The sequence below is a fragment of the Hippopotamus amphibius genome, chromosome 3, assembly GCF_030028045.1.
Source record: "Hippopotamus amphibius kiboko isolate mHipAmp2 chromosome 3, mHipAmp2.hap2, whole genome shotgun sequence".
Classification (NCBI taxonomy): Eukaryota; Metazoa; Chordata; class Mammalia; order Artiodactyla; family Hippopotamidae; genus Hippopotamus; species Hippopotamus amphibius.
Genome location: NC_080188.1, coordinates 105,641,244 through 105,713,332, shown reverse-complemented (window position 1 = coordinate 105,713,332; position 72,089 = coordinate 105,641,244). Strand labels below are relative to the sequence as shown.

The 72,089-nt window shown below is 36.1% G+C and overlaps 3 protein-coding genes and 3 pseudogenes across 3 annotated transcripts; 5 read left to right on the top strand and 1 right to left on the bottom strand.

Annotated features, from left to right (window-relative positions):
• The first annotated feature begins 4,185 nt into the window (after window positions 1-4,185).
• On the top strand, window positions 4,186-5,090 carry LOC130848525 (olfactory receptor 8H1-like; annotated as a pseudogene).
• An 11,309-nt stretch (window positions 5,091-16,399) lies between these two features.
• On the top strand, window positions 16,400-17,347 carry LOC130850216 (olfactory receptor 8H1-like). Its single transcript, XM_057729614.1, has one exon. It carries the CDS (start codon window positions 16,400-16,402, stop codon window positions 17,345-17,347), a length of 948 nt encoding a protein of 315 aa, XP_057585597.1.
• A 14,383-nt stretch (window positions 17,348-31,730) lies between these two features.
• On the top strand, window positions 31,731-32,679 carry LOC130850207 (olfactory receptor 8H1-like; annotated as a pseudogene).
• A 2,418-nt stretch (window positions 32,680-35,097) lies between these two features.
• LOC130850087 (olfactory receptor 5AL1-like) lies at window positions 35,098-36,087 on the top strand. Its single transcript, XM_057729426.1, is given in 1 exon segment — window positions 35,098-36,087. A coding segment is annotated over 1 exon segment (990 nt).
• A 3,377-nt stretch (window positions 36,088-39,464) lies between these two features.
• Window positions 39,465-40,421, bottom strand: LOC130850385 (olfactory receptor 1038-like; annotated as a pseudogene).
• Window positions 40,422-64,685: 24,264 nt separating this feature from the next.
• Window positions 64,686-65,642, top strand: LOC130848524 (olfactory receptor 1038-like). The gene has a single exon (XM_057726998.1). The coding sequence runs from the start codon at window positions 64,686-64,688 to the stop codon at window positions 65,640-65,642; it is 957 nt and encodes a 318-aa protein (XP_057582981.1).
• Window positions 65,643-72,089: the final 6,447 nt, after the last annotated feature.

The window sequence follows — 72,089 nt, the reverse complement described above, 5'->3', positions numbered from 1 at the left end:
ATGGTACTGGCACAAAAATAGAAAGGAAAATCAATGAAACAGAATAGAGAACTCAGAGGTAAGCCCAAACACATAGGGGCACCTTATTTTTGACAAAGGAGGCACGAATATACAATGGAAAAAAAGACAGCCTCTTCAATAAGTGGTGCTGGGAAAATTGGACAGCCACATGTAAAAGAATGAACTTAGAACCCTTGCTAACACTACACACACACACACAACTCAACATGGATTAAAGACCTCAAAGTAAGGCCAGACACTATAGAACTCCTAGAGGAAAACATAGGCAGAACACTCTATGACATACATCAAAGCAAGATCCTTTTTGACCCACCTCCTTGAATAATGGAAATAAAATCAAGAATAAACAAATGGGACCTAATCACTTAGAAATTTTGCACAGCAAAAGAAACCATAAACAAGACAAGAAGACAACCCTCAGATTGGGAGAAAATGTTTGCCAATGAAGCAACAGCCAAAGGATTAATCTCCAAAATATATAAGCAGGTCATGCAGCTTAATACCGAAAAAGCAAATAACCCAAACAACAAATGGGCGGAAGACCTAAATAGACATTTTTCCAAAGAAGACATACAGATGGCCAACAAACTCATGAAAAGATGCTCAACATCACTAATCATTGAGAAATGCAAGTCAAAGCCACAATGAAGTATCACCTTACACCTGTCAGAAGGGCCATCATCAAAATATCTAGAAACAATAATGTTGGAGAGGGTGTGAAGAAAAGGGAACTCTCCTGCACTGTTGGTGGGAATGTAAGTTGGTACAGCCACTATGGAAAACAATTTGGAGGTTCCTTAAAAAACTAATATAGAACTACCATATGATCCAGTAATGCCACTATGGGGCAAAAACCCAGAGAAAACTGTAATCCAAAAAGAAACATGTACCATAATTTTCATTGCAGCACTGTTTACAATAGCCAGGACATGGGAGCAACCTAAATGCCCATCAACAAATGAATGGATAAAGAAGATGTGGCATATATATACAATGGAATATTACTCAGCCTAAAAAATGAATTTAATGGAGCTATATGTAATGAGGTGGATAGTCCTAGAGTCTGTCGTACAGAGTGAAGTAAGCTAGAAAGACAAAAACAAATACTTTATGCTAACTCATATATTCAGAATCTTAAAAAAGAAAAAAAGAAAAGAAAAAAGAATTGGTACTGATGAACCCAATGACATGGCAAGAATAAGAATGCAGATGCAGAGAATGGACTGGAGGACTTGGGGTTGGGGGGGCAGGGGTGAAGGGGAAGCTGGGAAGAAGTGAGAGAGTAGCAGAGACATATATATACTACCAACTGTAATATAGATAGCTAGTTGGAAGTTGCTGTATAACAAAGGGAGATCAACTCGATGATGGATGATGCCTTAGAGGGCTGGGATGTGGAGGGTGGGGGGGAGTCACGGGAGGGAGGGGATTTGGGGATATATATATAAATACAGCTGATTGACTTTGGTGTACCTCAAAAACTGATACAAGAGTGTAAAGCAAATATATTCCAATAAAGAGCTTAAATAAATAAATAAATAAATAAATAAATAAATAAATAAACAAATAAAATAAATAAATAAAAATAAATTTAAACAAAAAAAAAGGTTGTATCCCTTCAACGAAGGAAGATTAAAACTTCTTACTGAATGGATATAATGTGTTCTGAGTAAGTCAACAAAGAATGATCAGTATTAAAGTATTTATTAAAGTCAAAATTTCTTTATTAAAATTAAAATTCCTTTATACAATTTAAAAAAATAAATTTCTTTAACATTTGTTTAAATTTTTTTTCTCACCATAATATATGAATTTTTTTCCCACCTCTTTTAGCATCACCAACATTTTATGAGTAGAATTGCCCTTCCAAATTTCATCAAAGATGCAATAAATACAAAAATAGTTCTTTCTCCACGCCAACAAATTATATCCTGAAATTTTGTAGTATCAACAGATGTTCCTTTAAGAGCTACATTTAAATCTACCTAAAAATTAGTTTAATTATCATGAATTAATGCAAGATTCACAACAACATATGTATATTTTAATTAATTAATTTACTTGTTGTGTTGGATCTTCATTGTTGCACATGGGCTGTCTCTGGTTGTGACGACGCGATGCTCCTCTTCATTGTGGTGCATTGGCTCCTTACTGCTGTGGCTTCTCTTGTTGAGGAGCATGGGGCGTAGGCACATGGACTTCAGTAGTTGTGCCACATGGGCTCAAGAGTTGTGGCTCATGGCCCTTAGAGCGCAGGCTCAATAGTTGTGGCACAGGGGCTTAGTGGCTCTGCAGCATGTGGGATCTTCATGGAGCAGGGATCGAACCCATATCCCCTGCATTGGCAGGCAGATTTTTAACAACTGGGTCACCTAGGAAGTCCCACAGGAATATTTTAATCTGATTCTCAGTCTGTCCCTTTTGAGAGTCTTCTCACCTTGGATAAATAATATTCAATAAAATTCTTAACATCAGATGAAGACTTCACTAGAATGAAGATGGTTGTGGGGTATCAATCAATGAATAACACATAAAATTATGGGTTTTATGAAAGTCTAGTATAACATTGGTATGTTACAAAATTTTAGTTATGAGGATTAATACTGAATATGCAGCATGATGCTAATTATGCAAATCTAGAGATATACAAATAAACACTGTATGAGCAAAAAAATAATTCAGAGAAATTAATCAAAATATTACAACAGTTTTGACTATTTTCATATTGTTCTTTGAATGTTTTTATATTCTCATTTCTAATAAACATATTTACTCCTATAATAGTGTCACACATTTAAGTATAAAACTTTCATTGTGAAAAATGTATCATTCCGTCATTGATGATTTCAGACCTAGAGTAATAAGTATTTCTCTACCACCCCAGGCATAAATTTAGAGCATCACAAAGGAAGACTAAATCATTAGGCTCTTCATTGTGTGGTTTCTAAGGAAAAAGACAATTAACTTCTCAAAACCTAGCATAGCTGCATTTAGTTCTTGAACTTTTGTCCTTGGGGATAAGCCAAGTAATCTTCCTTGGAATCTGGTCTACACAGATGACCAAATGCTGCATTATCATCAATCCCCAGTATATGAGGTTGTCATATAATCAGGATGAGAAGCAGGCATATCTGCTCTGCTTATGTACATAAGCTTAACAAAACTTCTAAGTTAATTTGTTTTTCCCTCAGAATAAACATAATGAATGCAGTAAAATTTAGAAAGGAATTATCTGAAAGAAAACAAATGTTATGTTACAGAAATTTTCCACTGAAATTGTCTTCATATTTTATATGTGAGCATAATTTTAAGTTGACTTACTTTTAGATATTATTAGAAGTGTTTTTTTCACCGACTTTGCCTCACAGTGAGTATTATTCTCAAATCAGAAGATTTTTGATGGGATCAAATAAAATGAGGACATTATTAGTAGAATATGCATACAGACATCTTTTAGACCTTACCCTCAGTGGTGTGAGGAAGGGTAGAACCAGAAATACATAGTTGATGTAATCAGGGTCTACAAGCAAAGTACATATTTTATAAATATAATTTTGGAAGAAATTTGATTTTTAATGGTCAAGTTAGGAAAACATCATATGAAAGATGTTCTTCATGAAAGAACAGTACATGGTGCATTAACTATTATTGTTTTTACATATATAGCATTCTTCCCATAGATTGTTGAAATTAACTCTAAATAGGAATAGAGTATTATAGGCATGCTCTCTTGAGTCAATCTCTTTTGGTAGAGTTACAGAACCAAAATTTAATAGCTTTAGGTCTTGATAAGTTACCAAATATCTCGGAGTTCTTTTTCCTCATCTGAAAACTGCGGCTAATAGCACTACCTATGGTATAATAATCACATGGGTATTAAATGCATTAAAAATGAGATGCACTTAGAACAGCATCAGGCTTATTCCAATGATTCAATATGTTAGCTTTATTATATTAAATCCAAAAGTCAATTAGCACCTATTTCTATACTTGGCAATCAATCTAATATTTTTTTCCTTATACATTGTACACACTATTATCACTTCCTGCAAATACTAAACTGATATAAACATCATGTCATTCATAGAAACACAAATCTTTTTGAAGTAATTCCTGCTAAGTATTAAACTTTGATGTCTCAACAGTTTAAAGTATGTGAACGCTATGGGTAGAAGGAATATCACACATGTGTCTGACTTCATCCTCATGGGCCTGACAGATTCTGAAGAGCTCCAGCTTGTCATCTTTACACTGTTCCTCCAGATATACCTGATCACTGTTCTGGGGAATGCAGGCATGATGCTGATCATCCGCTTGAATCTCCAGTTTCACACCCCCATGTATTTTTTCCTCAGTCACCTGTCATTTCTTGACCTCAGTTACTCAACTGTCATCACCCCTAAAACCTTAGAAAACTTACTAACATCCACCAAGTACATTTCACCCCTGAACTGCTTCACCCAGATGAATTGCTTTATCTTCTTGGGTGCCACTGAATGTTTTCTTCTCTCCTCAATGGCTTATGATCACTGTGTAGCTATCTGCAACCCTCAGCATTACCCAGGTGTTATGTCCACAAGATGCTGCTGCTCCCTAGTCATGGGATCCTATTTGATTGCTTTTATTGAGTCCTTTATTAATGTGCTCTGCATGAGCAGATTGGATTTCTGTGATTCTAATATAATCTATCACTTTTTCTGTACTGTGCCCCCAATTTTAGCCCTGTCCTGCACTGACACACACAAAATAGAAATCATGATATTCATTTCTGCTGGCTTCACCTAGTGGTGTCTCTTCTCATGATATCTGTTTCCTACATGTTCATCCTGTCTACTATCCTGAAAATTATGTCCACATCAGGGAAGCTGGAAGCCTTCTCTATTTGTACCTTTCATCCCTTAGGAGTCAGCATCTTTTATGACACTCTGATTTTTACTTATTTAAAACCAAGTAAGTCCTACTCATTGGGAAAAGATCAAATAGCTTCTGTTTTTTATACCATTTACATCCCCATGTTAAAAGATGCTCTCATAGAGTCACGCAGAAGAGAAAAGGCTCCAAGCAATTAAAATAACAATGAAGCTAAACTTTTAAGCTCCTCTGTTTTTTTTTCTTCCTTGTAGTGTATTTCCTTGCTCTCTCTTCAGAAAAAAAAAACATGAAAATTTTATTTATTTATTTATTTATTTATTTATTTATTTATTTATTTCTCTTGAATCATTCTTTGTTTGAACAAATATGATCTTGGGCATCGCCTGGAATATGCCATTAGAAATCCACATTTTATTGGAAATGTTAAAATGTTACAAACATGGTCTAAGTATATATGCTTTTATGGGCAACTGATTTATAAAATGAAAAAATATAATAATCACCTTTTAAACTGTATCATACAAATTTAGAAAATTTTATGATGGAAAATAGCTCCATTTGTGGAATAATGATAACAGTTTTAGAAATTATTTCATTTCCTTTGTGGAGAAGCAATGCAACAGATTGATTATCAGCATTTGCTTTGGAACCAAAAATTCCAGGATTTATATTTAGCTGTGTAACCGTTAAAAAAAAAAAAAATCACTGAAATTTAAGCCTGTAGTTTCCTCAATTGCACAAAATAAGTAAAAATTACAGGTTCATAGAATTATTGTAAAGATTACATCACAAAATGGATGTCAAGAGTTTAGGCAGTACTATATACGCTGGCCATTATTATCAGAAAACTCAGATTCCTGCCAGTTTTTTAATATACAATGTCTTTTTCTTAAACAATATCCACTTGTATTTTATAAAGTATTTTGGCTCATTAAAAGGACAAACACAAACAGATAAGGAAAAACTCATCACTTTACAATTTTGAATTTATAGTGAAATATGTTAATAATGGTGGAAATCTGAAAAATATTAAACAATTTAAGGAAATTCATATGTCCTAACATATATTTAGAGCTTTGTATGTGTTTTCTAGATTGATATTTATGTATGTTTATGTGTATAAATATGTAATTTTTCTGTCATTTTCTATGTACTTTTTTTGCAGCTTTCTGTGTATGCTTAAAATTTAACCTTTGATTATTCCTTTTTCATTGAAATCTGAGAAGAATGTGTTCCTGGTACGTGGGAAAAATCAAGACTCTCATGTTGCAATGCTCTGAACATGAAATGTTTTAAGTTTCTGTTAAAAATCTGTATGCAGTGATATCTCTTTGGCAGCTATCAGGAAATATTAAAACCCCTCCCTTTCTGTCATGTGTCATTAAGCTTCAGGAAACTGCCTCTTTCCTGAAATTTTCAAACATCGTTTTGGTGTTTGAAAATGGTGACCAAATCCCTCTATGACAAATTTTCAAACATCAAATTTCCTGTGTATTTTCAAACATCATTGCCATTCTCCAGATTTACATAGTTTTGTTATGATCTTTAAAAATATATTCTTGAATTAAATGCTTGACTCATTTTTAATTTTTTTTTTACCAGAGACAAATTGTAAAGCTATAAATTTGCAATGAATTCAGGTGTTTGTGGCAACCCCTAAACTTTAGTCATGTGGAATGCTGAAATATCCTTTATTTTAAAATTTTTCTTGCACATAACCTTGAATTGCAATTTTAATTTACTCTGTTATTTAAAGGTTATTTAAGAATATATTTTTCATTTTCCATGAATTTCTAATTTTTGTTCAAAGTTTTGTAACTACATAGGTTGTTTTTATCAAACAAGAATGATTATAAAAATTTTATTTTTTGTAATTTAAATGTTTCCTTAGTAAAACTATATTTGACTATTTTTCTTCCATACTTTTTAAGTGTTAAAAATAAAATGCAAAAGTACAATTCTCTTTTAGGAGTTAAAACTTTAAATTGTTATTAGTGTTTATTAGAAACAAAATGAGAGTATAAAAATATTCAAAGAACAATATGAAGATAGTCAAAACTCTTGTAACATTTTGATAAATTTCTCTGAATTATTTTTTTGCTCATAGAGTACAGATAAGGACACTGAGGACTAAACAGATTCAAAAATTTTTGGATGGTCTTAAAGCTAGTAAATGTTATTTCTGAACACAAACTCAGGATTTCTGGAAACAAACTCAAAACTATGATCGCAAAGGTAAGCATTTTTAAATATAGTATAGAGTCTTCATTTGAAAAGTTATGATTGTAAAGCCTTGAAAATTTTAAAATATTTAAAATATTAAAAATTTGTGATATATTCTTAAGGGAAAAATACAAATACACATGAAAATAGAATATGTTGTCCAGATTCTGGTTCCCAAATAACACTGTCTCATAAAAGATAGCAGGGATCCTTGGAGAAGTGGTTGTTTCTAGAGCTGAGCACATGAGAGTATAAGATGAATGTGGAGTTCATTGTGCTGCATGGATGTAAGAAGTGAAAACAAAACAAACAGGCCAAAAAAAAAAAAGAAAAAAAAAAAAGAGCTTCCCAAAGAGCAAAGCACCAGGAGCTAATTGAATGATGTTTCCATTAACAAAGCAAGAAAAATTTGAGCAACTAATCCAATGATGGTAGGATTGCATAATAATCTTGAAAAACAAAATAAGTATCAATGAGTGCATACTGGTATAAGTAACTTGAGAAAGGAAGAATTGTTCATTACAGAATAACTACAATTAAAATGCATTGAAAGAATAAGGGGAATGGGAATTTACTATGAAAACACGACAGTAATAATTGGCAGAGTCAACATATTGATGGTAGACAAAGTATAAATGAAATATACACAAAATCTAAATTTTCTTCGATGCATATATGTGTATATATGTGTATATATATGACAAAGTAAAGAATCATAACTTTACAGTAAAGAAGTCTGACTGACACTACTTTGTCTAAGTAACCAAGTTTAACATCACTAATGATATCACTTATCAACATCATGTATCCTTTGATAAGATGAAAGGGCATACCTATCATCTCGCTGGTAGTTTTTCCTGTAACAAATAACTTCGAGTTAATCAGGAAAAAACACCAAGCTAACCTAAATTGAGAGACAGTTTACAAGATAGTTGACCAGTCAACTTGAAATGTATCTCAGTCATAAAAGATAAGGAAAGAAAATGGGGCAGTCACAGATTGCAGAAGGCAGGCTTCACCAATTCTCTATATCCATCTGTGTGATTAGCAGTTTGGCATTCTGTGATGCCAGCATCAATCATTTCTTTGAGACACCACAGCTCTTTTGGCACTGTCCTGCATGGATGCACTCAGCACAGAAATGGTGATCCTTGTTTTAGCCAGGTTCACCCTTCGTAGCTCTCTCTTCCTCATCACAGTCACCTACACTGCCATTCCAGCCATCCTGAAGATCTGGTCTGCAGCAGGCAGACAGAAAGCCTTTCCACCTGTGCCTCTGACCTCATGGGGGTGACCATCTTTGATGGGTCCCTGATTTTCACATATGGATGGTTTCAGGCATTCAATTTCTCCAACAATCAGGAAAATACTAGAGTAACCCCCAAAGACAGAACACAAACTAAATAATAACTTAGAATCTTGACACATGGGAGGTGAAATACCCTTTCATTTGTTTATGTGGAATACTGAATCACCATGTATGGAGTTCATTTCAGTACATAAATTATTCAGACTTAGACATGTACAAATTAGTAAGGAAAGCATCTGAATGGTGACCAAATCCCTCTATGACAATTCTTGTGTGATCCTGCCATCACACCACAATGTTACACAATTATTAAATTAATTGTCATATGGTTTGACATCCTGTTTTCTTAGCCATCAACAAATTGAGAGTAGAAAATTAGTAGCTTAAAAGATGATGACGCTTAAGTGTTATTAACAAGAAATGATATCAGATAACTGGAAAGCAAAGGAAAGAGTCCAGCATTAACAAAAGCAAATATAAGTCCCAGGTTGTAGGGACAAGTGGTTGAACTTATTTCAGTAATAATGAGCAATGAGAAGAGACTTTGGGTAATATAGAGAAGTCTCTTTTTAATGTGGCTATAACAGTTAAATTTTCACCATTTATGTATAAAACACATTTGATTACACAGAAAAGTGATGTGTTTATGCAGTGGAGTTTAGAATCCATCAAAAACTGAAGAGTTGAATTTCTTAATCAACATAATGGGCCTCCCTAAATTCAAAGACTTGATAAACTTTTAAATGTGTATGTGTGTGTGTGTGTGTGTGTGTAGATTAATGAAGTACTAGAGGTAGCACATTTCCTGAGGCATTTTGGAGGTGTCTAGGGAGATTATCATTTCTCCAAATCAGGCAGAAATACTTTGTTAAGTCTATAGTATTAAGAGGAGGAACTGTGTTTTTGTTTTATTTTCCCATGAAAAGAGACTAAACACAAACCTCATTTAATGAACTGTCTCAGGCATTGTTACAAAATGACCCCTGGAAAAGATGAAACACTCAGTACTGCCTTCACTGTGCATTAATCGTTGAGTAGTAACCAAAGGAGTTGCACAATCATATTTCAAAGCATATTGAAAGGAACTGAAGATAAATTTGATGAGGTGCTTTGAAAAGAAAATGTGTGTTTTTAGTGTTTCTTGCCCTCCAACAAGTTTGTAAGCTCTATGAGAGAAGAGTTTGCTTAACCACATGTTTGCTTTCCACAGCATGTAGCAAATGTATCACACATGCAATATGTAAGTTAATGTTTTCTTTGCTTTTTATTTGTGGGTGAAAGCACAGTGATGAATTCATTAAGGTCAAGGATTCTGCCTTATTCAAGTTTATATTTTTCTTTGGTATTTGGAGAGTGCTGTGCAGATTAGCACTCAAAAAACATTAATTTAGTTGAAAATTCTTTTTCTGGCATTCTTTCAAAATCATCCCTTATTTATATGTTAAAGGCATACTGATTAACAGATAGATTTCTTTTCAAATGATATTTTTCCTTCATGGTTAGGATATGGAAATGTGTTACACAAACTTATACTTTTTTTATATAATTTCAAATCACTGGAGTCAACTGGTTAACCTTCTCATGTATCATACATCACAAACAAACCTCCTATAAAGATAATCAGTCTCCAGTCTTGTAAGTAGATAAACATAATTTATGTGAAGGCATCTGTGGGTGCACATGTATATAATTGGCTTTAAATTTTTAGTTTTCTTCTCGGATCTATATATATTGCTGGTATCTGACTCCATCAAACTTCATTTTACACTGCATTATTTTACATTATAAACAATTGTAAATGACAACTTATGAAACACACTGCATTGTTTTAGAGACACGTTGAGGCTACTGTCTGAATTCATCACTCATTTCCTTTATTAAGCCTACATGAATTTTTTTTCCTCCTAAGCAGTGTCTGATTGTGATTGGTTGCTCTCACGATATTGAATCATCACTACTGAGAATTATGAAACTGATTGTATTTTCTTTTCTTTCTTTTTCTACCATGGATTTTCACTCATGCATTATAACTACAAGGCTCATATTTTTATAATTGTGTCAAACATCAAGGATATTAAACCTAATCTATATATACTGTGGTTCTAATTGTATGTATTATTTTTATTTTCACTTGCATTGAATATGTATTCTTCTGTAGGTAATTTTAAGGGTATATATTTATTAATTACTAATAAAATTATGTATCTGTTATTTTTATATTTTATGACATTTCCTTGCTAGTCTCTAAACCTTAAACATGCCACACTTTTCATGTTGATCATAAGATGTAGAGATATATTTTATTTGTCCAAGGTTATGATTAAATATCCATGTATATTTTTCAGTATGCTCCTCATATTTATCCCTGGTGTACCTTTTATTATTCTCTCTTCTTGCTTCTCTTTCTGTACATTCTCTCTAAACCTGTAATACATATCTTTCCAGAATGGGTCAAGTAGGTATTACTAGGTGCCAGAGAAAAAAACAATAAATTCAACCTAAAGGGGAGCAGAATTTTTATGCCATAATATGCCTCCTTGGCATAAGGATTATCTAAAGCTGGTTATTTTTAAGAAGCAGTAGTCACAGGAGAGGCTCTAAAAATGAGTAGTAGTTATCCTTTTTTAAGAGATATTTATATTTGAAAGGGAAATCTTCATTTGTAAGGATGTCTCCCTCTCTGTACCAGGAGGAGTAAGATGACTAAATCTCAAGAAACTCTTATCAATAAGAAAGGAAGGACTTGAATCTGCTTTAACAACTATACCCTTGTTGACTATGCTTTTCCTCATTCCCACCCACCCATATCTTGTCTTTAACTGCAGATGGTATCTAAGGTAGTGGCTTGGACCTTTTGGGGGAGTTGATCAGTTTTCCTGAGTATCTCCTATGTATACAGAGAGTATATCCCTTGTTAAGTTTCTGTTTTTCTCCTGTTAATCTGTCTTTCATTACAAAGGGGGGGGGGTCTCAGCCAAAAACCTAGAAGGGTAAAGGAAAAATTATTTGTTGTTCCCCACAAATCTCATAAAGTAGGGGAAAAATTGTTACAACTTAGATAAAAATTAGTGAATTAGAAAGCAAAAAGATAACAGCATTTATCCAAGAAAGAAAAAAGAATCATTTTTTCATGAGTCAAAGAAAAAAGAAAATAACTAGAAATATCCAGGAGTGACAAAAAAAAAAAATATATATATATATAGCATAGTTAACTTCATAATGAATTAGGGAATTAAACTATGTCATCATTAAATCAAGAGAGATTTTAAAAATTTCTGATCAGGCTTAGGTTTCTGCATTGACACAATAAATGGTGTAAGAATAGCCTGAAATCATGAGCAACACTGAACATGAACAAAATAAGTTTAATGTTGGACAACTATCAAGCAAGAAAAACTTGCTCCTGGTAACATTGCAATCACCATGGTTTTTGAGGCAGGATTTACATTTATGCTTGCTTTTTAAGCTCTAAATAAGCCTGTGTTGATGAAAAGTTAATTGATCACTCTGAGAAAGAAATGGAACATTTTATTCAAGCCAAGCTGAGGATTGTAAACTGGGAACAGATTCTCAGAAAGTTCCAAGAACTGTACTACTCATTACAGGTCAGAGGACCATTGGATAAGTTTTAGAGACAGAGGGTTCAACATTAAATGGCATATACTGACAGTGTACACAATCCGGATCTAAGCAAGTGATGGGTCATGGGTCATTGTGGCCCCATATGAGATGAAGAAGGACTGTTGTATTTTAGGGTGCTGTCTTGCTGGTGCTGGAGAGTGATGCTTCTCATGGCAGAGCAGGTGTTGCAGCATGCCTGAGGGGAGGTGTGGTGGGTGCATCATGCAGATACACATGCACAGTGGGGGAGAGAGGGGGCCACAGGGCAAAGAAAAGTTTCTAGGTTTAAATTTTTCTTTTGCCAAAAGTTATGAATCTTATTTCACACCTGTTTTAGTGGCACTAACTTTTGATGAATAGAATTGCCTTTCCAAGGTTCATCAAAAATATAATAAATACTAAAGTAACTCCACTATCCACACCAACAAATTATCTCCTGAAATTCTGTAATATAAGCAGAGTTTCCTTCAAGAGTCAGTTTTAAATCTACATGAAATTTTGTTTAAATATCATGAATTGATGAAAGATTTACAAGATTTTTTAATCTGATTCTCAGTCTCTCCCTTCTTAGAGTCTTCCTTTGTTTCCTCATTTGGATAAAAAAACATTCAATAAAATTCTTAACACCTGAGAAAGACTTCAGAATAAAGTTTGTTATGGGATATCAGCTAATGCATTGAACATGAAATTATGGTTCTTAACAATGTCTAGTATAACTTTGGCCATATTATATCATGAAATGTTAGTTATAAAATTAGGATGAATATTGAATAACAAACATGATAATAATTATGTACATCTAGAGGTATACAAATAAGCATCTATGAAAAAACAATTTGGAGAAATTAATCAAAATGTTACAACCATTTTGATTATTTTCATATTGTTCTTTGAATTTTTTATATTCTTATTTTGTTTCTCAAAAACAATTTACTCCTTTAAGAGTATCACTTAAATATAAAAGCAGGTTTTATTAGTACATCTTTATTGGAGTATAATTGCTTTACAGTGTTGTGTTAATCTCTGCTATACAACAAAGAGAATCAGCTATCTGTACACATATATCCCCATATCCCCTCCCTCTTGAGCCTCCCTCCCACCCTCCCTATCCCGCCACTCTAGGTCATCACAAAGCACCAAGCTGATCTCACTGTACTATGCAGCAGCTTCCCACCAGCTATCTATTTTACATTTAGTAGTCTACATATGTCAATGCTACACTCTCACTATGTCCCAGCCTCCCCTTCCACCCTTGTGTCCTCAAGTCCATTCTCCATGTCTGCTTCTTTATTCCTGCTCTGCCACTAGGTTCATAAGTACCATTTTCTAGATTCCATGTATATGTGTTAGCATACGGTATTTGTTTTTCTCTTTCTGACTTACTTCACTCTGTATGACAGACTCTAGGTCCATCCACTTCACTACAAATAACTCAATTTCATTCCTTTTTATGGCTTACTAATATCCCATTGTATATATGTGCCACATCTTCTTTATTCATTCATTTGCCGATGGACATTTAGGTTGCTTCCATGTCCTAGCTATTGTAAATAGTACTGCAATGAAAATTGGGGTGGATGTGTCTTTTTGAATGATTGTTTTCTCAGGGTATATGCCCAGGAGTGGGAGTGCTGGGTTATATGGTAGTTCTATTTTTAGTTTTTTAAGGAACTTTCATTCTTTTCTTTGTAGTGACAGTATCAATTTACATTCCCACCAACAGCACAGGAGTGTTCCATTTTCTCTACACCCTTTCCAGCATTTATTGTTTGTAGAGATTTTGATGATGGCCATTTTGACGGGTGTGAGGTGCTACCTCATTGTGGTTTTGATTTTCATTTCTCTAATGATTAGTGATGTTGAGATGCTTTTCATGTACCTCTTGGTACTCTGAGTGTCTTCTTTGGAGAAATGTCTATTTAGGCTTTTTTTTTGGGGGGGGGGGGATGCATTTCTGCACACAGGCTTTTTCTAGTTGCAGAGAGTGAGGGCTACTCTTTGTTGCAATGCACAGGCTTCTCTTGTTGCAGAGCATGGGCTCTAGGCATGAGGGCTTCAGTTAATTGCAGCACGCAGGCTCAGTAGTTGTGACTCACGGGCTTAGTTGCTCTGCGGCACATGGGATTTTCCCAGACCAGGGCTCAAACCCATGTCTCCTGCATTGGCAGGTGGATTCTTAAGCACTGCACCACCAGGGAAGCCCTCTGTTTAGGTCTTTGACCATTTTTGGTTTGGGTTGTTTGTTTTTTTGATATTGAGCTGCATGAACTGTTTATATACTTTGGAGATTAATCCTTTGTCTGTTCATTCATTTGCAAATATTTTCTCCCATTCTGAGGGTTGTGCTTTCTTCTTGTTTATGGTTTCTTTTGCTGTGCAAAAGCTTTTAAGTTTCATTAGGTCCCATTTGTTTATTTTTGTTTTTATTCCCATTACCCAAGGAGGTGGGTCAAAAAGGATCCTGCTTTGATTTATGTCATAGAGTGTTCTGCCTGTGTGTTCCTCTAAGAGTTTTATAGTGTCTGGTCTTACATTCAGGTCTTTAATCCATCTTGAGTTTATTTTTGTGTATGGTGTTAAGAGTATTTTAATTTCATTCTTTTACATGTAGCTGTGAAGTTTTCCCAGCATCAGTTATTGATGAGATTGGCTTTTCTCTATTGTATGTTATTGTCTCCTTTGTCAAAGATAAGGTGACCATATGTGTGTGGGTTTATCTCTGGGCTTTTTATCCTGTTCCATTGATCTATATTTCTGTTTTCTTGCCAGTTCCATACAGTATTGATTACTGTAGATTTATAATATAGTCTGAGGTCAGGGGGCCTGATTCCTGCAGTTCTGTTTTTCTTTCTCAAGATTGCTTTGGCTATTTGGGATATTTTGTGTAATCATTCCATCCTTGATGGTTTCAGTTAGAGAATAATGAAGTATTTCTCTAGAAATAGTTTCTCTACCACTCCAAGTATAAACTTAGTGGATCAAAAAGGAAGACCAAACCTTTAGGCTCTTCATTATGTGGCTTTTAAGGGAAAAGACAGTTAGTTTCTCAAAAACTAGCATAGCTGCAATTAGTCCTTGAAGTTTAGTCCTTGGAGACATGCCAAGTAATCTTCCTTTGAAATTGGTCCATAGAGATGACAAAATGATGCAATATCATTAATTCCCAGTATATGAGGTACCCAGGAGTTAGCATGAGAGTCAAACCATCCTCTGCTCTGCTTGTGTATGTACACAGCTTAACAAAATTTCTAGGTTGACTTATTTTTCCCACAGAATAAAATAAAATGAATGCACTAAAATTTAAAAATAACTTATCTCAAAGAAAACAAATATTATATTACAGAAAATTTTGACTGAAATGGTCTTCATATTTATTTGTGAGCAAAATTTGATGTTAATGAGGTTATCTAGACAGATAATGTTGGAAGAAAGTGTTTTTCACTGACTTCTGCTCCTGGTAAGTATATTCTGAAAATTGGAAGGTTTCAGTTAGGATCAAATAAAACAGGGGCATTATCAGCAGGATATACATACAGATATCATTTAGACCTCATCCTAAGTAATGCCAGGATTTGTGAAAGCAGAAATACAGAGTTGATATAGTCAGAGTATTTAAGCAATGTGCATCTTTTAGAAATATCATTTTGGAAAAAATTTGATTTTGAATGGTCAAATTATGAAAACCATTTTTTAAAAAATAATACTAATATGTGGTGTATCATTTTAATACACCCAATTAAATCCAAAGATTGAAATTTATTTTTCATTAGTATTAAATAAAAATGATTAAAAAAGAACAGTACATAGTACATTCAAACTATTCTTCTATCATTATTTATTAAATATCTAACATTTTTTTCCTCATGTTGCTGAAATTAATTATAAACAGGGATATGCTATTATGGGCATTCTCTCTGGAGTCATTCTTTCTAGTAAAATTACAGAGCCAATATTTAATAACTCTGCCTCTAGATAAATTAAATTATCTATACACTTTTTCTCATCTAAAAATGTGGCTAATAGTAAATAATATAACTTATGGTATAATAATCACATAAGAATTAATTGCTTTAACAAAAGGAATCATTTAAAACAGTGCCAGGCTAATTCTAATCATCCAATATATTACCTTTTATTATATTATATCAAAGTGTCAATTTATACCTATTTCTGTATTTGACAATCAGATTAAGATTTTTCTCTTCATATTCTGTATACCCTTTATTATTATCACTTCCTGGAAACAGTAAATAATATAAATATGTCATGTTCGTCATAGAAATACATCTTTTTGCATTAATTCCTGCTAAGCAGCAACTTTGATTTCTCAACAGTTTAGAGCATGTGAACACTATGGGTAGAAGCAATATCACACAGGTGTCTGACTTCATCCTTATGGGACTGACAGATTCCGAAGAGCTCCAGCTGGTCCTCTTTATGCTGTTTCTTCTGATCTACCTGATCACTGTGCTGGGGAATGCAGGGATGATGCTGATCATCAGCCTGCATCTCCAGCTTCACACCCCCATGTATTTTTTCCTCAGTCACCTGTCATTTCTTGACCTCAGTTACTCAACTGTCATCACCCCTAAAACCTTAGAAAACTTACTGATGTCCACCAAGCATATTTCATCCCTGAACTGCTTCATCCAGATGTATTTCTTTGCCTTCTTGGGTACCACTGAATGTTGTCTTCTCTCCTCAATGGCCTATGATCACTATGTAGCTATCTGCAACCCTCTGCATTACCCAGTTGTCATGTCCAAAATATGCTGCTGCCGCCTTGTCTTTGGATCCTATTTGGTTGGCTCATTGGACTCCTTTGTCAATGCGCTTTGCATGAGCAGATTGCATTTCTGCGACTCCAATGTTATCTATCACTTTTTCTGTGATGAACCTGCAATTTTAGCCCTGTCCTGCACGGACACACATGACATTGAGATCATAATATTCTTTTTTGCTGGCTTGACCCTAATCGTATCTCTTATCACAATATTTGTGTCCTATGTGTCCATCTTGTCTACTATCCTGAAAATTACTTCCACTTCAGGGAAGCAAAAAGCCTTCTCTACCTGTGCCTCCCATCTCCTGGGAGTCACCATCTTTTACAGCACTACGATTTTTACATACTTAAAACCAACTAAGTCCTACTCCTTGGGAAAGGATCAAATAGCATCTGTTTTTTACACTATTGTCATCCCCATGTTGAATCCACTCATATACAGTCTTCGAAACAAAGAAGTAAAAAATGCTATCATTAGAGTCATGCAGAAGATAAAAGGTTCCAAGCAATTAAAATAATAGTCATGCTAAAATTTTAGCTCATCTGTTTTTTCTTCCTTAAAGTGTATTTCCTTGCTCTCTGTCCAGAAATAAATTGAACTCTTCCTTCCTTTCTTCCTTCCTTTCTTTCTTTCTTCCTTCCTTCCTTCCTTCCTTCCTTCCTTGCTTCCTTCCTCCCTTTCCCTTCCTTCTCTTTCTTTCTTTCTTTCTTTCTTTCTTTCTTTCTTTCTTTCTTTCTTTCTTTCTTTCTTTCTTTCTTTCTTTCTTTCTTTCTTTCTTTCTTTCATTTCTCTCCCTCTTTCTTTTTTCTGTTGATACATCCTTTGCTTGACAAAATATGATCTTGGATGTTTCTTGGAATATGACTCTAGAAATACTCATTGTAATTGGGAACCATGAAACATGTTAAATCCATGCTGTAAATATGCATGTTTTTAAGGGCAACTAATTTGGAAAATGAAAAAGTATAGTTATCACATTTTAAGCTATTTCAATTCAGAAAATTTTTTGATGGGAAAGAGGTCTGTTTTGGGAGCCATGATGACAGTTTTAGAAATTATTTCATTTACTTTGTGGAAAACAATATAGCAGAGTGATTACCAGCATGTGCTTGAGAGCCAAATATTCCAGGATATAGATTCTAGAGCCAGGTGTAGATGTGTACATGTCAATCCCAAGCTCTCTAATCTTCTATGCTTTTTCAGTTTTAAAAACAAAACGCAAAGGTGCAATTCTCTTCTGGGAGTTAAAGTTTAAATTATTTTTACTAATTCAAAACTGTCAACAAATTTATTCCAGTTTTTTACCTATGTGTTATTTTTTCCTAGTTCATTTATTTTAAAAATTCCCTTAATATATATAAATGCCATTTGAAACACTTGTGACATTTTTTCTCTGATATCCATGTTTAGTGGACTATAAGTTTACAGCTATTGCTATTTGTATTTGCTTGTCATTGTTTTATAATATATTTTTGGCTCCTCCCTCATCTTTTATAAGCATAATATCATTTCTTATATTTAGGGGCTCTTTTCATTTTTCTACCTTTTTTATAAACTATGTTTTTACCTTCCTTTCATCTCTATGTCTATGATTAGGAAATGTACTTTCTTGGTTTGTGTTGGCAAATATGGTCAACAAATTTTGTGATTTTTCTGGACAAAACTTAAGCTAGAAAAATTATAATTAAAGTAAACTAAAGTCTAATTAACTTAAGGCTACCTTATTCTTTTCACAATACAGTTTAGAAACCATTTATATAATACCATTACACAAGTCTAAAATTGTATAATCTATGGGAAACTTGAAAGATTTAGACTATTTGCATGTGCCTGAAAATTCCTTGATACATTAGTGCATATCATATTTTATGTAAAATGTGGTCTGAAGTACTTTATAACATAATGTGCTTTTTTATAGTGCCTTGCCAAAGTGCTATTTATCAAAATTATGATAGAGAAAATAAGTTAAAATGAAACATGCCTAAAGCATAAACAGCTGTGTTTACTTACATATGATTAAGAGGTATAATGGTGATAACATATATTTCTAAGCCCTTCACATCTGCCAGATAACATTCAAAGGGCTTTAGATATACAGTGAACATTGTTTATCTTCACAAGATAACTTCCAGGTAGGTACCAGGAATATCTATCAATACATTTTAATCTCAGGTGATGAAAAGTCATCTTTCTACTCATTCAGGCAAAGACTTACAAATAATGCTGAAGTTTTCTCTTTATCTCACACACATTTCAATCAATCTATCAGCATATTATGTACACTCAAAATACACATTATATTTGAAGTCTGACTACTACATTTTTTCTGCTACCCACCCTGGTCCAAGGAATCATCATCTCAGTCTTAGAATTACTGCTTCAGCATCCCATCTTGTCTCTGTTTAGCTTATGGACAAACATATGGACCCCAGGTGGGGAAATCGGAGGGTATTGGGTGGAATGAAATGGGAGATTGGGATTGCCATATATACATTACTAATAAGAAAAAATACATCAAATTTCATGCTTTAAACAGATGCATTTTATTGTATGTCAATTGTATCTCAATAAAATGTCTTAAAAATAAATAAATAAATAATAAATAAATAAATAAATAAATAAATAAATAAATAAAATGTATCTGAAGGTTGAAATTTATAGATGAGGAACCTGGAGCACACATAGATTAAATACCTTGCTGATGGTCACTCAACTGGTTAAAAAACAAGCTCACATTTGAGCACAGAGAGCTCACTCATATTTTTCATCACCACTCACAAATAGGACATTTTTTTACAAAATTGTACTCGTTATCATAGTTTTAAAAAAAATAGATTTCTTTACTACATTTTTAAAAATGTATTAAATCAAGCAACCAGGGCTGTTGAAAGATGTATGCTGCTGGCAGGCATTCTCTAGAAATGCTGATTTGGGCAATACTAGATAAATCTTCTCAAACATACAGGCACAGTCCTATTCACAGAAGGAAAAATTCTGTAAAAGAAATAACGTTTTACTGGGTGATGATATTGTTCTAGGAAGAGAATCTGTAACAGTCAGGGTACAGGCTATCCTGGATTAACAGTGGGATTCAGAAACAGAGTGGCTCAATGGAGAAAAGAGTATCCTTGGTTAAAACCTCCCAGAGTTTAGCTGACTAGGGTGGGTGGATGGCTCTTTTTCACAAGATAATCCTGGAAACTAGGTCTTTCCTTAAAATCCATCTAAGGTGCAGATTCGTGATCTCAGAAGGAAAAGAATTTCTCATCGGGATCAATAACAAGCTGTCCCTAAGGTTTAAGCCACAGAATAACAGTTTATTAAGAGGAGAGTGCATCAGCTTCTAGCACAGACACCAGAAGGGGGTAGAGAGAGACCCTCAAAGGGGTCGTACTTGAGCAGGTTATATACCTGCAAAGCAGAGTTAATTACAGTCTCCACCTTAGGGTTGCTTATTAGCATTGATTGTTAGGATTGATTGTTTCTTTAGAAACATTCATGATATTGATCAGAACAAAGAATTTCATTACTCAGTGAGCTGTGATGTCCCAGGGAACTCCCACCCTAGTTGTTAATCAAGATCACAAGGGAGAGTCATAAGAATCAGTCTTAAAGAATGAGTGAGGTTAAATCATGTTTTTCCAGTTCTTCCACCCCTCCCCCAGCCAAGTCAGCCCCTGGAACTCTCATAGGTTTCTTCTGTGTTGTTGATCTGTTATCTCCCAAATGCTGTTCTCTTCTGCATTGTTGAAAGGATCGCTTTTTTTTTTTTTTTTTTAATTTGGTAAAATACACCAATGAAACCATCTGGGCCTGGACCTAGCCTTCAGTATCAACCCAAGTAAACTGAAAGCATAAATTCACTTAAGCACTGGCCTGAAAATGTTCATTAGCATTATGAATGATACCCAAAGAGTAGAAATGACTTCTCATTGAAGAGGAAAGTTAGAAACTTTCACACAGCTGAAAAAACTCCATGCTTGTTTTGCTTTTGTGAAATATGCTCGCTGCACTGACAAAAACAGAAAAACAGGATGACCTAACAATTCAGTGTAACTTTAAGATGTTTTGCTAAAAAATGGAATGTACTGCACCTGCTCTTGTAGGTTTCTGTTAGGAAACTTCCATGGTCTGTAAACATGTGCACTATAAAAGTAAAGCTCACCCTGAGTTTGGGGTCCAGAACTTTGGAGCATTAGCTCATCTGGTGTCACCAGCTTAATAAACTTGAATTCTCCAACCCTCCAAGTGTGGTGCTTGGTTTCTCCATGGACTGATTTCTGCAGCATTTCTGGAGGCCTCAGCAAGATTCCAACCACACCGGCCCTTGAGCCGCTGGACCAGTGGCTCAGCCGAGTCCAAGTGAAGGAGCTCTAAGATGAATGAGGAGGCACACCACCTGATGGTATTCTGGGTTCTCTTTCAGACTGGTGCTCTGACTCTCTGGACTGCCAGGACCCAACCGGACTCATTGGAGGGATGGACCAACTCACCAGGAATGGCCACAGGATCAGGTAAGGCCCAAGGGCACTGAACCCAGTCAGTTCCCATCTCTGGATGGAAGAGGAGCTTGATCACCTCCTATGGTCTTCAGTAAGAAGACCACCAGTTAGGGACCTTCCCAGAGGGGGGAGGCACCCACCAGTTAGGGACCTTCCCAGAAGGGGGAGGCACTGTGATAAACTCTGGTGTGAATGTGTGTGTGAGTGAAGGGCCTGGTTCATCCTCATTCCAGGGCGATTGTGTGGCTCCACGGCCTTTGTGTCTATGGAGTCCAATTGGGCCCTAACCTGCAGTTCTGCAGTGACCTCATATGGCTCAGGGTGGTACCTGTCTCTGGGGGACCCAGTCCCTGCCTGTGAGTCAGATCCAGGCCAGGAGTTTGCACTGGCCCATCAAAGCTAAGAGGCATCTAAGTTCCCCATGGGAACATGGCCAGGTGTGCACCTGAGTGGCCTCCTCTTCTGAGGTGGCACCCACCCTTGTTTGTTTTTGTGACACCGACACAGTGTGGGATAGACAGAGGGCAGGGAGACAATTGATTACTGATTTGATTTAGCAATTATGTATGTCCAAATGGCCTTTTTGCCCTAGGGCCCTCTGCCAAGGTTATTTTCTTAAAATTTTATGGCTCACTCTCCCCTTCCATCACCTGACTCTTTGAGCTGACTTATTGAGAAATTAGGTTTTCCCCAAAAGACTTGCACCATTTGCCAGACAGATCTGTACCTCCCTCCCTCTTGGTCCCCTGGACCAGTCCAAGCAGAGTGACACACTCTGACGTGTTCTTATATCCTTTCAGATTCTCATTATGAGGCTGCCTTCCTCTGTCACCTTTCCTTCATAATCCCCTGATTCCTCAAGGATTTCAGCCTCTTCACTTAGGCAAAGAGTACACCCATTTGCTCCCTCTGCCTGCTCAGTGCCCATAAGAGGGTCAATCACCCCAGAACCCCTCTGGAGCCCCACCTGAAGTTATTCCTCCTCAAACCCCATTACAAAAGAAAAAAAAAAAAAAAAAAACAAGAAAAAAAAAGAAACTGCCTCCTTTCAGCCTTGTCTCCCTGAGATATTTAATGATCAGGACCATCTTTAAGGAGGCATGTACTCATGCTGTCTGGGAATACTGGGCTTTCCAGGAGTAGCAACATCAACACTACCTGAGTTATAAGACCCTAAGACAAGGCCCTTCCTGTGTGCACCCCTCTCCTCCCTGGTCAAAGAGGGAGATTACACTTGTCAACATGGGGGGAAGTTCCTCTAAGCTGACTGTTTTGGATTATATGATGAAAAAATTTAAGAAATTTTTTCCAGAGACTATGGGGTTAAGATGACCTAGGGAAAGTTCCACACCTGATGAGAGTTAGAATGGGCCACCTTAGGGGTGGGATGGCCTCTGGAGGGTACTCTACACCTTCCTATAGGTAGAGCTGTGTACCAAGTGGTGAGAGGGACCCCCAGGCACCCACACCAGTTTCCATACATAGATTCCTAGTTGCAAATTGCCATTCAGCTGCCTCCTTGGGTTCAGTTCTGGGCAAATAAGCAGGGACACTGTAGGGTCCTTGTGGCCCAACAGGCTCTGAGGACAAGCAAAGAAAAGCCAGCAAGGGTTATCCAACAAGCAGACCCCAATGAAGAGCCCCTTGTGCCTCCACCCTATATGCTAGCTGCTTCACCAGCTCCAGTTCAGCCTCCTCACCCTTAACCAGACAGCCCTCTGCCATCTGTGCCTCCAAATCCAGAGTGCCCTCCAAGCTCGCGGCAACCTCGCTCGGCCAACCAACAATTCAAAAGCCCACAGCCCTGCAGATGCCCTTGTGAGAGGCCTGAGGCCCACTCCAGGTCAATGAGGATGGTTCTGTCCAGCCAGGATGCCCAGTCCTTTATTATCAGTCTTTCAGCACCACCGACCTTCTTAACTGAAAACACCACACCCCATCCTATTCAGAGAAGCCACAAGCAATGATTGACCTCCTTGAGTCAATTTTTTACACCCACCAACCTAATGGGATGACTGTCATCATCTCCTCCTGACTCTCTTCAACACGGAGGAATGCTGCAGGATCCTGTCAGAGGCACAGAAATGGCTCCAAGGGCAGGCACCAGCTGGTACAGTAGATCCTGCAGCCTGGGCCCTGAGGGCTGCACCAGACAATTGACCCAACTGGTGTTGCAGAAATTGGTCTGTCAAGAAACCAAGAACCACACTCAGAGGATTGGAGAACTCAGGTTTATTAAGTTGGCAATACCAGATGAGCTAATGCTCCAAGGTTCTGGGCCCTGAACTCAGGGTGAGCTTTACTTTTATAATGCACATGTTTACAGACCATGGAAGTTTCCAAACAGAAACCTACAAGAGCAGGTGCAGAACATTCCATTTTTTAGCAAAACTTCTTAAAGTTACACTGAATTGTTAGGTCATCCTGTTTTTCTGTTTTTGTCAGTGCAGCGAGCATATTTCACAAAAGCAAAACAAGCATGGAGTTGTTTTTAGCTGAGTGTAAGTTTCTAACTTTCCTCTTCACTGGGACTTCAATGCCCCAGACAGGAAGGACTCCCTTGATAAATACTGACAAGCCCTGCTGCAAGGGCTGAGGGCAGGAGCCAGAAATCCAACCAACATGTCCAAGACAACAGAAGTGCTCCAAAAGCCAGATGAATCAACCATGGAGTTCTGTGAGAGACTGTCTGAGGCATTCCAGGCGTATACCCCTTTTGACCCCGAAGAACGGGAAAACCAATGCATGGTCAGTGTGGAATTTGTGGCCCAGTCTCATGCTGACATCTGCCATAAGCTTCAGAAGCTTAAAGGCTTTGCTGGAATGAATGCCACCCAGCTGTTGGAAGTCGCAAACAAGGTGTTTGTGAACCGTGACCGAGAAGCCCAAAAGGTGGCTGACAAGCACATGAAGCAGAAGTTGTCCTTGCTGGCTGTTGCACTGGGGAACCCAGCTCCAGTAAAGCAGACTGTTCCCCCATGGAAAGGGGAAGCCAAGAGGAGACTGCCACTATGTCGCTACCAGTGCTCCTGTTGCAAAGAGACTGGACACTGGTAGAACGAACGTCCCAATCGTAGAGGGACAGCTGAAGGGTCAAAGATGTTCAGCCCACCCAGCAGAGGAAGGTACCAGCCTGAGTCAGCCACCCAAGACCTTATCAACCTGGCCAGAGTAGGATCAGGATAGGGAGGACCAGGCTCCCTGATTCTGGTCCCCTATGATCGCAATGAAAGTAGGGGGCCAATCAATGACTTTTATGGTGGATACTGGAGCTGAACACTCTGTGGTAACCACACCTGTGGCTCCCCTCATGGGTTGAACAGCAACTATCATTGGGGCCACAGGGGACAGAACTACCCGCTCGTTCTTCAAGGCCCACTCATGTCAGCTAGGGGGCCACCTAGTGACTCATGAGTTCCTGTACCTACCAGAGTGCCCCATTCCTTTTCTGGGCAGAGACTTGCTGAAAAAGCTTGGGGCACAGATCACCTTTGTCCCCAGGAAGCCTGCAAGCCTCACCCTGGGGAGCCAACCAGCTCTGATAATGGCTGTGGCCATGCCCAGAGAAGATGAATGTCATCTCTTTTCTTCAGAAAGAGAACCAAAGAATCCAACGAGCCCACTAGAAGAGTTCCCTGCTGTCTGGGCAGAAAAGGGGCCCCCAGGTTTGGTCAACACCCATGCACCCATCGTGGTGGACCTGAGGCTAGGGACCACTCCTGTCAGGCAGAGGCAATACGCAGTACCGCGAGAGGCACATCTAGGAATTCGGGACCACATCCAATGCCTGTGTGATGCTGGAATTCTGATTGAGTGTCAAGTATCCCTGGAACACTCCACTCCTACCAGTCAAAAAGCCTGGAGGGAACGTCTATCGCCCTGTCCAGGACCTCCATTCCGTCAACAATGCAGTGATCACCACTCATCCAGTGGTCCCAAACCCTTACACTCTCCTGAGCCTCTTACCCATGGAAGCGAGCTGGTTCACCTGTCTCGATCTCAAGGATGCTGTCTTTTGCCTCCGGCTATCACCAGTCAGCCAGCCCTTGTTTGCCTTTGAATGGGAAGACCCACACACTGGGAGAAAGACACAGTTGACTTGGTCCCAACTGCCACAAGCCTACCTTGTTTGGTGAAGCACTGGCTGCAGATCTTGCTGCCTTCCCTGGAGAAGCCTTGAACGTTACCCTTCTCCAGTATGTAGATGACCTGTTGCTAGCCAGTCCCACCCAAGAGGACTGCTGGAAAGGCACCAAAGCCCCATTGGTCCTACTTTCCACCATGGGGTACAAGTTGTCGGGGAAAAATGCACAGATCTGCAGACAGGAGATCAAGTTCCTTGGGTTTGTCATATCAAGAGGGCATTGGGCACTCGGACATGAAAGAAACAAACCATCTGTTCAACACCTTGGCCAAGCACCAAGAAAGAGGTCCATGAGTTCCTCAGGGCTGCTGGATCCTGCTGGGTCTGGATACCAGGTTTCTCTGAAAATGCCAAGCTGTCGTATGAGACCATGGCAGGGTCTGGTAAGGACCCCATAGAGTGGGGGCCTAAACAAGAAAAAGCCTTCAAGGAGATAAAGATACTCTTAACCAGCGCTCCAGCATTAGGGCTGCCAGATGTGACATGGGACTTTAACCTCTCCATGCATGAGAAAAATCATACTGCACTGGGAGTCCTCACACAAACAGTTGGGCCATGGCAGCGCCCAGTCGCATATCTGTCCAAACGACTGGATCCTGTGGCAGTGGGATGGCCTCCATGTTTCCAGGCACTAGCAGCTACAGTGGTCCTGGTCAGAGAAGCAGACATGCTTACACTGGTGCAGAATATAAATGTGAAAGTCCCCCATGCTGTTACCATGCTGATGAACAGCCAGGGACATAAATGGCTGACCAACACCAGAATGACTCACTCTCAAGGACTGCTCTGCGAAAACCCATGGGTCCACCTCGGAATGTGTGGATGCTGAATCTTGCCACCTTCTTACCTGTGGAGGCAGGAGCCCCCAATCACAGCTGTGAAGATGTCCTAAATGAAATCTACTCCAGTAGTCCAGACCTGATAGACACTCCCCTACAGAACCCAGAACTGGAACTGTTCACTGATGGAAGCAGTTTGTCCAGAAAGGACAACACAAAGCAGGCTATGCAGTAACAACAGATGAGATAATAAAGGCTGAGGCCTTGCCACAGGGTGGTCACAATGGGCTGAGCTGTGGGCACCCATCCAGGTGCTGAGGTACGCTGAAGGGAAGCCAGTCAACATCTACACAGACTCAAGTTACAGGAGTCACCCTGTAGATCCACCACACCTGGGTGAAGAGAGCAGCACCTCTAGAAGGGTGAGGCACCTGGACTGCAAAAGCTCATCCAAACCAGCAGCTTTTGGTCTTCTTATGGAGACAATCAAGTCCTGTCTGAGATCTTCAGCCCTGCTCCAGTCACTCCAGGACTGACTGGTCTACACACAGCAGAAGCTTGGGGAATTCGACAAGGGACACATAAGAGTCAGGGTTACAATGACACCCTGCCTTGTAAGGATTGGTTGCACCACTGGCCTTGATGTTTTCTTTAGGCTAAACACAAGGGGTCATATTGACTATAATCTACCCAAAGGTAATGGAATCCCAGAGAACTATTTGGGGGTTGGTTTTCTAACCTAGGGGGATTCACAACACTTGTGGGAATAGTCCTACTCCTCCTTGCAACCTGTCTCCTTTTACCTTGCCTCTTGCCCTTATTCATGAGGGTAGTTTCCAGCCTAACTGAAGCCACCACTAGGAGGGCCACCACAAGTCTCCTAGCCCTAAGAGGTTATCATCCCCTAGGCTTAGAAGATCAATAAGTTGATGCCTTATAAGATTTAAGGGGCATCAAAAGGGAGGATTGAAGAAGAAAGTTAGAAACTTACACTCAGCTAAAAACAGCTCCATGCTTGTTTTGCTTTTGTGATATATGCTTGCTGTGCTGACAAAAACAGAAAAATAGGATAACCTAACAATTCAGTGTAACTTTAAGATGTTTTGCTTAAAAATAGAATGTATTGCACCTGCTCTTGTAGGTTTCTGTTTGGAAACTTCCATGGTCTGTAAACATGTGCACTATAAAATAAAGCTCACCCTGAGTTCAGGGCCCAGAACTTTGGAACATTAGCTCACCTGGTATGGCTGGCTTAATAAACCTGAGTTCTCCAACCCTCTGAGTGTGGTGCTTGGTTTCTCAATGGACCAATTTCTGCAACATCGTGACCTTGGCCTGCAGTGGCTTGAAGCAGGGTTTCAGTTCCCAGCCAGTAATTGAGGTCCAGTTGCAGTGGTAAGAGCACTGAATCCTAATAACTAGACCAGTGGTTAGTGACAAGGCCCTGGCTCTATGGCTTTGAAGAAAAAGAATTCCCACAAATATGGAAAGTAGTGAAATGATAAAGTTTTTTTAATTAATCATTTATTTTTTATTGGCTTGTTGGGTCTTTGTTGCTGCTCACAGGCTTCCTCTAGTTGTGGCGAGTGGGGGTTCCTCTTCACTGTGGTGCACAGGGTTCTCATTGCAGTGTCTTCTCTTGTTGTGGACCACAGGCTCTGGGTGCATGGGCTTCAATAGTTGTGGCACTCAGGCTCAGCAGTTGTGGCTCACAGACTCTAGAGCACAGGCTCAGTAGTTGTGGTGCACACACTTAGTTGTTCTGTGGCATGTGGGATCTTCCTGGACCAGGGTTCGAACATGTGTTCCCTGCATTGGCAGATGGATTCTTAACCACTGCACCTCCAGGGAAGTCCCCAAAATGTACTTATTAGGAGAAAAAAGAAGTACAGTACATGTGGATAGACACACGGGCAGACTCTGAGAGCGAGTCAGGCCCTCGTGGCAGTTTGAGTTACTTTTATGGAACATTTCTTCTGGGTTTCCTTTGACCAATCATTTTGATTTACCTGGTTCAAAGTCCATTTTTGGTGTATCTCAGGATTTTCCCATGTGTTCACGTGCATCTCTTAGCCAAGATGGACTCTATGGAAGAGGCCTATGGGCAGACTTAGCATATATGATCTCTTATCTTCTATCTGGGCAGGGCCCACCCTCCTTGTCAATTGTCCTATTATTCCTGTCTTGGAGTATCAGTCCACAGGGAACAAACTCCAACTGTTTGTCCTGGGGCCCCATCTGTCTCCTGCCTCAGAAACAACCCAAATGGCCATCAGATGATGAATGAATAAATAAATGGATATATCTGTGCAATGGAGTATAGTATGGCAATAAAGAAGAAATGAAAATACTGATACATGCTGCACCATTGGTGAACTTTAAAAACTTTATTTTAAGGAAATACATTAGTCACAAAACACATCACACTGTATTATGTAATTCACATGGAATATCCAAAAGATGCAAACTTAGTTTTAGGGGTGAGAGAATGGGGAATAACTGCTAGCTGCTGCGAGGTTTCTTTTGGAAGTGATGAACATAAATAACCCTTTAAACATACTACACATCATGAATTATACATTTTGAATACATTATATAATACAGGTGAAATTTATGGTATGCAAATTATTTCTTAAGAATATTCCTAACTTTATATAACTCTAAATATTATTTTCATGAGATAAGTGATAGGAGGCCATGTAAAATTATTTTCAAATTGACATATATACACTATTGATAGCACGTATAAAATAGATGACTAACGACAACATATGGTATAGCACAGGAAAGGCTCTACACAATACTCTGTGGTGACCTAAATGGGAAGGACATCCAAAAAAGTGGGGAGATATATATATATCTGATTCACTTTGCTGTGCAGTAGAAACTAACACAACATTGTAAAGTGACTGTACTCCAATACATTTTTTTTTTGAGTGAATACATCCCATAAAAATACAGGTGGGAAATTAAAGAAAGGAGGAATTTTGAGATGAGGAAAGCAGAGCATGCATACACTTTGATCCTCCAAATATGAAAATTAAGCAAAAGAAACAGAAGAGGTATCACAAGACATAATCAAGTTTTATTTCCCCTGAAATGAAAGAAGATTTGAAACTTTCTCATGAATGCATATAATATGTTCTAAGTCAAAAAAGAATGATGAGCATTAAAATATTTATTAAAGTAAATATTTATTTACTCAAGTTAAAACTTTTGTACAATTAAAAAACAAATTTCTTTAAAATATAAATTTAAATTTTTATCTTGCCATGAAATATGATAAAATATGAATTTTATTTCACACCTGTTTTAGCAGCAGTAACTTTTGATGAGTAGAATTGCTCTTGTAAAATTCATCAAAGATACTATAAATATTATTATAAAAGTATCTCATTTATACAAACCAACAAATTATCTCCTGAAATTCTGAAGTATGAGTGGAATTTCCTGCAAGAGTCACTTTCAAATCTACATGAAAATTGATGTAATTATCATGAATTAATGAGTGACTAGAATATTTTAATCTGATTCTCACTCTATCCCTTTTTAAAGTTTTCCTTTGTTTCCTCGTCTTCGATAAATAGTAGTCAATAAAATTCTTAACAGCTGAGGAAGATTTCATTAGAGTGATGTTGCTTATGGGGTATCAGTCAATGAATAACACATGAAACTATGGGTTTTATGAAAGGCTAATATAACATTGTTCATAGTATGTTATGAAAGTGTAGTTATAAAATGAGGGTGGATGCTGATTATGCAGTTTGATACTAAATACACAAATCTAAAGGTATAAAAATAAGCATCCTATGAACAAAAAATAATTGGGAGATATTTATCAAAATGTTACAACAGTTTTGATTATTTTCACATTGTACTTTGAGTTTTTTATATACTTATTTTGTTTCTAATATAAAATTTACTTGTGTAACAGCATGACACAGTTAAATAAAAAAGTTTTATTGTGAAAAATGAATTAACCCATCCCTGTTTGTTTCAGTCATAGAGTGAGTAAGTGTTTCTTTAGAAATAGTTTCTCCACTACCTCAGATATAAATTTAGAGTATCACAAATGATGATCAAACCTCACTGTATGGCTCTTAAGGGAAAAGAAAACTAGCTTCTCAAAATCTAGTATAGCTGCATTTAGTCCTTGAACTTTTTTATCCTTGGAGACATACCAAGCAATCGTCCTTGGAAATTGGTCCACAAGGATGACCAAATGCTGCATTATCATCAATCCCCAGTATATGATGTACCCTGGACTTATCAGGATGAGAGGTATACTATGCTCCACTTACGTACTTACACAGTTCTTTTTAGACATAAATTCCTGGCAAATATTACAGTTGATCATGAGCTGAACAAAATTTCTATGTTGATATATTTTTCAGAATAAAACAAAATGAATGCACTAAAATTTGAAAAGAAGTTATCTCAAATAAAACACATTATATCACAGAAAATTTTGACTGAAATGGTCTTCATATTTTATTTGTGAGCAAAAATTGAGGTTGACATACTTCTAGACAGATAATATTGGAAGAAAGAGTTTTTCACCAAATTTGGCTCCTGGTAGGTGTTACTCTCAAAATTAAAAGATTTTAAGTAGGATCAAATAAATTAAGGACATTATCAGAAGAATATGCATAAAGATATTATCTGGACTTTACCCAAAGTAATGCCAGATATTGTGGAACCAGCAATACAGATCTGATGAAATCAGGGTCTGCAAACAATGTTCATGTTTTAGAAATATCATTTTGGGCAAAATTTGATTTTTAGTAGTCAAGTTAGGAAAACATCATATATTTTGGAAATTAATAGTAACATGTGGTCTACAAGTTTAATAACCCTACTAAAGTCCACTAAGGTTGAAATTTATTTTTCATTAGTATTAAGTCATATTGGAATAAAAAAGAGCAGTACATGGTGCCTTAAAACTCATCTTCTATCATTTATTGTACATCTAGCACTTTTTTCCTCAGGGTTCCTGAAATAAATTACAAATAGGAATATAGTACTATGGGCATGCTCTCTGGGGTCAATCTATCTTGGTAGAATTACACAGCCAACAAATAATAGTTCTGACTCTGGATAATTTACCTAAGTACTCTATGTCCTTTTTCTCATCTAAAAAATGTGGCTAATAGTACTACCTATAATATAATAATCTCATAGTAATCAAATGCTTTAAAAAAGAGAAACATTTAGAACAATACAAGCAAATCTTAATTAACCACTATATTAGTTATTATATTATATCCAAAAGTCAATTTGTAACTATATCAATATTTGGCAATCAAATTAAGATTTTTATCTTCATATTCTGTACACCCCTCATTATTATCACTTTCTAAAAACACTAAACTAATATAAATATGTCACATCATTCATAGAAACACAAATCTTCTTGAAATAATTCCTGCTAAGCATCAACTTTGATTTCTCAACAGTTTAGAGCATGTGAACACTATGGGTAGAAGGAATATCACACAAGTGTCTGATTTCAGCCTCATGGGACTGACAGATTCTGAAGAGCTCCAACTCGTCCTCTTTACACTCTTCCTCCTGATCTGCCTGATCACTGTGCTGGGGAATGCAGGCATGATGCTGATCATCCACCTGCATCTCCAGCTTTACACAGCCATGTATTTTTTTCCTCAGTCACCTGTCATTTCTTGACCTCAGTTACTTAATTGTCATCACCCCTAAAACCTTAGAAAACTTACTGACATCCAACAAGTATATTTCATCCCTGAACTGCTTCATCCAGATGTATTGCTTTGTCTTCTTGGGTGCCACTGAATGTTGTCTTCTCTCCTCAATGACCTATGATTGCTATGTAGCTATCTGCAACCCTCTGCATTACCCAGTTGTTATGTCCACATGATGCTGCTGCTCCCTAGTCTTGGGATCCTGTTTAATTGGCCTTATGGACTCTTTTGTCAATGTGATTTGCATGAGCAGATTGGATTTCTGCAACTCCAATGTAATCTATCACTTTTTCTGTGCAACGCCCACAATTTTAGCCCTGTCCTGCACTGACACACAGGACTTTGAAATCATGATATTCATTTTCACTGGTTCCACACTAGTGGTGTCTCTTATTATAATATCTTTGTCCTATGTGTCCATCCTGTCTACTATCCTGAAAATTATGTCCACTTCAGGGAAGCAAAAAGCCTTCTCTACTTGTGCCTCCCATCTCCTGGGAGTCACCATCTTTTATGGAACTCTGATTTTTGCTTATTTAAAACCAAAGAAGTCCTACTCCTTAGGAAAGGATCAAGTGGTTTCTGTTTCCTATACCATTTTGATCCCTATGCTGAATCCACTCATATATAGTCTTTGAAACAAAGAAGTAAATAATGCTCTCTATAGAGTCATGCAGATTAGAAAATGCTCCAAGCAATTAAAATAAGACTGAAGCTAAACTTTTAAACTTATCTTTATTTGCTTCCCTGTAATATATTTCCTTGCTTTCTGTCCAAAAAGAAGTTGAACTCTTTCTTTCTTTTTTTCCTTTCTTCCTGCCTCACTTTGTCTCTTTCTTTCTCTCTTTGTTTCTTTCTTTTTCTTTCTCTCCCTTCCTTCCTTCCTTTCCTTCCTTCTTCCTTCCTTCCTTTCTTCTTTGTTTCTTTCTTTCTTTTTTCTTTCTTTCTCTTTCTTTTTTTCTCTTTCTCTTTCTTTCTTTTTTTCTTTCTATAAGCATTGTCTATGAATTTTCTATGTGTATGCATTTCTACTTATCACTCTATACATACATGTGTGGAATGAGGATGAACAGAGTTTGTTAGAGTTTGAAGAAAAGACATATTCGTTTCTCTGTGATTTGCATGCCTTTAAGTGCTTTCCAGCAGACTTCAAGAAACAAAATGAAGTTAATTTTAAATTATTGTTTTCTTGAACAGAACTTTCAAACAACAGTTTTCTGAGACTCAACTAAATATACCTCCAGGCTTATAAATTTATGTTTTAATTCTTATTTCCTTACAACTCAACAAGTTATTGAGTTTCAGATGTAGGGTTTGGTCTTTGGTGTAATATAAACCATTACTTGCTAGGCTTGCAAAGTCCAACAGCAAAATTCATTCACTTTGATTTAATATGTCCTGTGACTTACTAAAATTCAAAATTTAATAAAGCTCATACTAAAGTATAAAAAGTATATTAAAAAACAGTTAAACACTTTCTGATTTTTTTCCCATGTGTTTAAATAATCTTTGTTGTTAGTTATTAATCCTTTATTATACTTAGGTTTAGCATAATGATCTGAAATTTCAAGCTATTTTTCCTTGCTTATTAAGCAGACTGAGTCCCAAAAGATTAGCCATAACATAACTGTTCATGCTTGTGAGACATCATTACATTGTTTTGTTCAGAAATTGCCTAAATTGATGTAATACAAGGAAAATAATCTAGAGGGACCAACAAATGTTACCAAATATACTCACCACACTTAAATAATGTTAAGCTTTTTTTGGCATTCACAGAGTTTGCCACAAGGTAAATTGAACTCTTTTGTGGTTTTGGTGTGGATTATTCAAAGGCAGCATGTAGTGAGGAAAAATCAAGGTAATCGGGGTAGTAAAAAAGGGTTTTGAATAACACAAACCTTGTATTCATTTGTTCCATTACTCTACTAGTATATTTGGAGCTTCTACTAATTGCCAAATCCTTCTAGATACGGGGAGGATGGAAAATAACTATCTTTGTTCATCAAGAATTTGAAATCTAGATTATGTTGCAAAGAAATTAACAGGTGAATGAATTGTTAGATATAACACTTGAGAGGTAATGAACTTGTGGTAAACAGAGATCACCTTTCTAGAATTGTCTAGTAAATGGGGAAATTCTTGCCTCTCTGAAAAGAGTTCATTTCTAGAAACTGTGAATTAAGGTTAGGGAGTTAAGAACTAGTTAGTGAGTTATTTTGCTTCACTCCACACTAATCATGAAACATGAACAGGATTTAAGCTCTCACACTCAGTTTCCAGATCTGGGAGTGAATATGATAGCTATGTCACCAGTCTATAGGGTTGATGCAAAGATGATCTGAGGTAAAGTAGTGAAAAGAAAAATCAAATATATCTCTCTTCTGCTCAAATGAAGATCATTGAAAGCCATTTTCTTTTATTCTGCCAGAAACCAGTTTGTATTTCTACAAACGTATCCTATTTTTTTTCTCTTGCTTTGTCTTTGGATGTTAGAAAATACATGACAAATGTGCTTTCTGAATCATTTTAATGTATTTTTAATCATGTCATGCATATTTCAAAAAAGCAAGACTATCCACATTTCTAAGGGTTTTTTCTCCCTTTAATTCACAAATATTATGTAATAATTTAAAGAAAACTAGAAATCATAATAAGAGAATGAAGTAAATAAAAATTAACCTGAATATTTGGTATAGAGATTATCAGAATTTAACATTACCTTTCATATTACCTCTTCTGGATCAATTTTTAAAATTTATTATTTCCTGTTAATTAAAAATTTTCAAAGAATTAGTATAAGTTTGTTTAAAGTATTTCAATAATTTTGGGGAAAAAATATTTGTGCTCAAATAATGGTCAATCTTTACTTTCCTTTATTAAAAATAAATGAGATAGATTTTTCAAATATAAAAGATTTTAAATAAAATGCCTTCTTTCTATCTTTAGAAAACCCCACAGAATTTTGTGCTTTGGAATTTCTGTATAGAACAAATCACTTTGTTCTGAAACCAGAATTTACATGAAGAGTCTCCTCGGACTGCGTTCAACATAAGATCAGACTGGGTTAGAACCAGCTCCTAACTTCTGCTTGATTATTACCAAGGGAGACAAGAATACTTAGAATGTGTGCTCTGGGGATTTTATTGTAAAAAAACATTTACATCTCTACCATGGCAAAAGGCAATTATTCAGCAGTGTCAGAGTTTATCCTCTTGGGCCTCACAGATAATCCAGAGCTTCAAGCCATTCTCTTTGCTTTCTTCCTGGTCATCTATTTAGCTAGTGTCGTGGGCAATCTTGGTTTGATTGTGCTAATACAAGTCAGTCCACAGCTTCACACACCCATGTATTTTTTTCTCAGCCATCTGGCTTTTATTGATTTTTCTTTTACTTCATCTGTCACCCCAAACACCTTGGTGAATTTTCTGTGTGAAGTGAAAAGTGTAACGTTTTATGCATGTGCCATCCAGGTGTGCTGCTTCATCACCTTCGTAGTCTGTGAACAGTACTTGCTCTCAATCATGGCCTATGACAGGTACGTTGCCATCTGCAGCCCTTTACTCTATGTCATTCTCATGCGTAAAAAGCTCTGCAGTCAGATAATTGCGAGCACGTATGTTTATGGATTCATCGTGGGTCTCGCACAGACGGTGGCAACATTCCACTTGTCTTTCTGTGGCTCCAATAGGGTCAACCACTTCTACTGTGATGACGTTCCCTTGGTGGCTCTGGCCTGCTCTGACACTCAAGTCAAAGAGCTGATGCTGTTAATCATTGCTGGGTTCAATACCCTTTGCTCTCTACTGATCGTGATAATTTCTTATATCTTCATCCTCTTTGCCATCCTGAGGATCCATTCTGCTGAAGGAAGACAGAAAGCCTTCTCTACCTGTGTTTCTCACCTGACCTCCATCACCATATTTTATGCGACAATCATTTTTATGTACCTACTGCCCAAGTCAAGCCATTCACTGAAAACAGATAAATTTGCTTCGGTGTTTTATGTGGTAGTGATTCCCATGCTAAATCCATTGATCTATAGCTTGAGAAATCAGGAAGTAAAAAATGCACTGAAAAGAATTATAGAAAAGTCTCATTTGGCTATCAAATAACTGGAAAAAATCATTGGACAGGGAGGGATCAGAAGACTTGGAGATGTGGCTTATCTGGAGTCACAATGCTGGTAAATGATGCAACCAAATTCCTCACTTCCAGTGCTCACATTCACTCAGAATATGTCTCACCAGTCTTTCATCCTCAGTGATTTCCACATGAAAGACATTTTGTAAATTTTGAGTTGTTTAATTGTAAAAGGAGAGAGAGCAATAGAGACAGAGACACAGAGAGAGACAGACAGGCAGAGAGACAGACAGACAAATCTTAATCTTGTTTGACCAAATATCTTTACAATTAAACAAACAGAATATTAAGCACAGGGGCTTTATCTGAATTCCATGTCATATGGGTCATATTAAAACAGATCAACATTTGATATCTTGTATTTTAAGTTTGCTGCATACATAATCCTGAAATAAGACAAAGCTTAATAGCAAGGATTTTTGGTTTTAACACTCTGGGTAATCTTCCTAACACTCCTCTTCCTGCATTCAGCTGACAGGATAGCACCAGCAGAGCTACCTTGACATTGAGCACTTGATGACACCTGTACCTTATCAGTTTAGTTCATTGGAGCCATTTCCCACCATTATAATTCATTAACTGTTCTATATAAAATGTGATTAGGACCATGGACTCTTCCTTCACACAGTTTGGCTAACAATTTTAGCTTTTCTAAGTAATAGCTGTTATCTTGCATAAAGTATTCCACATTTCTGTATCTTGGTTTCTTCATCTGCAAAAACAGTAATAGTATTTTTCTCTTGGACTGATTGTGAAGATTATATAAGATTATAAATATAAAGGCACTGTGTGATTTATAAATATAAATATAAAGCACACAGCAAGCACTTCATAAATGTTGACTATTATACTTAACTAGTAACATTACTTATGGCATTGTTATTGCATAAATAATCTTCTTTATTTGGTTTCAGGTAATAGCCTTTTTAGAAAAATTTGCCAACATGATATGCTTTATTTTAAAATCAACAAAGTGAAAATATAAAAGCTAACAAATTATTTTATTGCAATCTTTAAAGCAATTTAATTCTTTTAAATTTATTTTTGTGCCTGTATATTTTGAACTGAATTTTTTTTTTTTTTGGTTCTTCCATTCCTGCTATTAAGATAAACATTTTTTTTTTTCTTGAACCAAAAAAAATAAGCTACTTTTGTTAGATTTAGTAAAGATTGTCTTAATAAATTATGAATTTACTTAGTTCCAAACTTTTCAAAGTAAAAATAGAGCTAACATCTATTGAATGTTTTTCTGTGTGTCTGATGCTATGTGAAATCTTTAAATGGACAGTCTCAGTTAATTTTTATAACACCCTATGGAGATGGGTATTTTAAAAATGAAATTCAAAACAATTTGTGTAATTTATTAGTGTTCATGTAGCTAATAACTGAGGAAAAAAATAAGATCTGACTATAACTTTGTTAAAGCTTAGTTTTTTAATGACTATCTTTTAGTTCCAAGGATAGTTACACAACACAAATTTTTTAAAGAATGAATGGCGATTCACAAAATTCTCATCCAAAAACTACATTTAAATTATGTATTTAATAAAAAAATAATTTGAAAGATATGTGAGCCTTAATCTGGCACAACAAATGAAACTTCATGTGGCTTCTATACTCTGGAAAAGTAAGGGAAAAGTCACCACATCTGGGGCAGAGGCCCTTCTGCCGCTATCGTTTCTTTACCTTTCAGTGACATTAATTTCATAGTTCATTTCCCTAGAAAAGTAAGGATTACCTTAAGAAATGATTGCTAATGGTAAGGTATTAAAGTTGTGTAGACACAAAAAGTTCAATTAGTGTTTAAATATTGCTGTTGTAAATAATTTTATGAAGCACAAAGAGAAAGGGAAACTCCAGAAGAGCAGTGTTCCTCAGGTGAGGCATTAAAATTATATAGGTTTGAATTTCTTTACCTGTGAAAAGAGACTTCCTATGATGCTCCTATGTGTCTTGTATGTGATACAAGAGAATACGTGTGGGTATCTGTCCATATAAATATACACTCACAAGAATAGAACAGGTGCAGTGAATAGAAGCACCATGTTTCTCTGTCAAACGTGCTCTAAAAATCTGAGAATTCATTCAACTCACAAGGTTCGAAAAGCACCTCATGGCAACATACATGGGTTAACTCACAAATTAAGTGCAGAAGAGGAAATAAACACTTTGTATTACAAACCTCAAACTGTATTTTGCATAATGACTGCAATTATCACAATCTCCTTCCAAAATGGTATAATAATATAATATTAAATCAGTAGTGCAATTACTTTTTATGAAATGTCAAAATAATAAAAGCATTTAGAATAACTATTTTTCATGCCATTATATTATAAGGGTGATGGAATAAATAGCATTGTAACCTAAAGTTATTTCAATTTGAACAAATATGCAAGTATATTGAATTTACACATTTATAAAATATGATTTCTTATAAACCATGTTCTTCCAATTATATTTAAAAATCTGATAATGACAAATTTAAGAATAATCTATATTATAATACCATTTTTTCTTAACATCCATAGCATTAAGAAAACAAACTTCAGATAGACTTGAATTTGCATTTAGGATGTTTGTATTATTAGTTATGTGACCTTAGAAAATTTATAAATAATTGAGGCCCAGAAGATACCTTAGATTCCAGATCTAAGGAATGTGAAACCCTACACATTCCTTAGATTTGATTTATAGGATTAAGTAGAACTAGTTGATTAAGTTCCTGGCAGGTAGTAGAAACTTAGCCAGGCTTTGTTCTTCTTACTTAAAGACTGATAAGCTCTTGAGAGCTCAATGAATTAATTTTTACTTACATATAACAAGCATTTATACAAGAAGCACTTACATAGCACTTAATATTACAGAGTATTGTTCTAAGCATTTCATAAATATTAACCTGCTTAGTCTTCAAAATGAACCAATCAGTTGGGTCTCATTATTTTGTAAAGTTGGAAAGAGAGTCACACAGAGTTCAGGTTGATTGTCCCAGGTTGCACAGCTAATAAAGGAAGAGGGTAGAATTCAATCTTAGGGCAGTCTTGGTTCCACAGGCCCGAGTTCTAATAAAAAGATGCTGCTGCCTTTGCTTGGGATACACATATGTGTGTTTGAGAGTGCATTTGTGTTTGTATTTGAAGATAATTTCATGGTCTTTGAAGGCTGTAATGGCCTGAACAGGACTCTGAATCAAACTGACTTCCCAGAATTGGCCTGGGTCCTTGTAGAAAGTATCCTGATCTGTTAAAGGCACAATCACATTTTCAGTTGATTGGTAAAAAATTATAAGCAATGTCAAAAAGAGAAAGCTTGATTTATTTCTCTTCTTGTATTTAATAAAGTGTTATCATTATTTTCTTAATTTCAACATCTGTATAGTTTCACACCCTTTTTCCAAGGCTCTCTGGGAGGCATCTTTCACCTCTTTGTTTCTCAGACTGTAGATTAGTGGGTTCAACATGGGAACTATCACTGTGTAAAACACAGAGGCCGTTTTGTCTGTGTCCAGGGAGTGGTTTGATTTGGGCTGCAGGTACATAAAGATCAACGTGCCATAGAAAATAGTAACAGCCATCATGTGGGAGCCACAGGTAGATATGGCCTTGCATCGCCCCTGGGGAGAGCAGATCATTAGGATGGCGGCAATGATGAAGAGGTAGGAGGTGAGGACAATGGAAGAGGAAGAGATCATATAAAAACCAGCAAAGGCGAAGATCAGAATTTCCTTTCTGCGTGTGTCTGAGAAGACAGGGCCAAGAGAGGGAGGTCATCACAGTAGAAATGGTTAATGACATTGGGGCCACAGTAAGTTAGATGGAAGGTGATAATGGTATGGAATAGGGCAACCAGAAAGCTGTATATGTATGGAACTGCCACTAAGTGAATGCAGACTCTTTTTGACATCAGTGTGGCATAATGCAGGGGACTGCAGATGACTGCGTAGCAATCATAGGCCATGGAAGCTAAGAGGAAGCACTCTGTGATCATGAAGGTGAGAGAATAGTCCAGTTGTGTTGCACAAGCATGGAAAGGAATGGTGTTGTGTTCCACAACAAAACTCACTATTACCTTTGGTGTGATAGCAGAGGAGTAGCAAAGGTCAACAAAGGCCAGGTGACTGAGGAAATAGTACATAGGCAGGTGAAGTCGAGCATCCATTCTGATTAAGATAATCAACCCAAGGTTGCCCAGCACTGTGACCAGATAGATGAACAGAAACACCATAAGGCATGGACTGACACTCTGGCCAGCCGGTAATTCCCTTGAGAATAAATTCAGTGACAAAAGTACTATTAACTTCAGCCATTTATTCCAATGGATTTTGCATATTTTGCTGTCAATTGCAGAATAAAAATTATACCTTTCATAGCCTCTGCCAGTGCTGGGGAAGGTGATCCTTAGTATTGTCTAACCTTGAATCATGTCATCTTGTGGGCAAAAGGTATGCTTTAGCTCTCCAATAACATGCCATTACTGACCCAGGATAAGGAGTCTTTTACTCTCAGAGTTGTTTCTTAACCATTACTTTGCTTTACAAAGAAGCATTACTTATTTGCTTTGTGATTTTAGAAAATATGGGAAGATGCTGATTAAAAGTTCAATCATATTTGAAAAGAAGCACTTGAGACAATTAACAATAATATCCCTGTGTTTTTGGTGCCACTAAATTTCCAATGCACATGTAAATATGGCAGCATAAAATACATGATTCAGAAATGAACGTGCATTTATATTCCTGTTTTCCCATTTTGTGTATGTTCCCACAGCTTCAAAAAATATCAAAATGATCTAGTATGACTTACACACTTTCCCGTATCCCCTCCCTCACTTATATAAAATAAGTATTTTTTAAGCTCCATATAGGAATATAATTGCTTTACACTCTTGTACCAGCTTTTGAGTTACACCAAAGTTCATCAGCTGTATTTATACATATACCCCCATATCCCCTCCCTCCCGCAACTCCCTCCCATCCTCCCTGTCCTGGCCCTCTAAGGCATCACCCATCATCGAGTTGATTTCCCTTTGTTACACAGCAACTTCCCACTAGCTATCTATTTTACAGTTGGTAGTGTAAATATGTGTATATATATATATGATAGCTAATAAATCTGATATTATTGAAGAGTCAATAAATAAATAAAATGATGGATGTCCACTAAAAAAAATAAGTATTTGATGCTATGGATGCTAAAAGGAAATTAACCAGACATATAGGAAAACACACAATTTTATTTGCATAAAAATTAAAGAGATTTAGGATTATTTTCCAATTTAAAAATTTACAACATATTGACGTTTACATCCCAAATATAACATTAATTAAGTAGTCTATTAAATAATTTATTCTAAACTACATGTAAATAAACATCTTTTCCCCAAAAATATATGTCAATATATTTCAAGAACTTAAAATATCCAAAGTACTTACTCTAGTAAGTTTCACTTTTAGTAACATATCTTAAAGAAATAATCAGTTGTAAACAAAGATTTATGGAAACATATATAAGTATTTGGGGAATATATATGAGCTCTTTTTTTTCTTTTTTTAATTGGGGTAAAGTTGCTTTACAATGTTGTGTTAGTTTCTGCTGTACAATGAAGTGGAACACCTATATGTATTCATGTATCTCCTCCCTCCTGGATCTCCCTCCCATCACCTCCATCCGTATATACAATCGAACATTATTCAGCCATAAAAAAAGAACAAAAATGGGTCATTTTAGGACTTCTTGATGAATGCTTCAGATAATTGCAATTATTTTTATTTCTGCCAGATCTGAAAATGAGAACTAGTTTCTTTAAGTCCAATGTTAGCCTATTTGGATTTAATTTTTGCTCCTGTCTTTATTTTCTATATAGTGGAACAATAAAATATTAACACAGAAAGGAGACTTTAGAGGGTATCATGTATAAATCTTTCATAGTTCAAACTTTATTTATTGCTATTATTATTTATCTGTTGCATTTGAGGACTGTATTTATCATATACTCTACCTACTGCAAGACATGAATTCACCTATGGTATAGTCTCTTGCTAACATGCTATGTGGAAAGTTCTATCCCATCATCCCTGATTAGCAATGGAAAAAATACAGGTTTAAGGCTATGGTCACAGAGGGTAGATGGTATCATTTGGATGTGACTGGGTGTGTTTGACTGCAGAGCACTTATTCCTAATCATCAAGCCATGCTGCTCAATGTGCAACAATCCTGGCAGACATGTCCGTTATTCTCTAGCATGAACCTAATTTTTATTTATTTGTGTTTTTAAGAACTTTTATTGAGATACAGTTAACAGACAATAAACAGCATATATTTAGAGTGCACAATTTGTTATCCCAGTCTCCCAATTCATTCCCCCCAACCCTCCCCTCTTTCCCCACTTGGTGTCCATGTGTTTGTTCTCTACACCTGTGTCTCTACTTCTGCCTTGCATTTCCTCTTGCATCGTTGTTACCATTTGCCTTATGTATTGAGGTGCTCCTATATTGGGTGTATGCATATTTATAATTATTATCTCCTCTTCTTTGATGGATCCCTTGATCTTTATGTAATGTCCTTTCTTGTCTCTTGTAATATTTTTTATTTTAAAGTCTATTTTATCTGATGTGAGTATTGCTACTCCAGCTTTCTTTTGATTTTCATTTGCATGGAATATCTTTTTCCATCCCCTCACTTTCACTCTGTATGTGTCCCTAGATCTGAAGTGGGTCTCTTGGAGACAGCATATAGATGGGTCTTATTTTTGTATCCATTCAGCCAGTCTGTGTCTTTTGATTGGTGAATTGTGTCCATTTATATTCAAGGTAATTATCGAGATGTATGTTCTTATTACCATTTTCTTAATTGTTTTGTTTTTGTTTCTGTAGGTCCGTTTCTTCTCTCACATTTCCTGCTTAGAGAAGTTCCTTTAACATTTGTTGTAGGGCTGGTTTAGTGGTGCTGAATTCTCTTAGATGTTGCTTGTCTGTAAAGCTTTTGATTTCTCTGTCGAATCTGAATGATATCCTTGCTGGGTAGAGTATTTTTGGCTGTAGGTTCTTCCCTTTCATCACTTTAAATATATTGTGCCACTCCCTTCTGGCTTGCAGAGTTTTTGCTGAGAAATCAGCTGTTACCCTTATGGGAGCTCCCTTGTATGTTATTTGTCATTTTTCCCTTGTTGTTTTCAGTAACATTTCTCTGTCTTTAATTTTTGTCAGTTTGACTACTATATGTCCTGGTATGTTTCTCCTTGGGTTTCTTCTGCCTGGGATTCTCTACACTTCCTGGACTTGGCTAGCTATTTCCTTTCCCATGTTAGCGAAGTTTTCAAGTGTAATCTCTTCCAATATTCTCTTGGGTCCTTTCTCTCTCTCTTCTTCTGGGACCCCTATAATGCGAATGTTGGTGCATTTAACATTGTCCCAGAGGTATCTTAGGCTGTCTTCAGTTCTTTTCATTTTTTTTTCCATATTCTTTTCTGCATCAGTGATTTTCACCATTCTGTCTTCCAGGTCACTTATTCGCCCTTCTGCCTCAGTTAATCTGCTATTGGCTCCTCCTAGTGTGTTTTTCATTTCAGTTATTGTGTTGCATATCTCTGTTTGTTTGCTCTTTAATTCTTCTAGGTCTTTGGTAAACTTTTCGACCTTTACATGCAGTCTTTTTTCAAAGTCCTGGATCATCTTCACCATCATTATTCTGAATTCTTTTCCTGGAAGGGTGCCTATCTCCTCTTCCTTTAGTTGTTTTTCTGGGATTTTATGCTGTCCCTTCATCTGGTACAAAGTCCTCTGCTTTTTCATTTTCTCTATCTTTCTGTGGCTGTGGTTTTCAGTTCCACAAGACAAAATACTGCTGATAGTGCTTGATACTGCTGTCTGCCCTCTTGTGGAGGAAGCTATCCAGGAGCAGCATGAACCTAATTTTTAAAGCTTAGAGAAGACACACACGAAAGCTGTAATTTAGCCAAAGTAAAATCATAGGAGACCAAGCTTCTAAAATGTTACTATGCCATGCTGTCCTTCCTGGTAAATAACATCTTCATTCAAGAATATTCAGAGTTGAGTTCTCTTAATTACATATGGGGCTTGAACCTACTCAGATTTTTCTCACAAAATCTTTTATACCAAGTCCAACTGTGAAGTCATGATTTGAACCCTAGCTGAGAATAATAAGAATACTGCCATACAATATGAACATGAAACAGACCACCTTCACTGACAAGTGGTGTTAAAGGAAGAGATTTATTTATAAGATGTCATACTATTTTAATTAAAATAACAAAGGCCATCTGTACATTAGAGTTTCTTTAAATTTCTTTTTTATAACTTCATTTGTGGTGGCTCCAAAGCACAAACATGTAAAGCCAAATCAGAGGGAACCATGTGAGAAGGTAAATGTATCAATGAGAACATTAATGATGCTGGATATTTACTATTAAGTGGAATACTGAAGCAACAAATTAATGGTAGAAAAAATAAAGTTCATAGCAGTGTTGCATAACAAGGTGGAATTGGGATTCCAAATTCAATAAACTTAAAAATCACATGAAAACAAAATTACCTATGAAAACCTGTTCAAATCCTCATAAAGTACAGCATTTATGATTTTACACCTATCTTACAACTCTCTAGATTATTTTATTATTTTACCAATTCCCTTAATTTTTCAAATGCCATGTGTCTTCATAGACTCTAGTTTCTATAGGTTGTTTTGAAGTGATTACTGCCCCAAAGTCTCACCATTTATGCAGTCATTTCCATACTCTGTCAATTTTGAGAGGAAATCCTTAAAATCATTGGCACATTTTACCCCCCCGCAATTTTTTTTTAAAGCATCATGTTTCTCACTTTATTCCATCATTCCTAGAGTGAGCTTTGCCTCAAATTTTACTGCATGGTGAAATCACCTATGTAGTTTTTAATATCCCAATACCCAGGTAACCACTACCAATTTAATCAGAACATCTGGGTATCATGGAGGCATCAATACCTTTAAAGCTCCCTAGTTGGTTTGAAAGTAGAGCCATGTTTGAGAATCAATAGACCAAAGAACACATTCAATGGTTAGATGATAAGCAGCACTCACCTATGCTTTCCAAGTTATTTATTTATTTTTTTTCATTGTGTTCCCCTAACCCATGTCTGAATTAGTTTGAGTACATGACTCCATCATGCTGGCCGAATTCAAGGTGGAGTATGCCTAGTTTTCTTCATATGAAAGGTCTCACCAAGGTTTATGAAGATGAGTAAGTTTAAGAAAATTAATTTTCCAGCCTTCCATTTCCATATCTGTTCCTTTTTGAAAGTTATTTGCTTAAGAAAGGACCTGTGATTTTGGTTCTTGTTTCTGTCCCTCTCAAAATCCACCTTTCTCCCACTTTACAAATGAAAATATTTCTCACTCATCTGAAAATTGTATGGTCCCTTGCTCCAAGGTATTAAAATATTCAGAGTTCTAAATAATTTAGGTATTTAGATAATTCCTTTCAGCAAGACATTCTCATCTCAATAAGACAAACTTCAAACAAAAGTTAAATTTATGTTTAATCATCATTCATCAGAATTGGAAATATATAGGTTATTTTAATAACTTTATATTAAGAATAATTGTAATTATAATCCAAACAGAAGTATTTTACTACTATAATTTATAGAATCTATAGAAACTTATGATTACATGAATAAAATTCTAATCTGTGTGTGTGCATATTTCAGAGAAGTAAAATAAAAGGAAGTAACATGAAATAACCTAAGAAATAGTTTCAGCTGTAAAAATCTGTTACTTTTGCACAGAAATGCTTTACACAAAAAGTGTTTAATCATAGGAAAGAATGGTCATTGGGAAACCTCCTCTCTCCTATTATCTGCTTTATTAATCAAGACATTTCCTGATTTGCTCACTATCTAGTGTTATCATGCTCTGTTCTGGCTTTCTCAGGGTCTACAGTGGCTTTTCCAAGGCAGCATCCTTCATTCCACTGCAACACCAAGCTTGATTTCTTTATGGGAACTTACCATCCAGCCTGCAGAGGCACGTGCACCAGCAGTGCACAGCAGAGGAGCAGACATGACCCCTACTTCAGCCATCACGTGTTCTTTCCATGTACCCCAAAACACATACAAATGACATGACATAGCATGAAAAAGAAAGCTTGAAGCCCTGGCTTGAATTTGATTATTTGGAGCCATGTTTGAGGCCAAAAAATTATTTTGAGAAGGAATATTAGAGAAATGAAGTACCAGTAGATATCTATTTCACTTCAGATTGCAAAAATTAAGGTGAGTATCCATTCTTTATTTAAGATGGTAATTTTTACCTTATGTTTTGTGTTTCCAAGGACCAAAAATGGATTTTAAAAACACTGTTACCAACACTTAAGTGTAGATCCATTCTTGGTGACCCACCCTCATAAGAGAATTTTAGAAGGAAAACCTCATCTGCTCTTGTATTTCTAATCCATCAGCCAAAAGAAACAGTTTTCTTTTGTGGGTACCACTGCAGCAGGGAGGGTAATTCTAGAAAGTTATCTGATTAACTCACTATAAGGTCAGAGAGAGAGGTCAAGATTGATAAAGTATTTAAGTACAAGCAGATATCCTGTAGAAATGACTGAAAAGCAGAGAGTTTGAAAGTAAGAAACACAGTTAGGATGTTAGAGGTATTACGATTCCATTTAATACCACAGCTCACCAAGGAGAGAGGTTTCTAATGGGAAGCTACGTTCTGGGTGAAGAGTTGGAGATTCACATCCTACACAAACTTCCTGTAGCTCACCTGCTGAGCCCTGGTCCTGGCTCTCAATGCACTCATTCTGAAGTTGTTTCAGTGATTTAATAGTTCTTAGATCCCCTTGAGTCTAAACTCAAACCTCTAGAGATATCTGAAAACTGTAATATTTTCTTACCTGTTTCTCTCAGAGTATGATGAGCTGGACAAATTATATTGAGGAGTTTATTTTTAAGTATCTGTATTCCCTGAAGGAACTATACTTCAAGTATACCAATCAGACAGTTTCCGTGGAGGCAAAAGTAGGCTATACTATGGCCAAAAACATAAAGAGATTGTAAACCTTGATTCATTTCAATAAGAATTCAAGTTTTGTGAAAGAATAAAACCAGCATTTAAATTCTGAGTAACTTATGAGAATTTGGGCAATGTCCAAATTCTTTTTAAGTCTCAATTTCCTCAATTGTAAAATCGAGTAAAAATAGAACATCTTTTATGTTTTAGTGAATATTGAATGACAATGTATGTAAAGTACTCAATAAACTCTATAAATAGTTAATATTCAAAAGATATTTGGTTTAAAAAGTAAGACAGATTGGGATTGCAGTGTATACATTAATAATAAGAAAAAAATCAAATTGTACACTTCAAATACATGAAGTTTATTGTATTGTCAAATATATCTCAATAAAAGTTTTTTTTTAAAGTAAGACAAATCAGAACATAAAAAATCCAGATAATTACTCCAAAAAACTGCCTGAAAAACAGAACTGCTTCTACCACAGTGTCAGCCTCTATCTTGGTAAATCTGCACAATAAAGGAAATGTGTTATTATTAATGGCAAGATTCAGTTTTTTTTTCCCACAAATTTCAAACTAGAAAACCATTTTCAAACCAATTTCAAAATGTGTGTGTGTGTAAAACATTACTCATAGCAGTAGCCAAAATTCTTGGAGAAATTGTCTACTGCTTCCAAGTTCTCATAACCTTTTGTCTTTTCCATCCAGCTTTTTCCTACACCACTGACTCCAGTCCTTTCTAGCTTATCTGACTATCATATGTTATTGGTAAATACAATAAATATTTGTCAACTCTTAGTTGGATTTCCTCTGAAATTTGAAAATGTCCTTCATCTCACTTGTCATTTACAATACCATGATTTTCTTGTTTTGTTTCTTTTTTTAATTGTAGTAAAAACATTTAACATGAGATCTAGCCTCTTAAATTTTTCACTGCACAATAAAATATTGTTAACTATAGAAAAAGTATTGTACAGAAGGTCTTTAGAGCTGTTCATCTTATATAGCTGACACTTTCTTTCCATTAAACAACCCCTATTCACCCCTCCTCCCAGCCCTGGAAATCACCATTCTGCTCTGTTTCTGTGACTGTTTTAGACTTGTCACATAAGTGGAATAATGCATTGTTTGTCCTTCTGTGATTGGCTTATTTTACTTATAATATCCTTCAGGTTTATCCATGTTGTCACATTTGGTAGAATTCCTTTCCTTTTTAAGGCTGAATCACATTTCATTGCATGTATATACCACATTTTCTTTAACCATTCATCCAGTGTTAGACTTTTAGATTGTTTCCATATATTGGTTATTGTGAATAATACTGCAAGGAACATGGGGTACAGATAATCTCTTTTAGATCATGATTTCTATATATATATATATTGAAATGGGATTGCTGAATCATATAGTAGGTCTATTTTTAAAATCAAGTAAACTCCATAATGTCTACTATAGAGGCTAAATCATTTTATATTCCCACCAACTGTGTACATGGATTCCAATTTCTCCACCAACACATGGAGAGAGCCTCACCAATGTGCATCCTTTTCCTTCTTTCCTTCTTTCTTTCTCTTCTTTCTTTCTTTCTTTCCTTCCTTAAAAAAAAAAATAATAGCCATCCTAACTGGTATGAGGTGATAATCAAATTGTGGTTGTGATTTGTCTTTCCCTGATGATTAGCAATGTTGACTGTATTTTCACATACATGTTGGTCATTTACAGTCCTCTTTAGAGAAATGCCTATTCAAGTCCTTAGCCCATTTTTTAATTGCATTATTTGTTCTGTTGTGTTTTGTTGCTATTGAGTTGTGGGAGTCCCTTACATATTTTGGACAATAAATATATATATGTATATATATATATTTATATATTATATATATATATATATATACATATATTTTTTTTTTCCTTTTTGTCACACCACACAACTTGCCAGATCTTAGTTCCCTGACCAGGGATTGAACCCACGCCCTAGGAAGTGAAAGCACAGAGTCCTAACCATTGAAGCTCCAGGGAATTCCCAGACATTACATCTTTATTAGCTATATGGTTGGCAAATATCCCCCCCCCCCTTTTTGGTTGCTTTTTACTCTCTTGATTTTTCCCCTTGCCGTATAGGAGCTAAGCTTTTTAGTTTGATGTAGCACCACTTGTCTAATTTTGATTTTATTGCTTGTGCTTTCGGTGTCATATGCAAAAAAAAAACATTGCTAAACCCAATGCCATAAAGATTTTTCCCTGTGTTTTCCTCAAGGAATTTTATAGTTCCAGGCCTTATGTTTAAATCATTAACTCATTTTGAATTTATTTCTGCGTATGGTATAAGAAAAGGGTCTAATTTCATTCTTTTGAATTTGGATTGCTTTTGCTGTACAGGGTCTTTTGTAGTTCCATATGAATTTTAGGACTGTAAAAAATGTCATTGGGATTTTGGCAAGGATCATATTTTCTTTGTTTTTCTCCTACTTCACTGATTTCAGTTTTGGCCTCTAATTGTCTGCTGTTATTTCTTTTAGTTCTTCACTTTATTATAGATTTTTTCTTACACCCAGAACTTCAATTATTAATGAATCTCAAATTTATTTCTCTATCTTAGATACTTCACTTCAGCTCCACAGTGTAGTTTCTTATTAGTTATCTATTTTATATACATCTATTTTAAATATACCAGAGTTCCCTGTGCTATACAGCAGTTTCTTATTAGTTATCTATTTTACATATACCTGTCTCTTAATTTAAACTATATGGTTTGATTCTCAGGAATCTGATCAATAATTCTCTAACTCCATTGCAGTTAATTCCATTTATTCTTAATAGTTAAATTTGGTGGGAATTTGTTGGTAAAAATGATTACCTTATATATTTAAGCAAGGGTGGGTGCATTCTAAGACTTTTGGGAAAATGAAACACTTAAGCCAGTACTTAAAGAATGGGCAAGGGACTTCCCTGGTGGCACAGTGGTTAAGAATGCGCAGGGGACACGGGTTCGATCCCTGGTGCAGGAAGATCCCACATGCCGTCAAGAAACAAGGCTCGTGCCTCACAACTACTGATCCTGTGCTCTAGGGCCCATGTGCCACAACTACTGAACTTGTGGGCCACAACTACTGAAGCCCATGCACCTAGAGCCTGTGCTGCACAACAAGAGATGCTACCGCAATGAGAAGCCTGCACACTGCAGTGAAGAGTAGCCCCCCTTTCCACAATATGAGAGAAGCCCACATGCAGCAATGAAGACCCAAAACAGCCAAGCAAGAAAGAAAGAAAGGCCAAAATTATTATTCTTGGAAGTGGGGAAATGCTTTGTCATATGCGTGGATCTTTACTATCTATTTAAAATATGAACTCTTTACATTTTATTCATATGGTCAAAATTATATATTTGAAATGAAAACTGTGTGGATGTGAGGAAGGATAAAGCATCTCTTGACAACTGTCAGCAGGAATCTGGTCTGGTACTAAAAGCCAAGTTGTAGCATTCTGCTACAGAATATCAATAATCTCACAGAACACAGATATGAGAAGAGTTTACATGGTGATGGCCATGAAGTGAGACAAAGGCAGGACCACTCTATAATGATGTGAGAGCACTGGTGAAATCAATAGTACTGCCTAAACCACAAAAATGATCAAACACCCTACTCACCGGGCTGATACAAGAGACGGTTGCTTCTTTACCAATTAAAACTTTAGCCCTCTTCCAATGTGCCCACTTTCTGAATAAGAACCATTAACACACCAGATCATAAAAATGCTGCCTCTATCACAAAGCACCCAATGAGGAGGGCAACCATGCTTCCTTGAACCCTACCGTAAATAACCTCACAGGCTGAAATCTCATAGAAGTCCAGTCCCTAAGACCTCTTGCTGAAATGCCCCTGTTTCCCAGGTATGCAATTTCCCTTGTTGAAACAAGCAACAGTAACACCACCTTGACTAGAGGCTTGTTCCTGGTGGTCTATGCCTGGAGAACATCAATAAATGAAATGGTGTGAAGTCTGAGATTTACTTCAAAATAACTTTGGGAGTTAGTAGATGGGATAAGAGATATGGATGACACATATCTGACCATGAATGGACACGTTGAAGCTGGCCATTTTATTATGGGAATTACTATATCAAATCTTCTAATTTTGTTTAGACTTGAAAATTTCCATAGTAAAACATTGATTATATAACTAGTATCCTTAGTAAAAAGATTAAAAAGAATTAAAAATTTGTAAGTAGTTGTATCAGTTTGGGCTTTGAAATATTAGTACATCTCTATTAAAGTTATTATCATAGAGGCCAGCAAATCTTCACACAGGAAAATTATATATATATATTTATATATATTACATATACATAAATAAAATCTTCAAAATGTTTTCTAAATGAGTGAGAAGTTGTCTTTTGAAGTTGACACCTCTGAACGTGACTAATGAAGAGTTTAGAACTAAGATGTAGAAGGAGGATACAATACATGTAGACAAAGGCAAGGACAATTTGGTTTTTAGACCAGAGAGTATTGGTCTTAATTCCAAACAGTGCATTAAATATAGTTCTTGGTTAAAAGGCAATTATAAAGCCTTTAATAAGCATTCTGGATTAAAAAGATCTTTGAAACTTGCTGTCTTACTAACCAAACTGATTTCCAGAAACTTGTTCATCCTCCCTCAAGACCTAACAGTTATGATTGTTAAAAGGAAGAAACAAAAACATAATTTACAAATAATGTGATCAGCAAAACCCAAGGAAATCAGTAATCTGAACAATAAAAATTTTCCCCTAAATGACACCCCTATTATTAGAAATGTAAAAGCTACTGTGGAGGAAATCTCTTTACAATAGTTTGAGATCTATTATTTATATGTGTATTGAACTAAGACATACATTAAAAATATTCAAATAAAAAAGGCACAAAAGAAAATAATATCCCAATAGTTTGCTGCTTTTCTTTTAGGTTTCATTTGAATTAGTCCACTATTTACTAAAAAGAATAACCTGAGTTGCCACTCTATGTAAGTCACTGGAGTTCAAGTTATGACTCTGTTAGCATCTCTCCTCTCAGGTAGCTCAATGAGAGAGAAATATGTGGAAAATACCTGTATAATATCATATGAAAAATATAACTGAAACAGGAAGATGCAGAGTTTACCAAGAAATGATCAATGAACACCCACCCTGCACTTTTGGGGGTCATATAAGGAGAAGATTGAGTTAATTTAGTAAAACTTCTACCACAATGTTAAGTTTTGAGCTTGTACTCAGAAGATGAGAAGGAACGAGACATTTTTGCAGAAAGGAAACACTGTGGAAAAGCATTTCAGTGACCCAGAGAGTGCAAGCACAGGAAGTACAGCCAGAGTCAATGAAGGAGAGAAGCTTTATGGCAGACAAGGAGGGGAAAAGCAGGAGATGTTAGAAAGACACTCAGGGCCATGGACACACAGAGCACCATCATTCCTATTCATGAGTCTGGACTAAATCCTGTAATAGAAGCAATAGAAATGCCTTACACACAGATTGATATAATCAAAGACACTTCAGCGAGTTCCCCGGAACAAGATAGTGGCTTAACATGGTGGAAAAGCATGCAGTAAATTTGAAAGAGACTGCTATGTAGAAAAGATAATAGAAAAATAAATGGAATTCAAAATGAAAAATTACATATAGATGGTGTGTGTGTACCTCAAAAATAAGAGAATTTAGAGATGTACTTTCATAGTTTATTGTTCTCTGGGTTATGTTGGTGTTATCAAGGGATTCTAGAGTGGGGTTCTTAATTTGCAGGGAGAAAAATAATTTCTTTGATATATACATATATAAAATGTTATATGTATGTATGTATGTATGTATTTATCTCTCTACCTATATATCTATCATACTATTACTACAAATAACACAAGTATCCAAGATTTTTGTTACACATACTGAAAGGGACACTATAATAATACATTCTTGAGAATTTTGCATTACCTTAATTTTGAAATATATAACCATTCTGCAGTTATACCTTGATTCTTGATTCTAGCTAACAAATTAATCAGCTGTAACTTGAGACCAATTATTTAAATTATTTGAGTTTCTCTTCTCCAACATGTGGGAACATTTTTCTACATCATAGTGTTTTATAAGGAATAATCATATAATTCATGTAGACTTTTTGAGCACCTTTCCTGGCCTGTAATGAGCACTCAATACATCTTAGACTCTGTTACCATTGTTATCATTCTCATGCTACTCGTAATCAGCACAGCAGCATCAATTTGCAGTTTGTGAAGTAATTTAACATCCATCAAAGCTTTACTCCTCAAAATTGCCTGGTGCTGTAAGTAGTGTTTTTATTTCTTAATTGAGGCTCAGAGTTTATGACCTTCCCTAGTGTACATGCAGAGATAATAGAAGAGCCTGAGTGCAAACCAACATCCTGCTCAAAAGCCTCTTCTCTTCCCACCTGCAGTCTCCTCTCCCAAAGGAAGGTGCTTCAAGGCAGAGAACAGAGCCATCCCTAAGGAATTACATTGTTATTTCAACACACTCAAACTGCAAATTCATTAATCTTGAGTTGAAACTTTGTTTGTTGAAACTGATTTCTGTTAATATATCCCCATGAAAAAGCCAAGAAACATCATTTTAATAAGGCCCCTTGAAGCTGATTAGCAAGTAAACCCACTTTTAGCAATTACAGTAGGGAGTTCTGTTTTCAGTGAAGAGTTTTGTAATAAAATCCAGAGAGACAGTTTTATCATTGACACAAGCAAACTCTAACTTCAGTTTCTTTACTTAATGATCAGCAATTACTTAATTAAAATAAGCAGGTGAATAATGGCAGCTACCAAAAAAATGGCATTTTCTTAACTATCCCAGAAATTCTGAATTTTTGCAGCCTGACTAAAATGGAAATGTTAACCTAATTTCTTTTATATCAACATTATATAATATGGGCAAGCAATAGGCACTTGGGAATTTGTAAATTTTGTGGAGAGATACTGCATATTAACCAATACCAAATATTTTGGAAATAGAATCACGGATTAGATTTTTTTCAAAGTCAATGCCACTACTACTTTTTTCACAATTCAAATTTTTGATATTCTATGGCCAGAAGGCCCTGCTAGAATGCACTAAAGGACACCAATGAGTTTAATCCTTCCCTGGATGAAGAAATCTGAAAGAGTCAGATAGGTAATGTCCAACTCAAATGGAAATAGGATTGAAATAGCAAATATACAATATACATATAGCAATATAAGATGTCATATACCATGTGTGCACCGTTTGGATGTAGGTGGTGGTCTGTGAGTTGCAATAATTGGACAAAGTATTGCCTAATGTTTCTTGGGATAGAAATTATGAACCAAAATATGACAGCTTATGACTACAGTTTGATCGTTTTCTAGAAATTGGACAGGACCCATATCTCATCACAATGCAAACATTATACTAAAAGATATCAAACTAAGTCACTCTGTGAAAAACAAACTTGCTTTAAGGAGTAAATCAAATGTGCAGCTTAAAAGTATCAGGGAAATAATAATTGCATGTATGTGTGTTTAAATAAAAACTAAAGGAGATTTCTGGTAGAGTCCTTAGGTTTTTCTATGTATAATATCATGTCATTTGCAAAAAGTGACAATTTTACTTCTTCTTTTCCAATTTAGATTCCTTTTATTTCATTTTCTTCCCTGATTGCTGGGGCTAAAACTTCCAAAACTATGTTGAATAATTATGGTGAGAGTGGACACCCCTGCCTTGTTCCTGTTCTTAGAGGGAATGCTTTAAGTTTTTCACCATGTAGGACGATGTTGGCTCTTGGTTTGTCATATATGGCTTTTATTATGTTGATGTAATTTCCTTCTATGCCCATTTTCTGGAGAGTTTTTATCATAAATGGATGTTGAATTTTGTCAAAAGCTTTTTCTGTGCTATTGAGATTATCATATGGTTTTTATCCTTCAATTTGTTAATATGGTGTATCACATTGATTGATTTGCATATATTGAAGAATCCTTCCATCCCAGGGATAAACCCCACTTGATCATGGTGGATGATCTTTTTAATGTGCTGTTGGATTCTGGTAGCTAATATTTTGTTGAGGATTTTTCATCTATATTCATCAGTGATATTGGCCTGTAATTTTCTTTTTTTGTGACATCTTTGCCTGGTTTTAGTATCAGGGTGACGGTGGCCTCATAGAATGAGTTTGGGAGTGTTCCTCCTTCTTCTATAATTTGGAAGGGTTTGAGAAGGATAGGTGTTAGCTCTTCTCTAAATTTTTGATAGAATTTGCCTGTGAATCCATCTGGCCCTGGGCTTTTGTGTGTTGGGAAATTTTAATCACAGTTTCAATTTCTGTACTTGTGATTGGTCTGTTAATATGTTCTGTTTCTTCCTGGTTCAGTTTTGGAAGATTGTACTTTTCTAAGAATGTATCCATTTCTTCCAAGTTATCCAATTTATTGGCATAGAGTTGCTTTTAGTAGTCTCTCATGATCTTTTGTATTTCTGTGGTGTCTGGTGTTACTTCTCCTTTTTCATTTCTAATTCTGTTGATTTGCATCTTCTCCCTTTTTTTCCTGATAAGTTTGGCTAATGGTTTATCAATTTTGCTAATCTTCTCAAAGAACCAGCTTTTAGTTTTATTGCTCTTTGCTATTGTTTCCTTCATTTCTTTCTGCTCTGATCTTTATGATTTCTTTCCTTCCGCTCACTTTGGGATATTTTTGTTCTTCTTTCTCTAGTTGTTTTAGGTGTAAGGTTAGGTTGTTTATTTGATATTTTTCTTGTTTCTTGAGGTAGGACTGTATTGCTATAAACTTCCCTCTTAGGACTGCTTTTGCTGCATCCCATAAGTTCTGGGTCATTGTGTTTTCATTGTCATTTGTTTCTATGTATTTTTTGATTTCCTCTTTGATTTCTTTAGTGATTTCTTGGTTGTTTAATAGCATATTTTTTAGCCTTCATGTGGTTGTATTTTTTGCAGTTTTTTTCCTGTAATTTATATCTAGTCTCATGGCATTGTGGTCAGAGAAAAATGCTTGATACAATTTCAATTTTTTTGAATTTGCCAAGGTTTGATTTGTGACCCAAGACATGATCTATCCTGGAGAATGTTCCATGTGCACTTGAGAAGAAAGTGTAAGGGAACTCTTCTGCACTGTTGGTGGGATTGTAAGCTGGTACAGCCACTATGGAAAATAATTTGGAGGTTCCTTCAAAAACTAAAAATAGAACTACCATATGATCCAGTAATCCCACTACTGAGCATATACCCAGAGAAAACCATGATCCAAAAAGAAACATGTAGCATAACGTTCATTGCAGCACTATTTACAATAGCCAGTACATGGAAACAACCTAAATGCCTATCAACAGAGGAATGGATAAAGAAGATGTGGCACATATATACAATGGAATATTACTCAGCCATAAAAAGGAATGAAATTGAACTATGTGTCATGAGGTGGATAGACCTAGAGTCTGTCATACAGAGTGAAGTAAGCCAGAAACAGAAAAACAAACACATATATATGGAATCTGAAGAAATGGTACTGATGAACTCAGTGACAGGCAAGAGTGGAGATACAGAAGTAGAGAATGGACTTGAGGACATGGGGCTGGGGTGAGGGGCGAAGGGGAAGTTGGGATGAGGTGAGAAGGGGAAGTTGGGATGAGGTGAGAGAGTAGCATAGACATATTTACACTACCAGCTGTAAAATAGATAGCTAGTGGGAAGTTGCTGTATAACAGAAGGAGATCAACTTCATGGGAGATGACTTGGAGGGCCAGGATGGGGATGGTTGGGGGAGTTGTGGGAGGGAGGGGATATGGGTATATATGTGTAGATACAGCTGATTTACTTTGGTGCACCTCAAAGACGGGTACAAGAGTGTAAAGTAAATATATTCCAATAAAGAGTTTAAAAAAAAAGATATTTTAAAAATGATCTCAGTGAATTGGCTAGGACTTGTATTAGGCTACTTGGTGATAGAAATAAAGTTATTTATTTAAAAAAAAAAACTAAAGGAGTATAAATGAAGGCACAGGCAGGGGACTATTTGTGCACAGCCACATCCTCCTTTGCATTTAAGCAAGAAAGACTGAAAAGAGGTGCATTAGGAATTAAGTACCAAAAACTAGGTAAAGAAAATAAAAAAACCTCACATAAATTATTTAGGAATTTAGAAAAAAGAAAAGAAAAAAATAACTACATTGAGGTTTTTTTTTTAGCCATTTTATCTGTAGTTCCTGACATAAGCTGGAGACGCATAAATTTTTGTTGAGCAATAAATGAATCTCAGAGAAACTCTTTGGCAGTTTGACCCCTAACAATGCCAAGCTACTTATTTTAAAAGTTTCTTGCTTTGTGTATATTTATTTAATCGTTAGTAAAATTTAAATTTAAATTTTACTAATGATTAATATACACTTTACCTATTTAATATGCATAAAGGAGACAACACCATTTTTAAAGAATGAACTTGACAAAGTGAAAAGTATATGTAATTATAAATGTTAGTTCAGAATAAAGGGAAACTCTCACAGCTCTGTTGGGAGTCAAATTTATTGAGTCTCTAGTTCTTGTCAATAAATACATATAAAGAGGCTAATAAGAGACTAAAACCTCTGCCCACACATTAAATAACAGAAACAACAAGCAAACTAACCAACTACAAATTTGGTATAATGATAAATGATACTGAGGAAAAGAAAGTAAACTAGGGAAGAGACGTAGTGTACTAGTAATTAATGCTGGCATGGCATTTATGACAATCGACACATGATTCTAGATCTTTACACACTTTTCACCCTTTATACTTTGCATACTTTACACACTAATTTAATCCTCAAAGCAGCACCAGAGCAGTTATTACTACCATTTTCACTGTAAAGATAATGAAAACAAGACACAGGATGCTTTGTGACTAAGTATCATCATGGCATGAACCAGAAAAGCCAGAATTGGGGCCTACATAATCTGGCTTCAGTGTTCCCTCATTTCACACTGTGAAAGTGTGCAGGGGTGGAAGTGAGAGGGCTAAGAAAAGGTATCCCAGGCAGAGGGAACAAATGCAAATACCTAAGGCTGCCTGTCCTGTAATATTCAGAGTCCCTCTGGATAAAAGGATGGGAATGGTGTGGTAGGGATTAAGATAATTGTGGTCTTTGGAAAGCTAACAACAGCCAGATTATTCCCAGTTTTCTGGGCCCTTGTAAGAATTTTGGAATTTATTCTGAGTGAAATGGGAAACCATCACAGGATTCTGTGCCAGGGAGTGAGATAACCTAATTTACTGTTTAAAAGAATTACTCTGTTTTAAAAATAAACTGAAGAGGGAAAGGTTGGAAACAGTGAACCTAGCTGAAAGGATGATAGGTAAAACCACAGAGTAGCATTGTAATTGGTAAAAAGAGATTGGATGTCATATACATTGGAAGGTAGCACCAACCTGAATTCCTCCAAGTCAAGGATGACTTAAGGATTTTGCTTGGAACAATCATAAGTTTCCCCCCAGCTTGAGATGGGGAGGGGAATGGTATTAGAAAATCAGTTTCAGACATTAAATCTAAAATGTTTAGTGCACTCCCAAGTAAATGTGTCTAGTAGGATGCTGAATATGAGAGTCTAGAATTCAGAGGAGTGTATTGGGATGGAAAGTTACATTGGGAGTCATTGGCATATACACACTGTTAAATCCTATAAGACTGCATGAAATTAGCAAGTAAAGGAAGCTGGACTTCCCTGGTGGTGAAGTGGTTAAGAATCTGGCTGCCAATGCAAGGGACTTGGGTTTGAGCCCTAGTCTGGGAAGATGCCACATGCTGAGGATCAACTAAGCCCCTGTGCCATAACTGCTGAGCCTGCACTCTAGAGCTGATGAACCACAACTATTGAGCCCCTGTGCTGCAACTACTGAAGCTCACTCACCTAGAGCCCATGCTCTGCAACAAGAGAAGGTACCGCAATGAGAAGCCCACCCACCACATTGAAGAGTAGCCCCCACTTGCCGAATCTAGAGAAAGCCCATGCGCAGCAAAGACACAACACAGCCAAAAATAAATAAACTTATAAACAAAAACAACAACAAAAACAACTAAAGGAAGCTGTATAGATATAAACAGACAGAATGACAAGGACCCAGGCTTGTGTCTCTCCAACATTTAGAGGTCAAGCCAATAAGGAGGAACCAGCAATGCAACTGAGAATGAACATCCAGGAGGAAGATCAGGAGAGTGTGAACATTCCAGTGGAGAAAGTTAATCAAGGAATGATGAACTATGGCAAACGTGGCTGATAGTTTAAATAACATGACCTTGTTAAGTGGACTTTACATGGAATTATGGGAGTAAAAGGCTTACTGAAATGATTTCGAGAGAAGTGGGGGGGCATAAACTGGAGGCAACATGTAAACACAAACAACTTGGCAAGGAACAGTGCTGAAAAAAGATAATTTAACAATAAGTTAAAAGTTTTAAAGTAGACATATTCCCTTACTAGACATTTCTATTGTTTAGTATTTTATCTTAAAAATAATGGATCATTCTAAACCAATTTTGAGTAAGAATTTATCATAGCATTATTATTTTACTAATAAGAAAAAATAATACAATGTTCAAATAGGAACTACAATAGATATATTAGAAACATACTTTGGGAAGAATCTTAAAGGGTATATAAAAAAATATTTGTGGTTTCCGAATTTGCAGATTCATCCAGGATCCACGGTTGGTGAATCGCTGGTACAGAATCTCTGGACTGGAGGGAGGACTGTACCATGCCATTTTGTATAAGGGACTTGGGCATCCATGGGTCTGGGGATCCAGGGGGTGAGGAGTAGGGAGAGGTGTCTTGGAACCAATCCCTCATAGATATTGATGGATGACTGACTTGCTGGAAAAAAATGATCATTATAAGTAGTAAATTGTCATATACTCTATGAGCACAATATAATAAAATACATGACAATATGAAGGAGAAAAGAAAAATAAATTGCCCTCAAACTTAAAGAGCAGTTACCTCTAACAGATGAATTATACATTTTTTTCATATTTTTCCATGTATCAGATTTTATTATCAGCATACATACACAATTGACCCTTAAACAACTCAGGGTTAGGGATGTCAACACCACAGGGTGGAAAATCAGCATATAACTTTACAGTAAGCTTGTATCTACAGTTCCACATCTGAAGAGTCAACCAACCTTGGATGGCATAGTACTGTAGTAGTATTTATTGAAAAAAATCACATATGAGTGGATCCATGCAGTTCAAACCTGTGTTGTTTAGGCAACAACTTTATTTACATTCTGGAAAAAAATTTATTTTCACAAAATAAAAGATATATTAAAATGCCCTATACCTATCAAGTTTTCTAAAACTCCAAGCCTTTTATTATATACAGAAGCTGGTTGATTTTTTTTGAATTATTTTAGTAAATGAGGTGATATTTTTAAACTCTAATTATAAATTAATAAGAAAGGTGGATTAATTAATAATATCAGGGCAATTAGCTATTTGGACAAATAATATCTTAGATTCTTGCCTCAGGTCACACAACAAATTAATGCAATTTGATTTTAAAAAGTTAACTCTATAGGAGGTAGATAAAGGGTATTTATTGTTTTCAGGTCCACATTTAGCAAAGAAAAAAAAAACTTACAACTTCTAGGTATAAAACATACTCAGTTAGCAGATGTGAAACAAATTATTGAATCAGAATCCCTCTGACTAAGAAGATCACAGGGAATGGAAGAGACAAATGTAGACAAATGATGACAATGCATTAGAAATAGTTGTGATATTCAAATTTTTTGCCACTTGTATTTTGTTTTTTTCTTGCTTCATTTCAACCAATTGAGTTGGACATACATAATCAAGGTCCAGTGATTTTATTATTCTAGTTTCAAATATGACCTAAAGTTACCTTTGTCTTTTTAGGCTAAGCTTTTTCTTTTCTTTTCTTTTCTTTTTTTCCTTTCCTTTGAAAAAGAGGTTTTTGTGGGAGGGAGGGGATATGGGGATATGTGTATAAATACAGTTGATTCACTTTGGTGTACCTCATAAGCTGGTACGAGAGTGGAAAGCAACTATACTCCAATAAAGAACTTAAAAAATAAAAAAAGAATTTTGAAAAGAGTTTTATTGAGATATAATTGATATGCAATAAACTGCATATATTTAAAGTGTACAATTTGATATCTTTTTCTCATTAGTCATCTATTTTATACATATTAGTGTATATATGTGAATCCCAGTCTCCCAATTCAACCCACTTCAACCCCCCTCACCCCTCTTTCACCATTTGGTGTCCATATGTTTGTTCTGTACATCTGTGTCTCTATTTCTGCCTTGCAAATCAGTTGATCTGTACCATTTTTCTAGATTCCACATATATGCGTTAACATAAGGTATTTGTTTTTCTCTTTCTGACTTACTTCACTCTGTATGACCGTCTCCAGGTCCATCCATGTCTCTACAAATGACCCAATTTTGCTCCTTTTTATGGCAGAGAAATAGTCCATGCTATATACGTACCACATCTTCTTTATCCATTCATCTGCTGATGGGCATTTAGGTTGCTTCCATGACCTGGCTATTGTAAATAATGCTGCAATGAACACTGGGGTGCATGTGTCTTTTTGGATTATGTTTTTCTCTGGGTATATATCCAGTAGTGGGATTGCTGGGTCATATGGTAACTCTATTTTTAGTTTCTTAAGGAACATCCATACTGTTCTCCATAGTGGCTTATCAATTATTTTCCCACCAACAGTGCAAGAGCATTCCCTTTTCTCCACACCCTCTCCAGCATTTACTGTTTGTAGATTTTCTGATGATGCCCATTCTAACCGGTGTGAGGTGATACCTCATTGTAGTTTTGATTTGCATTTCTCTAATAATTAGTGATGTTGAGCAGCTTTTCATGTGCCTCTTGGCCATGAATGTCTTCTTGGCCATGTATGTGCCTCTTGGTCACGTATGTCTTCTTTGGAGAAATGCCTATTTAGGTCTTCTGCCCAGTTTTTGATTGGGTTGCTTATTTTGTTTTTTTGTTTTTTGTTTTTTTGATATTGAGCTGCGTGAACTGTTTATATATTTTGGAGATTAGTCCTTTGCCCATTGATTCATTTGAAAATATTTTCTCCCATTCTGAGGGTTGTCTTTTCATCTTGTTTATATAATTTTCTTTGCTGTGCAAAAGCTTTTAAGTTTCATTAGGTCTTATTTGTTTATTTTTGTTTTTATTTCCATTACTCTAAGAGATGGGTCAAAAAAGGTCTTGCTGTGATTTATGTCAAAGAGTGCTTTTCCTATGTTTTCCTCTAAGAGTTTTATAGTGTCTGGCCTTATTAGGTCTTTAATCCATTTGGAGTTTATTTTTGTGCATGGCATTAGAGGTTTTAATTTTCTTGCCTATCTTTTCCTAATTGGAACTTTCTAATCACAGTTGCACCCTGGAGGGTCAATGACCCTGGTGCAGTCATGTCTGGGGAACATTAGAAATTAACTCTCAAAGGAGGAGAGACTGCACTATGTAAAAGCCTGTTTCACACATTCACATACCCTGGCTATTCAAGATAGTCCTTGGAAAGGGGTCCCTCTGAGGGTACATTCAGGGGAAGACTTCTCCCACTACCAGGTTGGTTAAGAGGACTGTTGGTCATTTCTATAACCCTCCTTTTCCAAGTCATCCACAATTTTCCCCATTTAAAAGAAAATAGATGACTCGGCCTGGCTCTGCTCCAATTGGATGAAGCTGACATCTACACACAATAGTGAAATACCTTTCTCAACCCACTCCAAATAAAATATCTCTTTCAACTGCTGCCTGAGGCTTGGGCTTCCTTTAGAAGAAGAAAAGTCTTTTTATCTATTGATAAAACTTCAGAAGCCATTTCCTAAGGATAAAGAGCATTTATGTGTGTGAGTTGCCTTTCTTTCAGGGGAAACTTGATGGATTAAAAAGTGTAAAAAAGAGACATTTGTAGATGAAAGAAATTCACAAAATAGGATCTGTTTTCTTCAAAATTCAAAACTGATGAGTGTCTGGGTTTTGTAATTTTTCCTTTTATTACAAAGAAGAAAAATAAGAAAGTAAGCCTGATTCCAGTGCATGCACAAAGAAAAGTAACTCAATACCGAAATTTCTACCAATTATCTCTAAAATATCCAAAGTCATATTTATCATGGAAGACCAAAAGTGAGACCAAAGTCAGTATGTTATTACGGATGGAAGTGGGCAAATTGTGACCAGATCAATAATTTCTCATTTCTTCTATTCTATTCCCAGAATAGTGAGCTATGTTAAGATGCCAGTTCAGGAAGACAAGTCAGTTCAAACACACCTCTCACAAGGTGGGTTTTGACTCCATCAAGAGGGAAGTAAATGGATGGGGGGAAAACTGTTTCCATGTCAGATTTTATGTATGTACTTAGTAAGTCTGTGTGTGCTTGTATATATACATATATATGTATGTATCTGTATGCATATTATGTACGTGTGTGTGTGTTTGTTTTTGGAGAACACATTAGGTCCAAGTCATAGTATTAAGCTGAGTCAATAGAGAGTGAAAGAAAAACTACAAGGACACATTTTCTGACTGTTCACAGTAACTGGTTAAAAAAAAAAGTTTCCCTTTAGTTAACATATTTGGGGAGAAAAGGGGACTATTCTTTCTATTTTGTACACTTGATTTTAATTTGATATGGTGAGAATTATTATTTTTTTACTTTCATCCTGAAATAAGCCTCAGAAGTAAAGAGGTACAGAATCTCAATAACCTCACCATGCAAGTTGAACATCATAAGATAGGAGTATTATTCCCTGAGAATTTTTTTTTCTTTAGTTAAAGAGGTTAACTTTCAAAAGCAGGAATGTATGCTGTTGTTTCACTGAAAATTCACAAGAGATTGTAGAAAACATTCCTGATTACAGCTGTTGAAAATAATTAAGATCCAAAATATAGAACATTTTAATACAGAGAACTATATATTTTAAAATATGTAGATTCTAGACCTGTTCCAAGTGTATTTATTTTTTTAGAAAGCAGTATTTGAAAATGAATAAATTACATATTAATTCAAAATTTGCCTGATCCATAAATAGAAATATTTAATGGCTTCCTTTTTCTACACATTGAATATACTGCTTAACTTTACCTTTAGCATAATATATATTTGTTAGAATAAAATAAATGTCTATTCAAACAGTTAAGAAATTAGCACATTAAAGTTTCATTCCACTAAAAGAAAATATGGGAGCAAGAAATTTAAAACCGCTTTCTTCTCTTTTTTTTCAATATAACTTAAAATGATCTAAATCTAAAATAGTAAATACCTTTACAAGCATTATTTTTACTAGCCCCAATTTTGGACCTCATATAATTATAAATACCCAGGGAGGAGAGTTTGAGATGGGATGCAGTCATTTGTTCTGATATTCTGCTTCAATGAGTCATAATTTCTCAGGCTAAAATGCACAGGATTTGGGTCTGATGACAATTTATTACTCCTGATAGTTTTTCTGTCTTTAACTTGTCTTTTTTCAGTGGTTGAGAGACTGGAACAAATGATTGAAAGGAATAGCACCAGAGTGATGGAGTTCATTCTTTTGGGCTTTTCAGTCCAGAGAGAAGTTGAAATCATTCTCTTTTTGCTCATTTCAGTGGTATATTCCCTAACTCTGGTAGGAAACATTGGGATGATTTCCTTAATCCGACTGGATTCTCGACTTCACACACCCATGTACTTTTTTCTCAGTAATCTGGCCTTTGTAGACCTTTGTTACTCCTCGTCAATAGCCCCCAAGTTCCTGGAGACCCTCCTGACCAAGCACAGGTCCCTATCTTTCTATGCATGTGCAACACAGCTGGGCTTTTTCCTGAACTTCTTGATTTTGGAGATGTTAATTCTTGCACTAATGGCTTATGACCGCTATGTGGCCATCTGTAGTCCTCTTCTCTACACAGTGATCATGTCCCAAAAGGTGCGTATGCAGCTGGTAATGGGCCCCTACTTATACAGTTTTTCTGTTGCTTTGCTCCACACAGTCGTTACTTTCCGATTGATCTACTGTGGCCCCAATGTCATCAATCATTTCTATTGTGATGATGTCCCTTTGATGGCCCTTGCCTGCTCAGATACCAGCCTCAAAGAGATATTGATTTTTATCTTCTCTGGATTCAACATGATCAGCTCTTTAACCACTGTCCTTATTTCTTACTTGTACATTGTGGCTGCCATCCTGAGAATCCAGTCTACAGAAGGGAGGTGCAAAGCAGTCTCAACGTGTGGTTCTCATCTGACTGCCATGACTATATTCTACGGGACTCTGATTTTCATGTATCTGCAGCCCAAATCAAACCATTCCCTCAACACTGACAAAATGGCCTCTGTGTTCTACACAATAGTCATTCCCATGCTGAACCCCATGATTTACAGACTGAGTAACCAAGAGGTAAAAAATGCCTTGAGGAAAGCCTTTGAAAAATGTTATGTTCTGCCTCTAATAAACTTTAAAATGTGACTTGGACAATGCCTGACTTGGAACAATGCCACATGAAGATATGTTGTTTTTATTAGCTTTTGATGGAGTAAATTTATTTTTACTGCTCTTTATATGAACAAAATGATTCTGTACATGAGTCCTATTTTCTTAAGAACTTTCATTGAGATACAGTTGACATATAATAAACTGCATATATTTAAAGTGTACAATTTGATATTTTTTTTCTTATTGGTAATGTATATATGGCAATCCCAATCTTCCAATTCATCCTCCCCAGCCCTCCCTGCTTTCCCCACTTGGTGTCCATATGTTTTTTCTCTACATCTGTGTCTCTGTTTCTGCCTTGCAAACCAGTTGATTTGTAACATTTTTCTATATTCCGCATATGTGTTGATATACAATATTTGTTTTTCTCTTTCTGACTCACTTCACTCTGTATGACAGTCTCTAGGTCCATCCATCTCTCTACATGAGTCCTATTTTTTTTTTTTAGAAATCTTTCCCATTTTACTTATTTATTATTCTTTTTGAGGTACACCAAGTTCAATCATCTGTATTTATATACATATCCGCATATTCCCTCCCTCCCTCGATGCCCCCCCACCCTCCCCGTTCCAGTCCTCTAAGGCATCTTCCATCCTCGAGTTGATCTCCCTTTGTTATACAGCAACTTCCCACTGGCTATCTATTTTATACTTGGTAGTATATATATGTCTATGCTACTCTCTCACTTTGTCTCAGCTTCAGCTTCACCCACCGCCCCCCCAAAGTCAAGTTCTCAAGTCCATACCCTGCATCTGTGACCTTGTTCTTGTCTTGTCACTGAATTCATCAGTACCATTTTTAGATACTGTATATGTGAGTTAGCACACAATATTTGTCTTTCTCCTTCTGATTTACTTCACTCTGTATGACAGACTCTAGGTCTATCCACCTCATTATGTATAGCTCCATTTCATTCCTTTTTATAGCTGAGTAATATTCCATTGTATATATATACCACAACTTCTTTATCCATTAATTTCTTGATGGGCATTTAGGTTGCTTCCATGTCCTGGCTATTGTAAATAGTGCTGCAATAAACATTATGGTACATGTTTCTTTTGGGATTATGGTTTTCTTTGGATATATGCCCAGTAGTGGGATTACTGGATCATATGGTAGTTCTATTTTTATTTTTCTAAGGAACCTCCAAACTGTTTTCCATAGTGGATGTACCAACTTACATTCCCACCAACAGTGCAGGAGAGTTCCCTTTTCTCCACACCCTCTCCAACATTTGTTGTTTCTAGATTTTGTAATGATGGCCATTCTGATCTGTGTGAGGTGATAACTCATTGTGGCTTTGACTTGCATTTCTCTGATGATTAGTGATGTTGCACATCTTTTCATGTGTTTGTTGGCCATCTGTATGTCTTCTTTGGAGAAATGTCTGTTTAGGTCTTCCGCCCATTTGTGGATTGGGTTATTTGCTTTTTTGCTATTAAGATGCATGAGCTGCTTGTATATTTTGGAGGTTAATCCTTTGTCCATTGTTTTATAGGCAACTATTTTTTCCCATTCTGAGGGTTGCCTTTTAGTCTTGTTTATGGTTTCTTTCACTGTGCAAAAGCTTTTAAGTTTCATGAGGTCCCATTTGTTTATTCTTGATTTTATTTCCATGATTCTAGGAGGTGGGTCCAAAAGGATCTTGCTTTGATGAATGTCATAGAGTGTTCTGCCTATGTTTTCCTCTAGGACTTTTACATTGTCTGGCCTTACATGTAGGTCTTGAATCCATTTGGAGTTTATTTTTGTGGATGGTGTTAGGAAGTGTTCTAATTTCATTCTTTTACATGTTGCTGTCCAATTTTCCCAGCACCACTTATTGAAGAGGCTGTCTTTTTTCCATTGTATATTCATGCCTCCTTTGTCAAAGATAAGGTGCCCATATGTGCTTGGGCTTACCTCTGAGTTCTCTATTCTATTCCATTGATCTTCCTTTCTATTTTTGTGCCAGTCCCATACTGTCTTGATCAGTATGGCCTTGTAGTATAGCTTGAGCTCAGGAAGCCTGATTCCACCAACTCCATTTTTCCTTCTCAAGATTGCTTTGGCTATTCAGGGTCTTTTGTGTTTCCATACAAATCGTAAGATTTCTTGCTCTAGTTCTGTGAAAAATGTCATTGGTCATTTGATCAGGATTGCACTGAATCTGTAAATTGCTTTGGGTAGTACAGTCATTTTCACGATGTTGATTCTCCCAATCCAGGAACATGGTATGTCCCTCCATCTGTTTGTGTCATCTTTGATTTCTTTCATCAGTGTCTTAAAGTTTTCTGCAAACAGATCTTTTGTCTCCTTAGGCAGGTTTATTCCTAGGTATTTTATTCTTTTTGTTGCAGTGGTGAATGGGAGAGTTTCCTTAAAAATCACTTTCTGTTCTTCCATTGTTAGTGTATAGGAATGCAAAAGATTTCTGTGCATTAATTTTGTATCCTGCTACTTTACTAAACTCATCAATTAGTGTTAAGAGTATTCTGGTAGAGTCTTTAGGGTTTTCTATGTATAATATCATGTCATCTGCAAAGAGTGACAATTTTACTTCTTCTTTTCCAATTTGGATTCCTTTTATTTTGTTTACTTCTCTGATTGCTGTGGCTAAAACTTCCAAAACTATGTTGAATAATAATGGTGAGAGTGGACACCCTTGTCTTGTTCCTGTTCTTAGAGGGAATTCTTCCAGTTTTTCCCCATTTAGAATGATGTTAGCTTTTGGTTTCTCATATATGGCTCTTATTTTGTTGAAGTAATTTCCTTCTATGCCCATTTTCTGGAGAGCTTTTATCATAAATGGATGTTGAATTTTGTCAAAAGCTTTTTCTGCATCTATTGAGATGATCATATGGTTTTTATCCTTCAATTTGTTGATATGATGTATCACATTGATTGATTTGCATATATTGAAGAATCCTTCCATCCCCGGGATAAACCCCTTGATCATGGTGTATGATTTTTTTAATGTGCTGTTGGATTCTGGTAGCTAGTATTTTGTTGAGGATTTTTGCATCTATATTCATCAGTGATATTGGTCTGTAATTTTCTTTCTTTGTGACATCTTTGCCTGGTTTTGGTATCAGGGTGATTGTGGCCTTGTAGAGTGAGTTTGGGAGTGCTCCTTCTTCTGCTATGTTTTGGAAGAGTTTGAGAAGGATAGGTGTTAGCTCTTCTCTAAATGTTTGATAGAATTCACCTGTGAATCTATTTGGTCCTGGGCTTTTGTGTGTTGGGAGGTTTTTGAATCACAGTTTCAATTTCTGTACCTGTGATTGGTCTGTTCTTATTTTCTATTTCTTCCTGGTTCAGTTTTGGAAGATTGTATTTTTCTAAGAATGTATCCATTTCTTCCAAGTTATCCAATTTATTGGCATAGAGTTGCTTTTAGTAGTCTCTCATAATCTTCTGTATTTCTGTGGTGTCTGGTGTTACTTCTCCTTTTTCATTTCTAATTCTGTTGATTTGCATCTTCTCCCTTTTTTTCTTAATGAGTCTAACTAATGGTTTATCAATTTTGTTTATCTTCTCAAAGAACCAGCTTTTAGTTTTATTAATTTTTGCTATGGCTTCCTTCCTTTCTTTTTCATTTATTTCTGCTCTGACCTTTGTGATTTCTTTCCTTCTGCTCACTTTGGAGTTTCTTTGTTCTTCTTTTTCTAAATGTTTCAGGTGTAAGGTTAGGTTGTTTATTTGATAATTTTCTTGTTTCTTAAGGTAGGACTGTATTGCTATAAACTTCCCTCTTAGGACTGCTTTTGCTGCATCCCATAGGTTTGGGGTTGTTGTGTTTTCATTGTCATTTGTTTCTATGTATTTTTTGATTTCCTCTTTGATTTCTTTAGTGATTTCTTGGTTGTTTAATAGTGAATTGTTTAGCCTCCATGTGTTTGTATTTTTTGCACTTTTTTTTCCTGTAATTGATATCTAGTTTCATGGTGTTGTGGTCTGAGAATATGCTCGATATGATTTAAATTTTCTTGAATTTGCCAAGGTTTGATTTGTGACCCAAGATGTGATCTATCCTGGATAATGTTCCATGTGCACTTGAGAAGGAAGTGTATTCTGTCATTTTTGGATGGAATGTCCTATAAATATCAATTAAGTCAAGATGGTCTAATGCACATTTCTATTACCATTTTCTTAATTGTTTTGGGTTTGTATTTGTAGGTATTTTCCTTTTCTTGTGTTTCCTACTTAGAGAAGTTCCTTGAGCACTTGTTGTAAACCTGCTTTGGTGATGCTGAATTTTCTTAATTTTTACTTGTCTGTAAAGCTTTTGATTTCTCTGTCAAATATGAATGAGATTCTTGCTGCCTAGTGTATTTTTAGCTGTAGGTTTCTCTCTTTCAGGACTTTCAGTATATCCTGCCATTCCCTTCTGGCCTGCAGAGTTTCTGTAGAAAGGTAAGCTGTTATTTTTATTGGTTTTCCTTTATATGTTATTTGTTGCCTTTCTCTTGCTGCTTTTAATATGTTTTCTTTGTGTTTAATTGTCATTAGTTTGATTAATATGTGCCTTGGTGTATTTCTCCTTGGGTTTATTCTGTATAGGACTCTCTGTGCTTCTTGGACTTGGTTAATTATTTCCTTTCCCATGTGGGGGAAGTTTTCCACTATAACCTCTTCAAATATTTTCTCAGACCCCTTCTTGTTTTCTTCTTCTTCTGGGATGCCTATAATTTGATTGTTGGTATGCTTAATGTTATCACTGAGGTCTCTGAGACTGTCTTCTATTCTTTTCATTCTTATTTCTTTTTCCTGCTCTGTGGCAGTTATTTCCCCCATTCTATCTTCCAACTCACTTATTCATTCTTCTGCCTCAGTCATTCTGCTGGTTATAGCATCTGGAGTATTTTTAATTTCAGTTATTTTGTTATCCATTGCTGTTTGTTTTTCTGAGTTCTTATGAATTGTTTCTTGTACTTTATTTTGTCATTGATATTTTGTGTCATATTTACTATCATGACTCTGAATTCTTTTTCAGGCATTTTTCCTATTTCCTTTTCATTTATTTGGTCTTGTGGGTTTTTTTCTTGCTCTTTTGCCTGCATAGTGTTTCTTTGTTTCCTCATGGTTGTCCAAACTTTTGTGGTTGCTTGTCCCAGTGATAGAGGGGTTTATAGAAGACTGTCCAAGCCCCAGACTAATGTCCGAGTGCTGGGTTCAACAAATACTAAGTCTAGGAAACACATACATATATAAGACACACAATTACTGAATCCATTAGGACATAAGGCTCTGGAAAGACCTGACAGAAGAACCCCAGTATGCTATCAGATATTCAAAGAGAAACCCAACAGAAATTGAAAACCAAAACAGAACAAAACAGAAACAAAAGCAAAAACAAACAAACAAACAACACCTTGCACATAGAAACACTAATCCAGGGAGATTTTGTAAGCTAGGATCAAATGTAAAAAAGAGCTAGAGTACCACCAGAGAGAATGGAGAGTCTCAGAATGAAATTAGACAATTGTACTAAGAACTAAGATAAAGACAAAAACCTAATTTTAAATACCAAGGTGGTGTGTCATCTGGAGAATAGAGCAAGGAGTCTGAGCAGATCGATGGTGTTGCTTGTAAGTATAAGATAAAATAATCTAAAAGTGAATGGAAGACGGGGAACAAAAGAGCATAGTGTGACTGGAAATATTCAAATAAAAAGAAAGTAATAGAAATGTATAAAAGATAGGGATGAAAGGAAGGTATGAGAGATATATTGTCTGTACTACCAAAGACTCAGCTAGAAATAGAAGTATATAAAAAGGCAAAAAAATAAAAATAGAATAAAAAGTAGAATTAAAAAAAAAGTTATAAAACTTGTAGATCCCTTAGGATTAAGATCATAATTAATAAAGGGAAAAAAAGAGAGAGAGAAAAAAAAAATCCTAAAGTGATCCCAGAATGGACCACTTCAATAGAATGGACACTAATATTTCTGTTTCCTTAGAGTCTCAGCTGTAAGTGTCCTTCTACTCACCTTGGTTTTTTTTTTTTTTTTTTTTTTTTTTGTATTATTCTGTGACCAGCAGAGCTTCCTTTATTGTTGGTTTGTAAGCATTGGTGTGTGGGGAAGGAGAGGGTGCAATAGTGACTCCTTCCCCTGGGGGTTAGTGAGCAGTGGCACACTGTTGTTTCAGTCGGGCTTGGAGGTGCCTGTTGCAGAGGGATGCCCGTGGCTCAGGTGTAAAGAGAAAGTCTCAGAGTTGGGCCTCTCTCAGGTTTTTTTTTTTTCTCAACAGATTCCCTGCTGCCTGCATTCTAAGGGGTTTTAATCTAGCCCCACCTGAGGGCCTGAGGGTCCCTATTTTCCCTGAGTGCTTTAGGTGGCCCACAGGGGGTGTCTCCACTGCCTGCTGCAGGCACCGAAAGTGAGAGAGAGAGACTATGCCCGTGGCTCCTCTCCCCCCCCCCCCGCCTGTACGCCTG

What these genes read in the sequence shown, in the direction of transcription:
- LOC130850216 (XM_057729614.1), top strand. Translation starts at nt 16,400, where the DNA reads ATGGGTAGAAGCAATATCACACAGGTGTCTGACTTCATCCTTATGGGA.
- LOC130848524 (XM_057726998.1), top strand. Translation starts at nt 64,686, where the DNA reads ATGATTGAAAGGAATAGCACCAGAGTGATGGAGTTCATTCTTTTGGGC.